This window comes from Oncorhynchus masou, unplaced genomic scaffold (assembly GCF_036934945.1).
Source record: "Oncorhynchus masou masou isolate Uvic2021 unplaced genomic scaffold, UVic_Omas_1.1 unplaced_scaffold_1533, whole genome shotgun sequence".
NCBI lineage: Eukaryota > Metazoa > Chordata > Actinopteri > Salmoniformes > Salmonidae > Oncorhynchus > Oncorhynchus masou.
The window spans coordinates 1-72,089 of NW_027005366.1; the positions used below are offsets into that span (position 1 = coordinate 1).

The 72,089-nt window shown below is 45.3% G+C and overlaps 2 protein-coding genes across 2 annotated transcripts; one reads left to right on the forward strand and one right to left on the reverse strand.

Annotated features, from left to right (window-relative positions):
• Positions 1–249: 249 nt before the first annotated feature.
• Positions 250–21,054, forward strand: LOC135531155 (basement membrane-specific heparan sulfate proteoglycan core protein-like; the record flags this gene model as incomplete). The annotated part of the gene is made up of 9 exons (XM_064959269.1): positions 250–534; positions 4,439–4,711; positions 4,900–5,172; positions 5,272–5,592; positions 5,684–5,962; positions 6,136–6,384; positions 6,470–6,577; positions 16,762–16,827; positions 20,945–21,054. Coding segments are annotated over 9 exons (1,964 nt in total), but the record flags the coding sequence as incomplete, so codon positions are not given.
• Positions 21,055–21,202: 148 nt separating this feature from the next.
• Positions 21,203–37,898, reverse strand: LOC135531152 (CD209 antigen-like protein B). The gene is made up of 7 exons (XM_064959265.1): positions 37,693–37,898; positions 37,331–37,551; positions 35,440–35,523; positions 28,394–28,536; positions 27,972–28,099; positions 26,135–26,304; positions 21,203–21,276 (listed from the first exon to the last, which is right to left on the reverse strand). The coding sequence occupies exons 1-7, from the start codon at positions 37,896–37,898 to the stop codon at positions 21,203–21,205; spliced, it is 1,026 nt and encodes a 341-aa protein (XP_064815337.1).
• Between the last annotated feature and the right edge of the window lie 34,191 nt (positions 37,899–72,089).

Sequence of the window (72,089 nt, forward strand, 5' to 3'; positions counted from 1 at the left end):
TTGAAAGGGTGTCCACATACTTTTGCATATATAGTTTATATGTCTAAAATAATTGTTACTGAACTACTTACTGAAGTCATATCATACTTTGGAAAGATTGTTGCTCTGACTGCATTTGGCTTTATATAACTTTATGTAAATTCTAACTGAATGGAGTCAACATATGTAAAATTTACTTTTATCACAATGTTACAGCATCTGCTGAATTACCAGACAGGTATCCAGATGTTTTGTGCATTATTTTCACAGCTCTTCCCAAAACTACTCTGACTGTGAAGCCAAACCCAGCATACACTGGAGAGACAGTTACTCTGAAGTGTTCAGTTGGGTCTGACAGTAGATGGAACTATCAGAGGTACAAAGACTGGAATTATAATGTCGTATGCCAGTCTGTCAGACACACTATAACAGGAGACACCCTCACCATCAGTAGAGCTGCTGAGTCTGACCAGGGTCTCTACTGGTGTGAAGGGAAAAGAGTGTCTAGACCCACATCTTCACAACCAAGTGATCCTGTCACTCTCACTGTAAAAGGTGAGTTACTTTGTGTTTTTTGTCATAAAGATGGACACTATTTATATTGTGTCAGAATTCTTAGTTAATTCTTAGTTAAAGTATTGGTGCAGTGTTGTTCTGTGAAGTCTCCAAACTCCAAAGCAATAACAAACATATTGTTAATTAGTTTATTACAGAGTAATTGTTTATACACACACTGTATTTCAATTTAGAGGAGTCTGTCCTGTACACTGACTCCTAAACTTCATGTTTGAACATAAAGGAAAACATTTATATAGAGGTTTCATCTTTGTATCTGTGCCATTATGGTGTCTGTTACAACAACACAAGCAGCACATCTACATGTTAATGTTGCATGTGCCATAGTCTACCAACTGAGTTACAGAGGACCACCATGTGGGAAGTGGACACTTCAGGAAGAAGAGTAGAGTTTTGAGATGAATAGACAACAGGGGGGTTCCAACCCTCCAAGACCCCAAACATTGACAAACATTTGACCAAAACAGTACTAATACTATATACTACTCTACTGTACTGTACCCTATTCTACTGTACTGTACTGTACCCTACTCTAGTGTACTGTACCCTACTCTGTTGTACTCTACTGTAGTGTACCCTACTCTATTGTCCTCTAGTGTACTGTACCCTACTCTATTGTACTCTACTGTACTGTACCCTACTTTGTTGTACTCTACTGTACTGTACCCTACTCTATTGCACTGTACTCTACTGAACTATATCCTACTCTATTGTACTGTGCTCTACTGAACACTACCCTATTCTAGTGTACTGTACTGTACTGTGCTCTACTGAACTATACTCTACTCTATTGCACTGTGCTCTGCTCTACTGTGCCCTACTCTTTTGTACTATGCTCTACTGAATTGTACCCTACTCTACTGTACTGTACCCTACTGTACTGTACTGTGCTCAACTGAACTGTACCCTACTGTACTGAGCTCTACTGAACTGTACCCTACTATATTGTACTGTGCTCTACTGAACTGTACCCTACTCTACTGTATTCTACTGAACTGTACTATACTTTACTGTACTGTACTGTGCTCTACTGAACTGTACTGTACTGTGCTTTACTGAACTGTACCCTACTCTATTGTACTGTACTCTACTGAACTGTACCCTACTCTATTGTACTGCACTCTACTGAACTGTACTCTACTGTACTCTACTGAACTGTACCCTACTCTATTGTACCCTACTCCAGTGTACTGTACCCTACTCTAGTGTACGGTACCTTACTCTGCTGTACCCTACTCTATTGGACTGTGCTCTACTGAACTGTACCGTACTCTATTGTACTGTACTCTACTGAACTGTACCCTACTCTAGTAAACTGTACCCTACTTTACTGTACTGTACTTTACTGAACTGTACCCTACTCTATTGTACTGCACTCTACTGAACTGTACTCTACTGTACTCTACTGAACTGTACCCTACTCTATTGTGCCCTACGCTAGTGTACTCTACCCTACTCTATTGTACTGTACTCTACTGAACTGTACCCTACTCTATTGTACCCTACTCTAGTGTACTGTACCCTACTCTAGTGTACGGTACCCTACTCTATTGTACTGTACCCTGCTGTACTGTACCCTACTCTATTGTACCCTACGCTAGTGTACTGTACCCTACTCTACTGTACTGTACCCTACTGTACTGTGCTCTACTGAACTGTACCCTACTGTACTGTGCTCTACTTAACTGTATCCTACCCTACTGTACTGTGCTCTACTGAACTGAACCCTACTGTACTGTGCTCTACTGAACTGAACCCTACTGTACTGTGCTCTACTTAACTGTATCCTACCCTACTGTACTGTGCTCTACTGAACTCTACCCTACTCTATTGTACTGTGCTCTACTGAACTGTTCCCTACTCTATTGTACTGTACTCTACTGAACTGTACCCTACTCTATTGTACTGTACTCTACTGAACTGTTCCCTACTCTACTGTACTGTACTCTACTGAATTGTACCCTACCCTACTCTACTGTACTCTACTGAACTGTACCCTACTGTACTGTGCTCTACTGAACTGTTCCCTACTCTACTGTACTGTACTCTACTGAACTGTACCCTACTGTACTGTGCTCTACTGAACTGTTCCCTACTCTACTGTACTGTACTCTACTGAACTGTACCCTACTGTACTGTGCTCTACTGAACTGTTCCCTACTCTACTGTACTGTACTCTACTGAACTGTACCCTACTGTACTGTGCTCTACTGAACTGTTCCCTACTCTATTGTACTGTACCCTATTCCTTTTTTCATTGTGCTCTACTCAACTGTACGCTACTCTCTTTTACTGTACTCTACTGAACTGTACTCTACTGTACTCTACTGGAATGTACCCTACTGTACTGTGCTCTACTGAACTGTACCCTACTCAATTGTACTGTGCTCTACTGAACTGTACCCTACTCTACTGTACTCTACTGAACTGTACCCTACCCTACTGTACTGTACTGTGCTCTACTGAACTGTACCTTACTGAACTGTACCGTACTCTATTGTACTGTGCTCTACTGAACTGTACCCTACTCTACTGTACTGTACCCTACTGTACTGTGCTCTACTGAACTGTACCCTACTGTACTGTGCTCTACTTAACTGTATCCTACCCTACTGTACTGTGCTCTACTGAACTGTACCCTACTCTATTGTACTGTACTCTACTGAACTGTACCCTACTCTATTGTTCTGTGCTCTACTGATCTGTACCCTACTGTACTGTGTTCTACTGAACTGTGCCCTACCCTACTCTACTGTGCTCCACTGAACTGTACCCTACTGTACTGTGCTCTACTGAACTGTACCCAACCCTACTGTACTGTACTCTACTGAACTGTACCCTACTCTACTGTACTGTACTCTACTGAACTCTACCCTACTCTATTGTACTGTACTCTACTGAACTGCACCCTACTCTATTGTACTGTACTCTACTGAACTGTACCCTACTGTACTGTGCTCTACTGAACTGTACCCAACCCTACTGTACTGTACTCTACTGAACTGTACCCTACTCTACTGTACTGTACTCTACTAAACTCTACCCTACTCTATTGTACTGTACTCTACTGAACTGCACCCTACTCTACTGTACTGTGCTCTACTGAACTCTACCCTACTCTATTGTACTGTACTCTAGTGTAAAGTACCCTACTCTATTGTACTGTACTCTAGCGTACTGTACCCTACTCTATTGTACTGTACTCTAGCGTACTGTACCCTACTCTATTGTACTGTACTCTAGCGTACTGTACCCTACTCTATTGTACTGTACTCTACTGAACTGTACCCTACTCTATTGTTCTGTGCTCTACTGAACTGTACCCTAATCTATTTTTATATGTTTATTTTCCCTTTATTTAACTAGAAATGTCAGTTAAGAAAAAAATATTATCTTCACTGATGGCTTAGGAACCGTGGGTTCACTGCCTTGTTCAGGGGCAGAATGACATAATTTTATCTTGTCAGCTCGGGGATTCGATCTTGAAACATTTCGGTTACTTGTCCAAAGCTCTAACTACTTGCACTATGCTCAACTGAACTGTAGATCCAAACCTTGTGTTCCCCGAAGAGACAGTTACTCTGTTTTCAGTAGGGTCTGACTGTATCTGGAGTTATAAGTGGTACAAAGACAGGAATGATAATGTAGTATCCCAGTCTGTCAGACACACTATAAGAGGAGACACCCTCACCATCAGTAGAGCTGCTGAGTCTGACCAGGGTCTCTACTGGTGTCAGGGAGAGAGAAGATCCAGACCCACATCTTCATCCATCAGTGATGATGTCTCTGTTACTGTGAATAGTGAGTCTTTTAGTTGTTGTTGCTGTTGTTGTTGTTCTCGTTGTTGTTATCTTATCACTCAAACCTTTTGACATACCAACAGACTATCAGCCAAAGACCACACTGACTTCAGACAAAGAGAGTATATTCACAGGAGACAGTGTGACACTGAGCTGTACTGTAGAGTCTCCTGGATGGACGTTATACTGGTACAGACACAGACCAGACTCTACACCAGTAACCACAACCTCTGGATACTCCTACACACTCAGCAGGGTCAGTGTCTCTGATGGAGGACAGTACTGGTGCAGAGCTGGGAGAGGAGACCCAGTCTACTACACCCTGTACAGTGACCCAGTCCAGATACACGTTACTGGTGAGTCGAAAACAGTTTTATGATAAATGGCTGTTAGTGAGGATAGAAAGTAATCTAGGGTATAATATGTTGTCTGCTCATTGTATCACAACAATTATAGCTAACTTGAAGCTATATTCATGAGTTGACCTATTGATAAATTAATACATTCAAATTGTGCAACTGTTGTCTGTGTTGTGTCTATGCAGAGAGGCCTGTTGCTGTTCTGACCCTCCAACCCAACTGGACCCAGATATTCAGTGGAGAGACTGTTACTATGAGATGTGACATGCAGGGAGGAGGAGACACTGACTGGAACTACAGATGGTATAAGAATAGTGAGTTAGTGATCCCCTTTAAAACAAAGACTGAGTACAGAATCAGTCCTGTCTACAGGTCTAACAGTGGTTCATATACCTGTGAGGGTGTAAAGGGAAACAAGTTCTCCAAGACCAGTGATGCTGTACAACTGACTGTGTCTGGTAAGTCTATCTAATCATGTAAACATCTCCATTGGTAACTAGAATCATTGCTAAAACTGAAAGTTAGAAAACAGAAACCTGTCCTCTATCAAATCACAGATCAACCCCAACCTGTCCTGAGTATCTCTCCTCAGTGGATGAATCCTGGAGACTCAGTGGCTCTGAGTTGTGAAGTTGACAAGACGTCAACAGGCTGGAGGTTCTCCTGGTACAGGACTGTTCCCTACAGAGCTGGGTCACCCTCCCTATCAGACAAGTCTTACTCTCTACAGCCCCTATCTGACAATGTGACTAGTGAAGACTCCTACACTCTGATCCCTGCTGGTCCTACTCCCACAGGAGGATATGTGTGTAGAGCTGGGAGAGGAGACCCAGTCTATGATACACTCTACAGTCAACCTCAGTTTCTCTGGTCAGGAGGTAACCAACTGCATTTAAACTGTATTAAATCATCTTTAAGTCACCCTCATGTGTCTATATAACTATAGGTTTGACTCTCTCTTTGTTTCAGATCTGCAGCCTTCAGTGTCTCTTACAGTAAATCCCAACAGAACTCAACACTTTACATCAAAGTCTCTCTCACTGATCTGTGAGTTGAAGGGGAACTCTACTGGATGGAGACTGAAGAGATACACAGAGACAGCATGGCGGTCAGAGTGTCCATCTACCTGGAGATCAATAACAGAATCCACCTGCACCATCACATCATTGGACACACGGTCCAGTGGAGTGTTCTGGTGCGAGTCTGGATCAGGAGAGAACAGTAATGCTGTCAACATCACAGTAAATGGTACGTCTATTGTACAACATTCACTAGCGTTTTTACATTTCAATGCATGTTATGTTTCATTCTATAACTGAATGATTGTGTCCCATAAAATATAATACAAGCTCATAAGATGTTGATGTATTGTGAGTGATGAATCCAGATGTACAGTATTATTGATATATTATGTTACACAGATGGTGATGTGATCCTGGAGAGTCCTGTCCATCGTGTGACTGAAGGAGACACTCTGACTCTGACCTGTACATTTAGACATCAGGGAACAAATCCTAAACTCAAGACTGATTTCTACAAAGATGGAACACTCATCAAGAATGAGACCACAGGAGAGATGACCATCCCTACAGTATCCAAGTCAGATGAAGGATTCTATAAGTGTACATCTGATGAAGGAGAATCACCAGAGAGCTGGGTGACAGTGAGAGGTGAGAAGAGCAGTGTGTGTGTGTGTGTGTGTGTGTGTGTTCAAGTATGTTGACGGTAAAACAGGTGTTTTTCTAGTCCCTCCAGGTTCTGTTGTCTCCATCTCTCTGCCCAGGCTGCTGTGTGGTCTACTGGTGATGTCTCCCTTTCTACTGGTGTCCATCGTGCTGACGGTGAAATGCTGCAGGGCTCGAGGTGAGAACTTTCTCTCAGTGTATTTACACTCAGCTCATCCAGCTTGATAATCTCCTTCTTTATGTCAAATCAAATCAAATCAGATTGTATTAGTCACTTGTGCCGAATCAGGTGCAGACCTTACAGTGAAAGACTTACTTACGACTCCCTAACCAACAATGCAGTTAAAAAAATATGGATAAGATAAAGAAATACAGTACATGTTGTAACAAGTAATTACAGAGCAGCAGTAAAATAATCGCGAGACTATATACAGGGGGGTGCCGGTACAGAGTCAATGTGTGGGAGCACAGGTTAGCTGAGGTAAAATGTCCATTTAAGTAGAGTTATGAAAGTGATTATGCATAGATGATAACAACTGAGTTGCAGCTGTGTAAAATGGGGGGGGGGTGGCAACGCAAATAGTCTGGATAGCCATTTGATTAGATGTTCAGGAGTCTCATTTCTTGGGGTTAGAGGCTGTTTAGAAGCCTCTTGGACATAGACTTGGCACTCCGGTACCGCTTGACGTGCAGTAGCAAAGAAAACAGTCTATGTATAGGGTGGCTGGAGTCCTTGACAATTTTTAGGGCCTTCCTCTGACACCACCTGGTATAGAGGTCCTGGATGGCAGGAAGCTTGGCCCAAGTGATGTAGTGGGCCTTTCGCATTCCCTTCTGTAGTGCCTTGTGGTCGGAGGCCGGGCAGTTGCCATACCAGGCGGTGATGCAACCAGTAGATCTCCAATGCTCTCGGTGGTGCAACTGTAGAACCTTTTGAGGATCTGAGGACCCATGCCATATTTTTTCACTCTCCTGAACGTGAAAAGGTTTTGTTGTGTGTTTTCACAACTGTCTTGGTGTGATTGGACCATGTTAGTTTGTTGGTGATGTGGACACCAAGGAACTTGAAGCTCTCATCCTGCTCCACTGCAGCCCAGTCGATGAGAATGGGGGCATGCTCTGTACTCTTTTTCCAGTAGTCCACAATAATCTCCTTTGTCTTGTCACCACACGGCCTGGTCTCTGACCTCATCCCTATAGGCTGTCTTGTCATGGTCTGTGATCAGGCCTCCCGCTGTTGTGTCATCGGCAAACTTAATGATGGTGTTGGAGTAGTGCCTGGCCGTGCAATAATGAGTGAACAGGGAGGATATGAGGGGACGGAGCACGCACCCCTGAGGGGCCCCTGTGTTGAGGATCAGCGTGGCAGATGTGTTGTTACCTACCCTTACCACCTGGGGGAGGCCCGTCAAGAAGCCAAGGATCCAGTTGCAAAGGGAGGTGTTTAGTCCCAGGGTCCTTAGCTTAGTCATGATCTTTGAGGGCACTAAGGTGTTGAAAGCTGAGCTGTCGTCAATGAATAGCATTCTCACATAGGTATTCCTTTTGTCCAGGTGGGAAAGGGAAATGTGTGGAGTGCAATAGAGATTGCATTGTCTGTGGATCTGTTGGGATGGTATGCAAATTGGAGTGGGTCTAGAGTTTCTGCGACTTTGGTGTTGATGTGAGACATGACCAGCCGTTCAAAGCACTTCATGGCTACAGACGTTGAGTGCTGCAGGTCGGTAGTCATTTAGGAAGGTTACCTTAGTGTTCTTGGACAGGCACTGTGGTGGTCTGCTTAAAACTGTTGGAATTACAGACTCGGACAGGGAGAGGTTGAAAATGTCAATGAAGACACTTGCCAGTTGGTCACCTCATGCTCGCAGTACACTAGTAATCGTCTGGCCGTGCAACCTTGTGAATGTTGACCTGTTTAAAGGTCTTACACATCGGCTGCGGAGAGCATGATCACACAGTCTTCCAGAACAGCTGGTGCTCTCATGCATGTTTTAGTGTTTTTTTGCCTCGAAGTGAGCATAGAAGTTGTTTATGTCATCTGGTTTGCTCGTGTCACTGGACAGCTCTCGGCTGTGCTTCCATTTGAAGTCTGTAATGGTTTGCAATTCCTACCACATCTGACGACAGTCAGAGCCAGTGTAGTATGATTCGATCTTAGTCCTGTATTGACGATTTACCTGTTTGATGGTTCATCGGAGGGCATAGCGGGATTTCTTATAAGCTTCCGGGTTAGACTCCTTCTCCTTGAAAGTAGCAGCTTTAGCTCAGTGTAGATGTCCCCTGTAATCCATGGCTTCTGGTTGGTGTATGTACGCACGGTGACTGATTCGTCACAGTCAGAGGCTGGCACTAAGATAGCATTGAGCTGTATTCCGCCATCAGCAAAACACAGTCACCGTACGTACATACACGTACATACACCAACCAGTCACCGTACGTACATACACGTACATACACCAACCACAGTCACCGTACATACATAAACCAACCAGAAGCCATGGATTACAGATGACACATCATCGATGCACTTGTTGATGAAGCCAATGACTGATGTGATTGTTGGAGGAAATTATAGTTGAAATGATTAATAGTTTTAATACTATTATGTTATGGTATGAAATGTATGGATTTTTGGTTAAACTAGGACCGAAAATGTAGGTAAAACAAATTAATTGTCTGTAGGGAGAAGGAGGGCATATATCTTTTCAGACAGATAAGAATGTTTGTTTGATGTTCCATTAGTGGAGAAGAGTATATCTTTTAGACAGATTGGAATGTTTGTTTTATGAGGGGAGTAGAAGACGATCTCCAGACCTGAAGACACTGCGCTATTGTGTGGATCGGAGAGAGTGTGAGAAACTGATGACGTCATTTTATGTTCTCTCTTTACAATGTGTAATGTCCTTTGTATTTTGGGTCAGTACTCATCAAGAATAAATGCTGAACTTGTTTTTAAGACTGGTCTCGATCTATTTCATGCAAAAATGATTAACTTACAACTTATTATTGAATAGATAGAGTGTGATTTTGGTTTTGGCTACAAAACATATAGGAATTTAGAATTCCTCTAACAGTGATGTACTCCTCAATGCCATCGAAGGAATCACGGAACGTAATCCAGTCTGTGCTAGCAAAACCGTCCTGTAGCTTAGCATCTGTTTCATCTGACCACTTTTTTTATTGATCTAGTCACGGGTGCATCCTGCTTTAATTTTTGCATGTATGCAGGAATCAGGAAGATAGAATTATGGTCAGATTTGTCAAATGGAGGGCGAGGGAGAGCTTTGTATGCGTCTCTGTGTGGAGTTTTTCCCTCTGGTTGCACATGTAACATGCTGATAGAAATTTGGTAAAACTGATTTAAGTTTCCCTGTATTAATGTCCCCATTTACTAGGAGCGCCACCTCTGGGTGAGCGTTTTCTTGTTTGCTGATGGCGGAATACAGCTCAATGCTATCTTAGTGCCAGCCTCTGACTTTGGTGGTATGTAAACAGCTACAAAATATACAGATGAAAACTCTTTAGGTAGATAGTGTGGTCTACAGCTTATCATGAGATACTCTACCTCATGTGAGCAATAGCTCGAGAGTTCCTTAGATATCATACACCAGCTTTTATTTACAAAAATACATAGTCCACCATCCCTTGTCTTACTAGACGCCGCTGTTCTATCCTGCCGGTACAGCGTATAACCAGCCAGCTGTATGTTGATAGTGTCGTCATTCAGCCACATCTCCATGAAGCATAAGATATTACAGTTTTGAATGTCCCATTGGTAGTTCAATCTTCCGCGTAGGTCATCGATTTTATTCTCCAAAGATTGCACGATAGCGAGCAGAATGGAAGGAAGTGGGGGTTTATTCAATCGCTTACGAATTCTCAGAAAGCAGCCTGCCCTTTGGCCCCATTTCCTCTGCTTCCTCTAAACGCAAATCACGGGGATCTGGGCCTGTTCCTGAGAAGGCAGTATATAATTTGCGTTGGACTCGTCAGACTCGTTAAAGGAAAAAAGTATTCTGCCAGTCCGTGGTCAGTAATCTCAGTCCTGATATCCAGAAGTTATTTTTGTTCATAAGAGACGGTAGCGTCAACATTATGTACAAAATAAGTAATGCTACTTTCCATCCATTATATTCCTGCATGTTTGTGTTCAACAGTCAAATCTTGTCAAGACCAGATACCATGTGATGATGTCAACGAACAGAACGAATCATCCATGTGATCATTACGGTATGAACTGTAAGCTGAACAACCACTTTTGTGGTTTTTGCCATTTGGTTTTCGCCGTTGATATATGATAGTGTTTACTGAGTTTAATATCAGTGAATGGAATTTCACAAATGCTGAATGTTATGGTTTTGTAAGTTTACATTTTCAGCTTTTGGTGGCTTGTAAGCTTTTTTTTGTTATTGTTGATTTATTTCAGTTCGTTAATAAAACAAGAGTGTAGTGCCTTTTTTTGTTTAAAAGTTGAATTTGCTGCAATTTTTTAATGTGTTATGTTTTACATAATGTCATGCTTTTTACATGCAGGTGGAAATAGTTGAGCCTCATGCTTTAGAGTATACAGTACGTGAATCTTTTCAGTTTTTAATTTGAATTTAGAATACTAAAGATGTGTTTATACTTGATTGGCTGAACCTGCTATAACAATTGAGTTGGAACACGTAGATATAGTTTTTTTAATAAAAAATGTATATTTACATAATGCAGCTTTAATGCTTATTTTTATATTTAAGGTAGACTCAGCGAAATGACATTGCCACAAGTAGCATCGCAGATATTGAGATGAGTGAGATGCAAGACTTCACTCTCACACAGTCACACACAGTATCTGCGCATATGCACGGGTTCACCTCACGCTGTTCAGCGTGTTAGCCACTGGACCAATTCAGCAGAGAAGTTAAACACTCTTAGTTGTTGTGGAAATTGAACCACTGTGCACTTTCTGCATCTACGTCATATCGCTGAGTCTCCCTTTAAACTCTTACTCTTACTGTCTACTAAGTATTTTGTAAAAAAATAAATAATAATTTTTTACAGCAGATATACATTTTCAACATGTATTTTGTCAAATGGTTTCAGTAATTGTTAAAGGAGCCAGATGAATGTTCCACTATGGAATTAAAAATGGAGACTGATATGAACCCATACAGAAGTGTTCCATGTCTCTACTATTATGATGAGATAGAGAGAGGAAGGAATAAGAGGGCAGACCCAGTAGACTGAGGGCTTACGCTGTTGTTATAATGACCAATGACCATATTAGTTTCTATCTCGTGATCCACTGGAATGTGGAGTAGTTACAGGCCTGTCCCTGAAGGGGGCGATAAGAAACCCCAGATGTTTACCAGGCTGTACCCACTAAAGGTGAAGTCTGACTGCTTTTCCCCTGTAACCTTTCTCTCTCTATTTGTTAGCTCCTTCACGTGTTGCACGTGTGTCACACACTCTACACTCTACAAAATACACTTTCATATATTTAGAGGTACATTTTTGGAAAAAATGGGAGAATGCTAAAATGTTTTGATTCATGCTGCCTTATAATTTACAATGGGCGTGAGGTGTCATAAAACCCCGCACCTCCATACCTCAACTCTGGACACTCTGAAGATGATGGTAGATATTTGTTCACTTCATCAAGCCTCCATCTATTAATGCTTCATCCTATTTCTTTATTTGTGATTTTTAGACATATTTTGAGTTTTTATGTGTCTCAAAATAACATATGAAAGGCAATTGTATCATGCTGGTTTTATTTTGAGTGGAGACTGTTCTGACCATACACCCCAACATTTAATTTCATATAGTGATTGAAGAGATATGGTTGTCATACAGTACTTTGTAAAGATTGGAACATGAACTGCATTTGCCTTAACGTTTGTGTTTTTCCACAGCTCTGCTGTGTAGCTACAGATAACTGGCAAAATAAGGGAAGCACCAACATCAAGTGTCTTAATAGGGTATTGGGCCTCTAGCCAGAAAAGCTTCAATGGCATGGATTCTAAGTGTCTGTGGTATTTTGTTGATGGTGGTGGAAAACGCTGTCTTAGGCGACACTCCACAATCACCCTTAAGTGGACAATTGGGTTGGGATCTGGTAACTGAGACGGCCATGGCATATGGTTTACTTCCTTTTCATGCTCATCAAACCTTTCGGGAACCACTCGTGCCCTGTGGATGGGGGCAATGTCATCCTATGGGGGCATAGCCATTGTAGCCCAAATAATAGGAAACTGCACATGCCAAGTATTTTTAGACATGACCTTAAGCATGATGGGTTGTTAATTGCTTAATTAACTCAGAAACCGCTTTTGTGTGAAAGCACCTGCTTTCAATATACTTTGTACCCCTCATTGACTCAAGCGGTTCCTTTATTTTGCCAGTTACCTGAAAATTCCTTGTATTTTTTAAATAATAATTATGTAAGTATTCTGGAAAGATTGGTGCACGGACCATATTTAATCATGACAGAACAGATTCTCTGTATGAAACAACTAACTACATTTAATCATGATAGATCGAATCCCCAACGTAAAATCTGTCGTTCCTCTGAACGAGGCAGTTAACAAAACCGACTCAGTGGGTTTTGTCCAACATGTCTCTGGACCCACTCACTGTCACAGTCATACTCTGGACCTAGTTTTGTCACATGGAATACATGTTGTGGATCTTAATGTTTTTCCTCATAATCCTGGACTATCGGACCACCATTTTATTACGTTTGCAATTGCAACAAATAAACTGCTCAGACCCCAACCAAGGAACATCAAAAGTCATGCTATAAATTCAGAGACAACACAAAGATTCCTTGATGTCCTTCCAGATTCCCCCTGTCTACCCAAGGACGCCAGAGGACAAAAATCAGTTAACCACCAAACTGAGGAACTCAATTTAACCTTGCGCAAATACCCCAGATGCAGTTGCACCCCTAAAAACTAAAAACATTTCTCATAAGAAACTAGCTCCCTGGTACACAGAAAATACCCGAGCTCTGAAGCAAGCTTCCAGAAAATTGGAACGGAAATGGCGCCACACCAAACTGGAAGTCTTCCGACTAGCTTGGAAAGACAGTACCGTGCCGTACCGAAGAGCCCTTACTGCTGCTCGATCATCCTATTTTTCTAACTTATTTGAGGAAAATAAGAACAATCCGAAATTCCTTTTTGATACTGTCGCAAAGCTAACTAAAAAGCAGCATTCCCCAAGAGAGGATGGCTTTCACTTTAGCAGTGATAAATTCATGAACTTCTTTGAGGAAAAGATCATGATTATTAGAAAGCAAATTACGGACTCCTCTTTAAATCTGCGTATTCCTTCAAAGCTCAGTTGTCCTGAGTCTGCACAACCTAGGATCAAGAGAGACGCTCAAGTGTTTTAGTACTATATCTCTTGACACAATGATGAAAATAATCATGGCCTCTAAACCTTCAAGCTGCATACTGGAACCTATTCCAACTAAACTACTGAAAGAGCTGCTTCCTGTGCTTGGCCCTCCTATGTTTAACATAATAAACGGCTCTCTATCCACCGGATGTGTACCATACTCACTAAAAATGGCAGTAATAAAGCCTCTCTTGAAATAGCCAAACCTTGACCCAGAAAATATAAAAAACTATCGGCCTATATCGAATCTTTCATTTAGAAAAGGCTGTTGCGCAGCAACTCACTGCCTTCCTGAAAACAAACAATGTATACGAAATGCTTCAGTCTCGTTTTAGACCCCATCATAGCACTGAGACTGCACTTGTGAAGGTGGTAAATGACCTTTTAATGGCATCAGACCGAGGCTCTGCATCTGTTCTCGTGCTCCTAGACCTTAGTGCTGCTTTTGATACCATCATTCACCACATTCTTTTGGAGAGATTGGAAACCCAAATTGGTCTACACGGACAAGTTCTGGCCTGGTTTAGATCTTATCTGTTGGAAAGATCTGTTTGTCTCTGTGAATGGTTTGTCCTCTGACAAATCAACTGTAAATTTCGGTGTTCCTCAAGGTTCCGTTTTAGGACCACTATTGTTGTCACTATATATTTTACCTCTTGGGGATGTCATTCAAAAACATAATGTTAACTTTCACTGCTATGTGGATGACACACAGCTGTACATTTCAATGAAACATGGTGAAGCCCCAAAATTGCCCTCGCTAGAAGCATGTGTTTCAGACATAAGGAAGTGGATGGCTGCAAACTTTCTAATTTTAAACTCGGACAAAACAGAGATGCTTGTTCTCGGTCCCAAGAAACAAAGAGACCTTCTGTTGAATCTGACAATTAATCTTAATGGTTGTACAGTCGTCTCAAATAAAACTGTGAAGGATCTCGGCGTTACTCTGGACCCTGATCTCTCTTTTGAAGAACATATCAAGACCATTTCAAGGACCGCTTTTTTCCATCTACGTAACATTGCAAAAATCAGAAAATTTCTGTCAAAAAATGATGCAGAAAAATTAATCCATGCTTTTGTCACTTCTAGGTTAGACTACTGCAATGCTCTACTTTCCGGCCACCCGGATAAAGCGCTAAATAAACTTCAGTTAGTACTAAATACGGCTGCTAGAATCCTGACTAGAACCAAAAAAATTGATCATATTACTCCAGTGCTAGCCTCCCTACACTGGCTTCCTGTCAAAGCAAGGGCTGATTTCAAGGTTTTACTGCTAAGCTACAAAGCATTACATGGGCTTGCTCCTACCTATCTCTCTGATTTGGTCCTGCCGTACATACCTACACGTACGCTACGGTCACAAGACGCAGGCCTCCTAATTGTCCCTAGAATTTCTAAGCAAACAGCTGGAGGCAGGGCTTTCTCCTCTAGAGCTCCATTTTTATGGAATGTCTGCCTACCCATGTCAGAGACGCAAACTCGGTCTCAACCTTTAAGTCTTTACTGAAGACTCATCGCTTCAGTGGGTCATATGATTGAGTGTAGTCTGGCCCAGGAGTGGGAAGGTGAACGGAAAGGCTCTGGAGCAACGAACCGCCCTTGCTGTCTCTGCCTGGCCAGTTCCCCTCTTTCCACTGGGATTCTCTGCCTCTAACCCTATTACAGGGGCTGAGTCACTGGCTTACTGGGGCTCTCTCATACCATCCCTGGAGGGGGTGCGTCACCTGAGTGGGTTGATTCACTGATGTGGTCATCCTGTCTGGGTTGGCGCCCCCACCCTTGGGTTGTCCCGTGGCGGAGATCTTTGTGGGCTATACTCAGTCTTGTCTCAGGATGGTAAGTTGGTGGTTGAAGATATCCCTCTAGTGGTGTGGGGGCTATGCTTTGGCAAAGTGGGTGGGGTTATATCCTTCCTGTTTGGCCCTGTCCGGGGGTGTCCTCAGATGGGGCCACAGTGTCCCCTGACCCCTCATGTCTCAGCCTCCAGTATTTATGCTGCAGTAGTTTGTGTCGGGGGGATACTGTCAGTTTGTTATATCTTGAGTACTTCTCCTGTCCTATTCGGTGTCCTGTGTGAATCTAAGTGTGCTCTCTCTCAAATTCTCTCTTTCTCTCTTTCTCTCTCTCGGAGGACCTGAGCCCTAGGATCATGCCTCAGGACTATCTGACATGATGACTCCTTACTGTCCCCAGTCCACCTGGCCGTGCTGCTGTTCCAGTTTCAACTGTTCTGCCTTATTATTATTCGACCATGCTGGTCATTTATGAACATTTGAACATCTTGGCCATGTTCTGTTATAATCTCCACCCGGCACAGCCAGAAGAGGACTGGCCACCCCACATAGCCTGGTTCCTCTCTAGGTTTCTTCCTAGGTTTTGGCCTTTCTAGGGAGTTTTTCCTAGCCACCGTGCTTCTACACCTGCATTGCTTGCTGTTTGGGGTTTTAGGCTGGTTTTCTGTACAGCACTTTGAGATATCAGCTGATGTACGAAGGGCTATATAAATACATTTGATTTGATTTGAGTTAACTCACTGTTCCCTGATAGGCTGTCATTGTAAAAATAATTGGTTCTTAACTGACTTGCCTAGTTAAATAAAAGCTAGATAAAATACTACAAGTACAGGACTTTAATATCACACTGAATTGTTCAAGCTGGATATTCTCTGTCTGTGATGAGGTCAGTACACACTGTACCAGGATTCTCTGTCACTCTGTGAAGTCACCGTCTCCAGTTGTAATGGATTTATCCAGTGTATTGTCAACAATCACATCAATGCAGAGACCAAATCACAACGCATGGTGTCTCATTGTCAGTCTAATTTACTAACTTCCGCTTTCTGTGAATTCCTCTATCATTATTCTTTAAAAATCAACTAAGTTTTATCATTGCAGTTATATTCTTCTCCAGCAAAAATGTGGATAATGCTGTTTTTGTGTGTATATGTGTGTTATATGTGTGGGTGTGACATCTCAGGTATTGGTGAGAAGAAGGGGATCGCTGCAGCATCACTAGTTGGCATCATTGTGGGCATTGTTACCCGTGGATTATTCTTAGTTGGTGTAGGATGCATCATATCAACCAGAAGATGCCGATCCCCTAAAGAAAAACTGTCACTGAAGGCTCCCTCTACATCATTAATCTATGTGTAAACAACGGTAGAGTCTATTGACATACCGGTGCATAAATGTAAGTAACATAATAATAATATCCACATCAAAATCTGTCAAAGCTAGAGATATGGTCTTTTTGTTGCACAGGCTGCATCTCAACTTGTGCCTACCCCCAAAAAACAAGTTAAATGTGTTCAAGATTTCTTGTATCTACTAGATGAATGACAGTCACTTCAAAACCTTACTTCTGTTTATGAATGTGGTCTTCAATGTGTTTCTATGGGATTTGGGATTACAGACCAAATTCAATAATTTATCATAACATGTATAAATATTTGTTTTCGATACCAAAACGGGTCCTAACGGGTCACATTTTCATTTCACTTCATTACAGTACAACGGTTTGATTTGTTTGATCGTAGCTAGCCAGCTACATAGCCGTCTTTGTATCTAAGACAATTGTGTAGTCTAGAGCGATTTTCTAGGTTAGCTGGCTAGCTATTGTCGTTCTTTTAACGTAGCTAGCCAGCTAGCCCCCGAATAGCAGCACTGTAGAAACTATTACAGTACAACGGTTTGATTTGTTTGATCGTAGCTAGCTAGCTACATAGCCGTCTTTGTATCTAAGACAATTGTGTAGCCTAGAGCGATTTTCTAGGTTAGCTAGCCAGCTATTGTCGTTCTTTTAAGGTAACGTAACGCAATCAACCTGCTAGCTAGCCAGCTAGCCCCGAATAGCAGCACTGTAGAAACTATTACACTCGACGGAACGACTTGATTAGTGTAGTGTCAACATCGCAGCCACTACCAGCTAGCCTACTCCAGCAGTACTGTATCATTTTAGTCAATAAGATTCTTGCTACGTAAGCCTAACTTTCTGAACATTCGAGACGTGTAGTCCACTTGTCATTCCAATCTCCTTTGCATTAGCGTAGCCTCTTCTGTAGCCTGTCAACTATGTGTCTATCTATCCCTGTTCTCTCCTCTCTGCACAGACCATACAAACGCTCCACACCGCGTGGCCGCGGCCACCCTAATCTGGTGGTCCCAGCGCGCACGACCCACGTGGAGTTCCAGGTCTCCGGTAGCCTCTGGAACTGCCGATCTGCGGCCAACAAGGCAGAGTTCATCCCAGCCTATGCCTCCCTCCAGTCCCTCGACTTCTTGGCGCTGACGGAAACATGGATCACCACAGATAACACTGCTACTCCTACTGCTCTCTCTTCGTCCGCCCACGTGTTCTCGCACACCCCGAGAGCTTCTGGTCAGCGGGGTGGTGGCACCGGGATCCTCATCTCTCCCAGGTGGTCATTCTCTACCAGCCCTTTCAAGCTTATCATCCTTATCATTTATCGCCCTCCAGGTTCCCTCGGAGAGTTCATCAATGAGCTTGATGCCTTGATAAGCTCCTTTCCTGAGGACGGCTCACCTCTCACAGTCCTGGGCGACTTTAACCTCCCCACGTCTACCTTTGACTCATTCCTCTCTGCCTCCTTCTTTCCACTCCTCTCCTCTTTTGACCTCACCCTCTCACCTTCCCCCCCTACTCACAAGGCAGGCAATACGCTCGACCTCATCTTTACTAGATGCTGTTCTTCCACTAACCTCATTGCAACTCCCCTCCAAGTCTCCGACCACTACCTTGTATCCTTTTCAATCTCGCTCTCATCCAACACTTCCCACACTGCCCCTACTCGGATGGTATCGCGCCGTCCCAACCTTCGCTCTCTCTCCCCCGCTACTCTCTCCTCTTCCATCCTATCATCTCTTCCCTCTGCTCATACCTTCTCCAACCTATCTCCTGATTCTGCCTCCTCAACCCTCCTCTCTTCCCTTTCTGCATCCTTTGACTCTCTATGTCCCCTATCCTCCAGGCCGGCTCGGTCCTCCCCTCCCGCTCTGTGGCTCGACGACTCATTGCGAGCTCACAGAACAGAGCTCCGGGCAGCCGAGCGGAAATGGAGGAGAACTCGCCTCCCTGCGGACCTGGCATCCTTTCACTCCCTCCTCTCTACATTTTCCTCCTCTGTCTCTGCTGCTAAAGCCACTTTCTACCACTCTAAATTCCAAGCATCTGCCTCTAACCCTAGGAAGCTCTTTGCCACCTTCTCCTCCCTCCTGAATCCTCCTCCCTCCCCCCTCCTCCCTCTCTGCAGATGACTTCGTCAACCATTTTGAAAAGAAGGTCGACGACATCCGATCCTCGTTTGCTAAGTCAAACGACACCGCTGGTTCTGCTCACACTGCCCTACCCTGTGCTCTGACCTCTTTCTCCCCCTCTCTCCAGATGAAATCTCGCTTCTTGTGACGGCCGGCCGCCCAACAACCTGCCCGCTTGACCCTATCCCCTCCTCTCTTCTCCAGACCATTTCCGGAGACCTTCTCCCTTACCTCACCTCGCTCATCAACTCATCCCTGACCGCTGGCTACGTCCCTTCCGTCTTCAAGAGAGCGAGAGTTGCACCCTTCTGAAAAAACCTACACTCGATCCCTCCGATGTCAACAACTACAGACCAGTATCCCTTCTTTCTTTTCTCTCCAAAACTCTTGAACGTGCCGTCCTTGGCCAGCTCTCCCGCTATCTCTCTCAGAATGACCTTCTTGATCCAAATCAGTCAGGTTTCAAGACTAGTCATTCAACTGAGACTGCTCTTCTCTGTATCACGGAGGCGCTCCGCACTGCTAAAGCTAACTCTCTCTCCTCTGCTCTCATCCTTCTAGACCTATCGGCTGCCTTCGATACTGTGAACCATCAGATCCTCCTCTCCACCCTCTCCGAGTTGGGCATCTCCGGCGCGGCCCACGCTTGGATTGCGTCCTACCTGACAGGTCGCTCCTACCAGGTGGCGTGGCGAGAATCTGTCTCCTCGCCACGCGCTCTCACCACTGGTGTCCCCCAGGGCTCTGTTCTAGGCCCTCTCCTATTCTCGCTATACACCAAATCACTTGGCTCTGTCATAACCTCACATGGTCTCTCCTATCATTGCTATGCAGACGACACACAATTAATCTTCTCCTTTCCCCCTTCTGATGACCAGGTGGCGAATCGCATCTCTGCATGTCTGGCAGACATATCAGTGTGGATGACGGATCACCACCTCAAGCTGAACCTCGGCAAGACGGAGCTGCTCTTCCTCCCGGGGAAGGACTGCCCGTTCCATGATCTCGCCATCACGGTTGACAACTCCATTGTGTCCTCCTCCCAGAGCGCTAAGAACCTTGGCGTGATCCTGGACAACACCCTGTCGTTCTCAACCAACATCATGGCGGTGGCCCGTTCCTGTAGGTTCATGCTCTACAACATCCGCAGAGTACGACCCTGCCTCACACAGGAAGCGGCGCAGGTCCTAATCCAGGCACTTGTCATCTCCCGTCTGGATTACTGCAACTCGCTGTTGGCTGGGCTCCCTGCCTGTGCTATTAAACCCTACAACTCATCCAGAACGCCGCAGCCCGTCTGGTGTTCAACCTTCCCAAGTTCTCTCACGTCACCCCGCTCCTCCGCTCTCTCCACTGGCTTCCAGTTGAAGCTCGCATCCGCTACAAGACCATGGTGCTTGCCTACGGAGCTGTGAGGGGAACGGCACCGCAGTACCTCCAGGCTCTGATCAGGCCCTACACCCAAGCAAGGGCACTGCGTTCATCCACCTCTGGCCTGCTCGCCTCCCTACCACTGAGGAAGTACAGTTCCCGCTCAGCCCAGTCAAAACTGTTCGCTGCTCTGGCCCCCCAATGGTGGAACAAACTCCCTCACGACGCCAGGACAGCGGAGTCAATCACCACCTTCCGGAGACACCTGAAACCCCACCTCTTCAAGGAATACCTAGGATAGGATAAGTAATCCTTCTCACCCCCCCCTTCCCCTTAATGATTTAGATGCACTATTGTAAAGTGGCTGTTCCACTGGATGTCAGAAGGTGAATTCACCAATTTGTAAGTCGCTCTGGATAAGAGCGTCTGCCAAATGACTTAAATGTAAATGTAAATGTCTAAAATTCCAAATCAAATAGCTCCTGTAAATGATGCATGTTATGACCATGTTAAAGCAATTCCCCCACCACCCAAACTTTTAGACTCTTACCAGGAGCAGTACCAGCATCAGCAGAAGGAGAAGAGGGCCATCCAGGGGACAAGGAGTACACAACACCAGAATTGAGGATAGAACCACAGTCCCCCCCACAGGCAGAGACATTCTACAGCACCCTACAGATACAAGCTGCAGTACAGCGCCACCCAGTGGGCAAAGGAAATAATCTAAAGAAACCAGACATGGTGTACTGGACAAAAGGAGATAAACTACCCTGCTAAACTACCCCTGCATCCCTCTCAAAGACCCCTGATGTGACATTGACTAAGACTTGACCCATAGACTCAGATACTGAACAGAAACACAGGGGAAGTTACAAAGAAGAGAGAATTATGATAATTTATTTTTTATTTTGTTTTGTTCTAATTTCATCCATATTTGAAGTGGCAATTTGCGATTGCTACATACTTTCAAATGAGTGGTATATAACTATTGATTCATGTAGAATACAACATATGCTTGTTTAACTCCATTGTTTGTAAACATTGCAATTGTAAAAACTAAATGGCGGCAGGGTGCCCGCATTGTTATTATTTGAACAGCAGATTTCCCCTTTAGCGGTAGAGCATTTTGCATACTGTCTTATTTTCTGTAAAGAGCTAGGGAAACAACTAGTTCAAGGTCTCAGAGCGAGTGACGTCACTGATTGAAGCGCGATGAGCGCGCACCCCGCTAATTGGCGAGCAATTTCACACCGGTTACACTAGTTTGACCACCAGAAGGCATCTTTGAGAAGCATTTGATAGTATTCCATATTGGCATTACCAGAGAATTTAAAACCTTATTTGTAATGACATAGTATATGGGATTGATTTTAAGAAATGTGTCTTTATTTGATTAATATTATGGTGTTTCTATTCAGAGAAAAATAACATTTAAACCCTCGGGGTTTCCGTTCGGAAGGTGTGGAACAACGTGACGGTCGGGAGTAGGCTACAGGATTGGAGGATTCTAAATTGTTTGGCTTCATCAGACAACTTTGTTCCAATATTTTTGTAAATCAGTGATATTTATTCCCGTAGTAAAGTAGAGGGATTTGTCAGAAGAACTGTAGTTCAGAGATCATCGTCAGGACATAATGGAGCCCACCTTGCTCTGTGTGTTACTCTGTAAGTACTGAGTTAGTGTGTTTGTGTATGAACACTATTTACCTGATTTACTAAACCTTTGATGGAAAAAAGGAATAAGACAATAATATAAATTATGAAAGTTTCAATGCTTTAGATTGTTTGTTTGTTTTATCCTTAATTGATTAAACAGGGCATATGCTTATTAGTAAATGGTACTAAAGTGGGATTGCAGGACATGTTAAATCAGGGACCATTTAAAGCTGCAGTCTGTAATTGACACTATCACAAAATGGCCACCCTGCCACTTGTTGTGGTACACAGCTGAGGAATGTTGCTAGGGGAATTCATTCATGTACATTGTTTGTTTACACTGACATTGTTAACATAATAACAGTATAACAGTATATTTTGTGTTATATTTTGTATTTATATAGCACTTTTTAACCAAGTGAGGTACTCGAAGCGCTTTACATAGTAGGGGGAAACTCACCTCATCCACCAGCAATGTGTTGCACCCACCTGGATGATGAAAAACAACCATGTCTGTGTCAGAACGATCACCACACATCAGCTATTAGGTGGAGAGGTGACGAGAGAGTGCCTTCAGAAAGTATTCATACCCCTTGACTAATTCCACATTTTTTGTTGTGTTACAGCCTAAATTCAAGATGTATTAAAATACGTATTTTTCTCACCCATCTACACGCAATACCCATAATGAGAAAGTGAAAACGTTTTTAGAAATGTTTGCAAATGTATTGAAAATGAAAAGCATTCACACCCCTGAGTCATTACTTTATAGAATCAACTTTGATAGCGATAACAGCTGTGAGTTTTTCTTGGTAAGTCTCAAAGAGCTTTCCACACCTGGACTGTGCAATATTTGCCCATTATTTATTTTTTTACGATTCAAGCTCTGTCAAATTGGTTGTTGATCATTGCTAGATAACCATTTTCAGGTCTTGCCATTTATTTTCAAGTAGAATTAAGTCAAAACTGTATCTCTGCCAATCAAGAACATTGACTATCTTCGTGGTAAGCAACTCCATTGTAGATTTGGCCATGTGTTTTAGGTTATCATCCTGCTGGAAGGTGAATTTCTCTCCCAGTGTCTGGTGGAAAGCAGACAACCAGGTTTTCTCTAGGATTTTGTCTGTGCTTAGCTCTGTTTTTTTTTTATCCCGAAAAAATCCCCAGTCCTCGATTGCAAGCAAACCCATAACATGATGCTGTCACCACCTGAAAATATGAAGAGTGGTACTCATTATTAACGTATTGTATTTGCTTCAACCATAACACTCTGTATTCAGTACAAAAAGTGTATTGCTTTGCGATACTTCAGTGCGTTGTTGCAAACAGGATGCATGTTGTGGAATATTTGTATTCTGTACAAGCTTCCTTCTTTTCACTCTGTCAATTAGGTTAGTATTGTGGAGTAACTACAATGTTGTTGATCGATCCTCAGTTTTCTCCTATCACAGCCATTTAACTCCAACGGTTTTAAAAAGTCTCCATTGGCCTCATGGTGAGATCCCTGAGAGGTTTCCTTCCTCTCCGGCAGGTAGTGAGGAAGGACACTGTGACACACATAAGCACAGTGGGTGCGGAGTCAGATGCAGGATGCAGAAAGTACTGAGTAGTGCTTTATTTAGGCATGGGGAGAATCGTGCGCGCCAAAACTCCCGGGCGCAACAAACATGATACCCAAAACAAGTCCAGAGTGAAAACCCCAAAACGAAACACGCTACCAATACACTACCACACACAAACACAGTGGGAAAAATAAGCCCGCACAAAGAGCAGGCGGGCCGACCAGCTTAAATAGCCCAACTAAACGTAAACAAGAAACAGGTGTAACTAATTAGACAAAACCAACAGAAAAGGGATCGGTGGCAGCGAGTAGAGCGGTGACGACGACCGCCGAGCACCACCCGAACAGGAAGAGGAGACACCTTCGGTAGGAGTCGTGACAGACACCTGTATCATTCTAGTGACGGAGTATTGATACACCATCCAAGGTGTAGTTACCAACTTCACCAAGCTCAAACAGATACTCAAGTCTGCTTCTTTTTATTTTGCCTACCAATGGGTGCCCATCTTTGAGAGGCATTGGAAACCTGGTGTTTCGGGTGGAATCTGTGTTTGAAATTCACTTCTCAATTGAGGGACCTTGGAGATAATTGTTTATCGGGGTACAGAGGGGAGGTAGTCATTCACAAATCATGTTAAAAACTATCATTGCACACAGAGTGAGTCCATGCAATTTATTAAGTGACTTGTTAAACACAATTCACTCCTGAACTTATTAAACTTGCCATAACAAAGGGGTTGACTCAAGAAATGTCTGCTTTCCATTTTATATTAATTTGTAAACATAATTCCATTTTACATTATGGGGTATTGTGTTTAGGCCAGTGACAAAGTATCTCAATTGAATCAATTTGAAATTCAGACTGTAACACAACAACATGTGGAAAAATCAAGGGGTGTGAATACTTTCTGAAGACACTCTATTATGCCAATTAGTAATGAGTGGGATGATTAGGTGGCTATGATGGAAGGGGGGCAGGTTGGGAATGTTGCCATGACACCAGGGTTAACATCCCTAGTCTTACAATAAGTGACATGGGATTTTTAATAACCACAGAGAGTCAGGACACCTGTTTAACTTCCTATCAAAAAGACAGCAACCAAAGCAGGGTAATGTCACCTAGGCTGCCCTGGTATCTCCTTAGACCAGAGGGAAGAATGGCCCCTACTGACCCTCCAACACCACTTCCAGCAGTCTCCCATCCAGAGACAGACCAGGCCCGACCCTGCTCAGCTTCAGAGGAAAGCCAGCAGTGGGATGAAGGGTGGTATGCTGCTGGCATGTGACGACATGTAAAGCGACATGTGACAACATTAAACTACACATGTGAAAATATTTTAGCATGTGAAAACAGGATCTCATGAAATAAATGTGACAACATGGGGATACAACATTTCATTGTGATACCATGAAACTACATGTGAAAACGTTTTCACAACTAAAACAGCATATCTTGATTTTCAAATGATTTTTTTTCAAGTGTGAAAATCCAATTCTATTTTTACGTGAGGTGGAACCGTGATTTTTTGTGAAACGGTAGTGTTAACGTGCATTTAATACATGTGAACATATGGGTTCAAGATGTGAAAATGTCAGCTTAACATGTGAAAACAGCTATTTCACATGTGAAAATGTGATTTTCATGTGAATTCGCACATTTCACATTAGTCTTTTTTGCAAGGGATGTAATTAAATGGTGTAGGAGGTAAGGTAAATTATATGCTGTACATTTGACATGATCACTTCAATATGACCCCACCTGGGATTTGAAACTCAGAACCTCTACATTTGGGGTACGCTGATCTTTCTGCTGCACTAACAAGTCTGTACAGTCGCATTCTCAGAAGTCCCCCACAGATGAATTGTTCGTATACATCTACGCACTTTGCAAAATAATGCCATCTGCACTGCTATTTTAGTTATCAGTTAATCTGACTATTCGGTCATCATTGATTTCATTTACTGGATTCAGCAATTTGAGTGTTTTCTGTATAATTGTCTAATGTTGTTGGGGCATATTACTCTGTTTTAATGTTACTCCTGAATATCTGAATATAACTGAATAACTTAGCACTTAATGGTAGGCGAGTTGAGGACTTGTGAAGCGTCTGTTTCTCAAACTAGACACTAATGTACTTGTCCTCTTTCTCAGTTGTGCACTGGGGTCTCTCACTCCGCTTTCTATTCTGGTTAGGGCCAGTTTGCACTGTTCTGTGTTGGTATATTCATTGTATGGCTAGTACTCTCCATGAATCCAAATTAGACATTACAGATCGGTTTCCTGGACACATATTAATCCCTAGTCCTGGACTAAGAAACACTTTGAATGGAGAATCTCTATTGAATATGCTTCTTAGTCCAGGACTAGGTTTAATCTGTGTCTGGGAAACTGGTCCTTTATACTGCCCTACAATGCAGTACCTTGTGCTGGTTACTAATTCAATACATTCCATTTGGCAGCACTATGAAGTGGCTGCAGGTCTCTCACAGACTGCACGACTCTCACAGATTCTCCGACATGGTAGGTCACATGAATAGTCAAACCAACATTGGAGCCGACTGGAACATCTTTGACCCATTCGGGCACAGTCTTCACCTGGCGCCCAGTTATTTGGTTCTGGAAGTGTTGAAAATGTTTCAGTGTTTGGGTCCCAGAACCTAGAATTGAGAGGAGGGACACCATTACTCCATACTGTACAGTGCCTTGCAAAAGTATTCACCCGCCTTGGCGTTTTTCCTATTTTGTTGTCATTTAAATAGATTTCTATTTGGATAACATGTAATGGACATACACAAAATAGTCCAAATTGGTGAATCGAAAACAATTATTTGTTAAAAAAAATCAAAAACATATGTAAAAAAAAAAAACGGAAAAGCGGTGCGTGCATATGTATTCACCCCCTTTGCTATGAAGCCCCTAAATAAGATCTGGTGCAATCAATTACGTTCAGAAGTCACATAACTAGTTAAATAAAGTCCACCCGCGTGCAATCTAAGTGTCACATGGTCTCAGTATATATATATATATATATATATAAACCTGTTCTGAAAGAGTCCCAGAGTCTGCAACACCACTAAGCAAGGGGCACCACCAAGCAAGCAGCACCTTGAAGACAATGGAGCTCTTCAAACAGGTCAGGGACAAAGTTGTGGAGAACTACAGATCAGGGTTGAGTTATAAAAAAAACATCTGAAACTTTGAACATCTCACAGAGCACCATTAAATCCATTATTTAAAAAATGGAAAGAATATGGCACAATAACAAACCTGCCAAGAAAGGGCTGCCCACCAAAACTCATGGACCAGGCATTAATCAGAGAGGCAACAAAGAGACCAAAGATAACCCTGAAGGAGCTGCAATGCTCCACAGCAGAGATTGGAGTATCTCTCCATGGTCAGAAAATAGCCATTGCTTAAAGAAATTAATTGCTTTTTGGCAATTAAGGAAAACGCTATGTCTGAGACAACCACAACACCTCGCATCACCCAGAGAACACCATCCCCAAAGTGAAGCATGGTGGTGGCAACATCATGCTGTGGGGATGTTTTTCATCTGCAGGGACAGGGAAACTGTCCAGAATTGAAGGAATGATGGAGTGCGCTAAATACAGGGAAATTGAGGGAAACCTGTTTCAGTCTTCCAGAGATTTGAGACTGGAAGTTCACCTTCCAGCAGGACAATGACCCTAAGCATACTGCTAAAGCAACTCGAGTGGTTTAAGGGGAAACATTTTAATGTCTTGGAATGGCCTAGTCAAAGCCCAGACCTCAATCCAATTGCGAATCTGTGGTATAACTTAAAGATTGCTGTACACCAGCGGAACCCATCCAATTTGAAGGAGCTGAAGCAGTTTTGCCTTGAAGAATGGGCAAAAATCCTAGTGGCTAGATGTGCCAAGTTTATAGAGACATACCTCACAAGACTTGAAGCCTTAATTGCTGCAAAAGGTGGCTCTACAAAGTATTGACTTTGGGGGGGGGGGTGAATAGTTATGCACGCTCAAGTTTAGTGTTCTGTGTTACTTCTTGTTTGTTTCACAATAAAATATAATTTGCATCTTCAAAGTGGGCATGTTGTGTAAATCGAATGATACAAACTCCCCAAAAATATATGATATTTTAATTCCAGGTTGTAATGCAACAAAATAGGAAAAATGACAAGGGGAGTGATAGTTTTGCAAGCTACTGTATGTGTCCACAGAATGCAAACACATATAGACTATTATTCTATGGTTACGTGGGAATGTGTTATTGTGTACTTGAGTGTACAAATGTGTGTAGATGTGTGTATGCGTGTTGTACGTGTTATGTTGTATGGCCTTACTTGATGCTGTCATCAAGAGTTGTATTGTCCATCCAGACCCACACTCCCTCTTGCTTCTTGTCTGTCAGTCCAATCCAGGGGCTGTTATCAAAATCAGTGTTTCTCACAAATATTTTGATTATAAACTCCTATGAAGGAGACAACTTATGTTAGTCAAACAATAGACAGAGGTTGCAGAGAAAGAAACCAGTAGAATATATTTCAAATATTAGATCTAGATAATTAAAACTACAGCTGGATCTTTAACTCAAATTTTAAAGGGGAATGGAAACACTTTAGAACACCAGCTAACTGTAAATCTCCATATTTGCAAGTCTGCTTAATCTGTAGGCTTATTTATCACACAAAGCCATGTCCTAACCTGAAGTCTGCACTTTATTTGCAAGTCATGTAGCAATTCATTACTGCACCTCCAATCTTACCTGCTCCTGCTGACTCTCTACAATGACCAGGTGTCCTCCGTCACGGATGCAGGCATGCTGACTCTGTTCCCAGGTCCGTTTGCCTATAGAGAAGTAGTAGCATGATCCATTGTAGAACTCCCAGCCAGGACAACATGATTTTGTATCAGCATTACATTCCTTCTGATTCCCTAGAAGAGAAAAGAGATAATAAAAAAGTTATCACATTTCAATTATGTTTATTTATTTATTTCACCTTTATTTAACCAGGTAGGCAAGTTGAGAACAAGTTCTCATTTACAATTGTGACCTGGCCAGGATAAAGCAAAGCAGTTCGACACATACAATGACACAGAGTTACACATGGAGTAAAACAAACATACAGTCAACAATACAGTGTAAACAAGTCTATATACGATGTGAGCAAATGAGGTGAGATAAGGGAGGTAAAGGCAAAAAAGGCCATGGTGACAAAGTAAATACAATATAGCAAGTAGAACACTGGAATGGTAGATTTGCAATGGAAGAATGTGCAAAGTAGAAATAAAAATAATGGGGTGCAAACGAGCAAAATAAATAAATAAATTAAATACAGTAGTGAAAGAGGTAGTTGTTTGGGCTAAAATATAGGTGGGCTATGTACAGGTGCAGTAATCTGTGAGCTGCTCTGACAGTTGGTGCTTAAAGCTAGTGAGGGAGATAAGTGTTTCCAGTTTCAGTGCTTTTTGTAGTTCGTTCCAGTCATTGGCAGCAGAGAACTGGAAGGAGAGGCGGCCAAAGAAAGAACTGGTTTTGGGGGTGACTAGAGAGATATACCTGCTGGAGCATGTGCTACAGGTGGGAGATGCTATGGTGACCAGCGAGCTGAGATAAGGGGGGACTTTACCTAGCAGGGTCTTGTAGATGACATGGAGCCAGTGGGTTTGGCGACGAGTATGAAGCGAGGGCCAGCCAGCGAGAGCGTACAGGTCGCAATAGTATATAGTAGTAGTATATGGGGCTTTGGTGACAAAACGGATTGCACTGTGATAGACTGCATCCAATTTGTTGAGTAGGGTATTGGAGGCTATTTTGTAAATGACATCGCCAAAGTCAAGGATTGGTAGGATGGTCAGTTTTACAAGGGTAAGGATGCTTTGTTGCGAAATAGGAAGCCAATTCTAGATTTAACTTTGGATTGGAGATATTTGATATGGTTCTGGAAGGAGAGTTTACAGTCTAACCAGACACCTAAGTATTTGTAGTTGTCCACGTATTCTAAGTCAGAGCCGTCCAGAGTAGTGATGTTGGACAGGCGGGCAGGTGAGGGTAGCGATCGGTTGAAGAGCATGCATTTAGTTTTAGTTGTATTTAAGAGCAATTGGAGGCCACGGAAGGAGAGTTGTATGGCATTGAAGCTTGCCTGGAGGGTTGTTAACACAGTGTCCAAAGAAGGGCCAGAAGTATACAGAATGGTGTCGTCTGCATAGAGGTGGATCAGAGACTCACCAGCAGCAAGAACGACCTCATTGATGTATACAGAGAAGAGAGTCTGTCCAAGAATTGAACCCTATGGCACCCCCATAGAGACTGCCAGAGGTCCGGACAGCAGACCCTCCGATTTGACACACTGAACTCTATCAGAGAAGTAGTTGGTGAACCAGGCGAGGCAATCATTTGAGAAACCAAGGCTGTCGAGTCTGCCGATGAGGATGGTGGTGATTGACAGAGTCGAAAGCCTTGGCCAGATCAATGAATACGACTGCACAATAATGTTTCTTATCGATGCCGGTTAAGATATCGTTTAGGACCTTGAGCGTGGCTGAGGTGCACCCATGACCAGCTCTGAAACCAGATTGCATAGCAGAGGCGGTAAGGTGAGATTCGAAATGGTCGGTAATCTGTTTCTTGACTTGGCTTTCGAAGACCTTAGAAAGGCATGGTAGGATAGATATAGGTCTGTAGCAGTTTGGGTCAAGAGTGTCCCCCCCTTTGAAGAGGGGGATGACCGCAGCTGCTTTCCAATCTTTGGGAATCTCAGACGACACGAAAGAGAGGTTGAACAGGATAGTAATAGGGGTGGCAACAATTTCGGTAGATCATTTTAGAAAGAAAGGGTCCAGATTGTCTTGCCCGGCTGATTTGTAGTGGTCCAGATTTTGCAGCTCTTTCAGAAGATCAGCTGAACGGATTTGGGAGAAGGAGAAATGGGGAAGGCTTGGGCGAGTTGCTGTGGGGGGTGCAGTGCTGTTGACCGGGGTAGGAGTAGCCAGGTGGAAAGCATGGCCAGCCGTAGAAAAATGCTTATTGAAATTCTCAATTATGGTGGATTTATCAGTGGTGACAGTGTTTCCTATATTCAGTGCAGTGGGCAGCTGGGAGGAGGTGTTCTTATTCTCCATGGACTTTACAGTGTCCCAGAACGTTTTTTGAGTTAGTGTTGCAGGAAGCAAATTTCTGCTTGAAAAAGCTAGCCTTGCCTTTTCTAACTGCCTGTGTATAATGGTTTCTAGCTTCCCTGAACAGCTGCATATTACGGGGGCTGTTCGATGCTAATGCAGAACGCCATATGATGTTTTTGTGTTGGTTAAGGGCAGTCAGGTCTGGGGAGAACCAAGGGCTATATCTGTTCCTGGTTCTAAATTTCTTGAATGGGGCATGTTTATTTAAGATGGTTAGGAATGCATTTTTTTTTAAATATCCAGGCATCCTCTACTGACGGGATGAGATCAATATCCTTCCAGGATACCCCGGCCAGGTCGATTAGAAAGGCCTGCTCGCTGAAGTGTTTCAGGGAGCGTTTTACAGTGATGAGTGGAGGTCGTTTGACCGCTGCCCCATTACGGATGCAGGCAATGAGGCAGTGATCGCTGAGATCTTGGTTGAAGACAGCAGAGGTGTCTTTAGAGGGCAAGTTGGTTAGGATGATATCTATGAGGGTGCCCGTGTTTAAGGCTTTGGGGAGGTACCTGGTAGGTTCATTGATAATTTGTGTGAGATTGAGGGCATCAAGTTTAGATTGTAGGATGGCTGGGGTGTTAAGGATGTTCCAGTTTAGGTCGCCTCGCAGCACAAGCTCTGAAGATAGATTGGGGGCAATCAGTTCACATATGGTGTCCAGAGCACAGCTGGGGGCAGAGGGTGGTCTATAGCAGACTGCAACGGTGAGAGACTTGTTTTTAGAGAGGTGGATTTTTAAAAGTAGAAGTTCAAATTGTTTGGGTACAGACCTGGATAGTAGGACAGAACTCTGCAGGCTACCTTTGCAGTAGATTGCAACACCGCCCCCTTTGGCAGTTCTATCTTGTCTGAAAATGTTGTAGTTTGGAATTCAAATTTCAGAATTTTTGGTAGTCTTCCGAAGCCAGGATTCAGACACAGCTAGAACATCCGGGTTGGCAGAGTGTGCTAAAACAGTGAATAGAACAAACTTAGGGAGGAGGCTTCTAATGTTAACATGCATGAAACCAAGGCTATTACGGTTACAGAAGTCGTCAAAAGAGAGCGCCTGGGGAATAGGAGTGGAGCTAGGCACTGTAGGGCCTGGATTCACCTCTACATCGCCAGAGGAACAGAGGAGGAGTAGGATAAGGGTGTGGCTAAAAGCAAAATAATTGGTCGTCTAGAACATCTGGAACAGAGAGTAAAGGGAGGTTTCTGGGGGCGATAAAATAGCATCAAGGTATAATGTACAGACAAAGGTATGGTAGGATGTGAATACAGTGGAGGTAAACCTAGGTATTGAGTGATGAAGAGAGAGATATTGTCTCTAGAAACATCATTGAAACCAGGAGTATGTCATTGCATGTGTGGGTGGTGGAACTAATAGGTTGGATAAGGTATGGTGAGCAGGACTAGAGGCTCTACAGTGAAATAAGCCAATAAACACTAACCAGAACAGCAATGGACAAGGCATATTGACATTAAGGAGAGGCATGCTTAGTCGAGTGATCAAAAGGGTCCGGAGAGTGGAGAGGTTGGTTGGGGGTCACGGCGATTTAGACAGCTAGCCAGGCCATCGGTAGCAAGCTAGCATAGGATGGACGTCTGTTATTAGCCACCTCTTGCGTTCCGTCAGTAGATTAGTGGGGTTCCGTGTGGTAGAGGGGATTAATTTGAATCACACAACAACAACAAAAATAAAAACAATAGATATAGCTAGAGGCCCTAAAAGAAAAAAAAACAATAACAATAAAAATAAATAAATAAATTGTCAGATTGTCTATTCAGATAGCAGCCGATAAGACAGCTAATGGCTAGCAGGCCGCAGATGGGCGCCCAGGCAATGTCGCGACGGAGGAGCCAGCCGGATAACTCCTTCGTTGTAGATAACGTCGGCAGTCCAGCCGTGAAGGCCCGGTGGGGCTCCGCGTAGGCAGCAAAACGGGTCCGGATAGGTGACCGCAGCCCAGGAGTGATTGATGGAACTCCTCAGCTGGCTAGCTCCGGAACAACTGATGTTTGCTCCGGAATCGACGAAAGCTTTAACTAGCTTCGTTATTAGCTTCTGGATAGCTCCTGGCTAGCTTCTGGCTAGCTTCTGAACTAGCTTCTGATTAGCTTCTGAACTAGCTTCTGGATTAGCTTCTGGATTAGCTCCTGGCTAGCTTCTGGCTAGCTTCTTGGAGTGTCTGGCTAGCTTCTTGGAGGATTACAGATATGAGGTAAATAATACTTTTTTATAAATATAAATTGGTGAGGCGGGTTGCAGGAGAGTGGTTTGAAGATGAGTTTATGGAAAATTAAAAAAATAATAATAAAATGTATCAAAAAAGTTGTAAATATATATATATACGGGACATGACAAGACGAGGACAAAAGACGTCTGAACTGCTATGCCACTTCACTTCAACTTCAGTTATATATCTTGTGATGTTCTTATTAAATGTGTGTGTGCCCCTTTAAGAGAGCACAAGAGTTGTGAGCTAAGGGAGAGTTAACCAAATGAGAAAGGAGATAACTGGAATGAGAATCAATGACATTCTGCGTTTACACAGACAGCCCAATTCTTCTCTTTTGCCCAATTATTGGTATTTTGAGCAATCAGGTCATTTGACAGTAATTTAGCTAAATATCCGAATTGGGCTGCCTGTATAAATATGGCCTTAGAGACAGACCGTGAATAAATGAACCCAGAGTTCACATATTCCACTGGAATCCCCTCTTTCACACAGGCTGTATTTACACAGACAGCACATTTCTGATCGTCTGCCTAATTATCAGCAAAAGAGCTGATCTGTTTGGTCAAAAGCAGTGGTAGCTGCTGAGGGGAGGATGGCTCATAATAATGGCTTGCAAGGAGTAAATAGAATGGCATCCAACAATGGCATCCATGTGTTTGATGCCATTCCATTCCATTAATTATTTATCTTTCTAATGAAATATCAGTATACTGTTGCTTGTATGCATATACACTGCTTCACAATGCTAGCTAAATCAATATCTAGGTACACAAACAGTAGTGTATAATCTATGTAATAACATACATTATATCATATCCTATCATGTAATCGTCCTTCCCACATTCTGGTGGAGATACTGTAGGAAATAAACTGCATTATACAACGGGTGGGTCTAATCCTGAATGCTGATTGGTTAAAACCACATTCCAGCCGGTGTCTTTTCAACAAGTTAAAACGGGCTAAATCCATGATGTTAAAATTGTTATTTACTCTGTTCCATCTAACTGCTCAATCCACTGTCTCATCAGCCCAGCCAACCAATTGATAAACTTGATCTACACTATCTTAATCATCTAGACATTATCTCACATTTCCATTAGACTGAAATGTTGTTTTCAACAGCTGAGATTTCTTATAAACCTTGCTGTGTCTCTCCAACATTTGCAACATTGTTTCAATAAAAAAATGGTATCTCCAGCTGTCCCATAGTAATGAAAGTATCGGGAGTCGGGACAAGACAGACAGGCAGGCAGGCAACGTTTCTCAGCCTGTCGAAATCATGAATCCGCTGGCATAATTTGTATGGATATATACAAAGAAATGTCAACTGAAAAAAGGTTAAACAAAACAGTGCAGTCTTTCCAGCTTCAGTTGGAAATTGTGTTAGCTGTGATTGTGTTAGCTGTGTTGTTGGCTAGCTCCTCTGAACAACACACTAGTGAGCACATTTTCTATGCCAGGTGAAATCACGCTTCATTATTTAATTGTTATGGATTTATCCGAATGCATGTCTCTAGAAAACAGCTTACACATACGTATACAAATGACTTTACTTTGCTGTTATTCTGGCTGCACTTTTTGACGTGACTGTAAGTTAGCCATAATTGGCTTGCTAGCAAGCAAGGGATAAGATCATTGCCAGCCAGTATGGCAATAGATCATTTAGAACCAACGACTGACTTGGTAGTGTTTCCATAGATACAGAAAAAAAGATTGAACGACCGAATGACTGGGTAGTGTCTCTATCAACCAAACCAATATAACGAACAGCCAGCCGACTTGGGTAGCAACCCTAGGTTTGTGTCGAGACTATTTCCTGTGGAAGGATGAAATAGTATGAATAATAGTTAAAATAATGTTTTTTTATGAAAATATGTCTGTCATTATTTGAATATGTTAGTAACCCGTTAAAAGTGATAATGCCCTCAAAGTCAGTGTTTGGAGGATATATTGGCAAAGTTTGCTAGCCCTCGAATTCGTCTCAGGCCTAACAACACCAGTGCCAATATATCCTCCAAACACCAGCTTCCCGGACATTAGCACATAAATGTATAAAATTAATTGCCATAGCACAGATACAACAAAACCAAGCCAATTTGTCACGCTAAATGCCAATGCATCCAAAATGTGGTCTTTTCCAATTAAAACTGTACCTATTGACCACCCGCAGTCGGCACATTGCTTTCATACCTCAAGCTAGCCTCTAGCTAGCCATCACATAGCAACAAAAAATGAGTCACATCTGGCTTCAAAACCTAAGACGAAACTCTTGCAGTAGTTCAATGCTATTCCATGAATCCATGATTCATTCTATTCTACGATTACATTCTTATTTTTATGTGTAAATCTCATCGGTAGCTGTAATCCATCTCGTCAACCACAGTACACAGGAATGATTGAACTGACCTTGGATGGTTGCCAGGAGATCTTTGACCCTAGTCAGGTTGGCCTCACAGTCTCGAAGACCTGAGGAGAATAGCTCTTCCTGGACTAAGAACAGAAGAGATTTACATTAAATTAGAAGACAGTGTATTACTGTTGAATTAAGGCCATATTACAAAGGAATGTAAAATGGCAAACACAACATTTGAAGTACAAAATTTCTTTCCAAGGCACTTCACCAAACTCACATGACTAACTCATTAGGGTCAGGACTTTTTCCTGGTCAAGAAAATAAACCGGTCCTTCCCCATATACAGTACAATGATAACATATACAATATTCAAACAACATGTTTTGGGGAACAATACTACTGCAGTGTAAATCCTAATCTTGATAACATGGAAATGTATATTGAAATGAGACGTTTGAGTTAAAACAGACAAGACAGAAAGGCAGCCGGGCAACATTTCTCAGCCTGTCGAAATCATGAATCCGCTGGCATAATTTTTATGGATATATACAAAGAAATGTCAACTGAAAAAGGTTAAACAAAACGGTGCAGTCTTTCCAGCTTCATTTGGAAATTGTGTTAACTGTGATTGTGTTAGCTGTGTTGTTGGCTAGCTCCTCTGAACAACACACTAGTAAGCACATTTTCTATGCCAGGTGAAATCACGCCTCATTATTTAATTGCTATGGATTTATCCGAATGCATGTCTCTAGAAAACAGCTTAAACATACGTATACAAATGACTCTACTTTGCTGTTATTCTGGCTGCACTTTTTGACGTGACTGTAAATTAGCCATAATTGGCTTGCTAGCAAGCAAGGGATAAGAACATTGCCAGCCAGTATTATTTGAATATGTTAGTAACCCGTTGTATAAAAGTGATAATGCCCTCAAAGTCAATGTTTGGAGGATATATTGGCAAAGTTTGCTAGCCCTCGAATTCGTCTCAGGCCTAACAACACCAGTGCCAATATATAAGTTTGAGTTAAAACTTCCCATTTAACACTTCACATTAGAGGTGTTCAGACCTTCACATTAGTTTGTCAAATGAAATCAAATGTTATTTGTCACATGCGCCGAAGACAACTGGTGAAAACTTTACCATAAAATGCTTGTAGGAGCCCTTCCCTGAGTTTAAATAGTAGCACAAGAGGAATAAAATAAAAATACACAAGAATGGAGATATATACAAGGAGTACCAGTACCAGATCAATGTGAGGCTATATACAGGGAGTACCAGTACCAGATCAATGTGAGGCTATATACAGGGAGTACCAGTGCCAGATCAATGTGAGGCTATATACAGGGAGTACCAGTACCAGATCAATGTGAGGCTATATACAGTGAGTACCAGATCAATGTGAGGCTATATACAAGGAGTACCAGTACCAGATCAATGTGAGGCTATATACAAGGAGTACCTGTACCAGATCAATGTGAGGCTATATACAAGGAGTACCAGTACCAGATCAATGTGAGGCTATATACAAGGAGTACCAGTACCAGATCAATGTGAGGCTATATACTGTACAGGGAGTACCAGTAACAGATCAATGTGAGGCTGTATACAGGGAGTACTAGTACCAGATCACTGTGGAGCTATATACAGGGAGTACCAGTACCATATCAATGTGCAGAGGCATTTGAGGTAGATAGGAAGACAGGGTAAAGTGACTAGGCATCGGGATAGATCATAATAAGAGTTAGGAGTGTCAATGTAGTATGTGTGAGTGAGTGTGTGTATATGGTTGTATATATAGTCTGGTGAGTGTGCGTAGGGCCAGTGCAAGATATCATCAGTGCAAATAGTTTTGGGTACCATTAAGTGATTATTTAGCAGTCAGACTATTAACAGTCTTATGGTCGATGCAACGGTCCCGTTTGCTAGATTGTAGGAGAAAGAACATGGCTTGGGTGGCTGGAGTCTTTGGCATTTTTCGGGGACATTCTCTGACCGCATGATATAAAGGTCCTGGATGGCAGGGAGCTCCACCCCAATGATGTACTGGTCTGTCCGCAACACCCTCTGTAACACTTTGCGGTCAAGGGTGGTGCATTTGCCATGCCAAGTGGTGATCCAGTAAGTCAAGATGCTCTCTGGTGCCGCTGTAGAACTTTTCGAGGATCTGAGGGACCATGAAAAATCTTTTCAGACTCACGAGGGGAAGAGGCGCTGCCTTGCCATCCTCACAACTGTGCTGAGGTGTGTGGACCATGTTGAATCCTTAGTGATGTGGACGCCAAGGAACTTGGAGCTCTCGACCTACTCCACAACAGCCCTGTCTCCCCTCTTTCTCCTATAGTCCACGATCAGCTCACTGGTCTTACGGATGTTGGGAGGAGGTCTCTGACCTCCTCCCTGCTGACTTGTCACTTTTGTGATCAGGCCTAGCACCGTCATTTCATCAGCAAACTTGATGATGGTGTTGGAGTCGTGCATGGCCACACAGTCGTGGGTGAACAGGGAGTACATGAGGGGACTAAGCACACACCCCTGAGGGGCCTACGTGTTGAATGTCAGTGTTGTGAATGTGTTGTTGCCTACCCTCACAACCTGGGGCCGGCCTGTAAAGGATCCAGTTGCAGAGAGAGGTGTTCAGACCCAGGGTCCTTAGCTTGGTGATGATCTTGGAGGGGACTATGGTGTTGAACGCTGAGCTGTAGTCTATGTATAGCAATTTCACCTAGTTATTTAACCTCTTGTCAAGGTAGGAGAGGGCAGTGTGAAATGCATTAGAGATTGTGTCATCTGTGGATCTGCAGTTTTTGTGATTTGGAGAGGGTCTAGTCTGTATGGGATGATGGTGTTGATGTGTGTCATGACCAGCCTTTCAAAATACCTCAATAATTACAGACATGTTATGACAATATTCTGATATGAATAGGAGTACAGCATCAAATCAGTCCCATGTCGGTTGAGTCCTGCTCTATACTACCTACCTGTTATGATGAGGATCTCATTCTGTAGTCTCTTATAGCTGTCTTGCAGTTCACGCAGTTTTCCTGTTATTAAAAGCAAATCATATGGAGGAATAACATGAATTTATTTACAAATCTAACCATAAAGTAAGTAAGTAAGTAAACCAAGCTAGAATGACCTATTATCTAACCATAGTCCTATTAAAATGAAACAATATTTTATTTATCTATTACAGTGAAACTGCAGTATTTTAATCTGAGCCAGTCCCCCGTAGGCAAACTGCATCTTAATGATTTATATGACGGATTCTCTGCAATATTTTTATAAGGGTTTGATCATGGTAAAGACCTCTGGATTATTGATATTCTCACCTGATAGATTCCCTTTCATCTGGGCAAAGCGAGCCCCCTCAGATTGAAGACTAGTCATGTTGGAAGCATCTGGAACAGAGACAAGGAGACAAGATGGAGGGTTGTTGTTTTTCTCTTGTGTTTGTCACTATCTTGGATGTTTTCTTTGCACATTGTAATTTTCAGCAGAGTTCCAGGCCAGCAACTATGGTGGATGCATAACTAGTCCAGCTCGGTTCAGTAGTGTAAAAGGGTTCAGTAATGTTAAAGGGTTCAGTAATGTAAAAGGGTCCAGTAGTGTAAAAGCGTTCAGTAGTGTAAAAGGGTCAGGGTTCAGTAAAATGATGTCGAAGCACGGCATCATGGCTGGAACACAGAAGTCCGACCAGTGGAGGTGGGCTGCAGAGGTTTTGTGGCAACATCTACAACCAGACTGCTTAGAGACCTGGGAATTAAGGGCCAGAGCCAGCGTTCGGCAATCAAAGCTGTATCGGAGGCGGCAGAAGGCAGCAGTCAGTGGCTCTGGATGAAGAGGAAAGGCCCCAGCTGGGCCCCGAAGTGAGAGGGTCAGGAGGTATGCGGTCAACAATGCTTGACTCAGGGAGGAGGACGCCCCTGCCATGCATAGTCCCATGGGATGTTGGCTATCAACAACAAGGCAACTCCTATGACTAATTGGGAATGGGACGCAAGCGTAGATTTGATCACCCTGTCGCTGGCCGCCTTTGGGGAGGGTGTATACTGTGAAAGGCCGAAACACCCTAGGAACCAAAGGTACACTACTGACGATGCGCTCCCCAAATTTCACCAGGCTCACTGTCCATGAACTCTTGGAAGTGCTTGCACAAAGGATAGTAACATCTCATCCTGTGTTCTTGGAATCAGCAGAGTTCCAGTGGATGCATAACTAGTCCAGCTCAGTTCAGTAGTGTAAAAGGGTTCAGTAATGTAAAAGGGTTCAGTAATGTAAAAGGGTACAGTAGTATAAAAGCGTTCAGTAGTGTAAAAGGGTCAGGGTTCAGTGAAATGTTTTTAAACTCACAGAGGACTCCCAGAGTGATAGCCAATCCGAGCAGTAGAACACAGAGACACACCAGGGTCGCCACGGGAACTCTCCCAGACCCTCCATCAGGGAGTGTAGCCTTTGACCCCACTGGGGGAGTGGGGTCACTATTGCCAGGGTCCCTTCCTGTAAAAGGAGTGGGTGTCAGAGATTAAAAGGTCATAAGGTTTTTTATATTCAGGGTAAACTTTGAACATTGAGATATTAAAGACATGATAGATCAGACACATAGTGAATAAGAAATGGAAGAGACTGGGTTTTATGTCAGGAGGTGGTGAGTCTCTGTAGAAAGACAGATGGCTTTGGAATGTGTTGGGTGGACGGGAGGAGATCACAGGATTGCAATAGGGGAAGCGGATGGACATCTGTGGATTAGGCAAAGTAAGGGTTGAGGTCAGGTCCCCTGAAGGGAGAAATAAGGGTTTATTATCCTAGTACCCTCTTCCTGTGGAACCAGGGGTTTAATATTGTGGAAAGATTGTTGTGTCTATCAATGTAATTGTCTGCATCATTTCCAATCCCAAATATATATTTTTTTGGTAAATATATATACCCATATACATACACATATGCATAAATATACACATACTGTGTATACATACACATACTTATATAGACATACATACTTTTTTTAGAATATACCTTTATTAATCCCCGCAAACCCTACCACCTGTCCCCCAATTGGAGTAAACTAAATAATAACACTTAGGCTTCCACCTTCAGTTTTTACATCTTATACACATTTTTTACAGACACAATCTATTTTACAATAGGTACATTTGGTTTGTTTTTAGTCCTTCCTCTATTTCTGATGTCCATCCAGTTGGATTTCTATATGTAACTGTGCTATTTCACAACATTTCTGAATCCTCACAGCAGAATCTGCAGAGCTTTGAAGATTGTATCCCCCATTTAAACAGTATATATATACTTTAAAAATCCAGTTTCTTAATTTCCATAATTAGGTATTAATATTTGTAGAAATGTAGGCAATTTATTTTACAATTTATTTTACCAGTCTCACCATTTACCAAAAAGACATTATTGCAAGCAATTATTATATTAGCAAACAATTATGAATCATCCTGTATTGTCCCTAACTTCTTTAACTCCTTCGCAGCAGTTGTGGGATATGCACATATACACTCAATCCTTTCCCCCCACACAACTTTAGGCTCACAATCTCAAAAGAAGCACCATCCCAAAGCCCAACTCAAAAAAGGTCTTGATTTAAGAATGCATATACATTTGCAGCTGCATGAGAAGGCCTGCAAGAAATGTAGAGATTTTATTAACCATTGTCACATCCTGGATAATGGAAATGTACACCTTTTCCCTGAAACACCCAAAATACGGTCACCCGTATTGACCATATTCCCAAGCATCTCCATGCAGTCAGACTTTTGATTTTGTGCCACCAGGGCCACAATAATATACCCCCTCTCTGAATGTCCGAGTGTGACCCTCTCCCCATGGGTTACTGCAGCTAGTGTTTCCAGCACTGCTACTGCCTGGGTGGGGGCACCCCACCGGAATCCACACCGGTTAGGTTCAAGGTCTTCACAAGGTTGTCATTAGCAGCTTTGAGAATTTCCTGGTATAGTATGCTCTCCCTTTTGGAGGCTTTGGCTTTGCAGGACCAACCCTGCCAGGCAGGCTCAGAATCTTTGAGGGGAAATGCTGCTCTATGTCTCTGACCGCATTTTGGCTGCATACAGACCGCTTACAGCTGGCCCATAAAACAGTTAGGGACTTCTCCCTAGTATCTGGGTCATTCAGGTGGGTGTCTACGGTATAGGGTTGTGGACCGTTCCATCAATATAGGACAATAAATACATTAAATGTATAATTTATTTTAAAACACTGTTCCATCATGATAGGCCAAGAAATAAACAAATAAGACATATCATTCATTATAAAAAGTATATCCATCATCTGAACAACATTGAAAGCTCTCTCACTGTCACGCCCTGGCCTTAGTTATCTTTGTATTCTTTATTATTTTGGTTAGGCCAGGGTGTGACATGGGTGATTTATTGTGTTTCGTCTTGTCTTGGGGTTTATTAGATTAATGGGGTTGTGTTCAATTTAGTTGTCTATGTAAGTCTATGGTTGCCGAGAGTGGTTCTCAATCAGAGGCAGGTGTTTATCATTGTCTCTGATTGGGAACCATATTTAGGCAGCCATATTCTTTGGGTATTTTGTGGGTGATTGTTCCTGTCTCTGTGTTAGTTTTCACCGGACAGTTTCGGTCACTTTTGGATTTTCTTTTTTTCTTGTATTGGAAGAGAAGAGTACGAGCGCCATTCTCCTTGCGGAGATGGTGCTAAATACATCTTCACGGTCGATCCCTGGGATTGGGCTGGCTAACACGATTCGTTTTGCTTGGAAGGAAAAGGAGTTGGAGCCGTTAGGACGAGAATCTTTTGGAAGAATTATATTGATGGGGATTCTAAAGCTGACGGTGAAGGACGTGTTTTGTTTCCAAGGCAACTCGTTGGAGGGAGCATACGACGTTGCGCTATATATGGAAGAAAAACATGATGATATCCTTAGAAGGGCAAGAGCAGTGGGAGGTGAGAGGCCGATGTGCCACTATGAAATATCAAGTCTGGCGAAGGATAACTTTAGGGTTGTAACTGTTAACATTTACAACCCTTACGTTAAGGATGAAGAGGTGAGGGCTTTTCTGGGGAGATACATGGATAACGTTTCCTCAGCTAGGCACCTCAAAGACTCCCTTGAGTTTTGGAATGGGAAGAGAGGTTTCCACGCCCTCCTCAGGGAGGACCCAAAGGGACATGGTGGATACCTTCATCCTCCTGCTATGTTCTCCCTTGGGGCTGACAGGGGGACATTGTTTTATGCACGTCAGCCCCCATTTTGCAGGCGCTGTATGGCCTATGGACACATTTTTGCCTCGTGCAGCATGAGAAAATGCAGATTTTGTGGATCTGAGGATCACGAGGCGAGGATTGTGACAAGCCTAAGACATGCCATGGGTGTGGCTCGTCAGCACACCTGTGGGGGGTGCCCGGCCCGTCAGGAGGTCATATGCGTCTGCAGCTGGGGGAGCAGGAGCGGGGGATGGGGGAAGAAGAGGAGGGGAAGGAAACACGCCTCATGACAAGAATACAAGTCCAGAGGGGAAGGCCTCAAGGAAGGAAGAGGAGCAAGAAGTGGCGGATGGAAGAGAGAAGGAAACGGAAGGCACGGGAGTAGGAGAACCAGGAAAAGCGGTGGAAGAAGGCAACCGAGTGGAGGAGAATGAGAGAGAAGAAAGTGAGGGAGGAATGGTAGAGAAGAAGACGGTAGAAGAGCAAGTGGACTGGGGGGAAAGTGACATGGTGGAAGAGATGAGGGGTATGGTGGAGGAGCTGGCGGGGGGAGGGGTGGTATCTCTCCACTGCCGCCATCACCAAAGAAGAGAATGAAGAGGAGGGTGCGATTGGCCGACAGTGAGGGGGAGGGGATGGCCAAGAGAGTGATGGGGGTGGGAGAAACCTCTGGGTTGCTGCTGGTTTCCCAAGACTCTCAACTTCATTTGGGTGGGGACACACCTAACAAGACTCAGGACTGGATACAGGAGGAGGTGGGGAGTTTTTGTTTGGGGACTCAGCTTCCCCAATTTTTTTTCCAAACCAGCTGCAACACTGGGGAGGGGGAGGATTGTGGGGGTAGACCCAGGGTGCAGGGCACCCCGAAGCCAAACACTATTCCTGCATCCTGGGATGGTGTGATGGAGGAAGAGGGGGGATGTCGGGATTACAGATGGTGTTCTCACCGGTAGATATGGAGCAGGGGAGCATCGGGTGAGTCTCCTGTTTTTTTTTTCTGTCTGAGTTTAGAATTTGAGTGTATTACATGTTTTTTTTTTCATGGAGTCTAATTTTACTTTTGTTAGTTTAAATGTAAGGGGTTTAAGAGATATTGTTAAGAGGAGGGTGGTTTTTAGTTATTTGGAGGGTGTGGGTTTTGATTTTTGTTTTTACAGGAGGTTCACCTGAGGGATGGAGGGGATGTTAGTAGATTTAAAAGGGAGAGTCGGTTTGGGGTGTAGGGGGGGTGCACTCATCGGGGGTAGGGATTTTGTGTGGGCACAGGGAGGTAAAAGTGGAGGATTCCTTTGTGGTAATGCAGGGGAGGGTTATAGGGGTGGATGTCATGATAAGGGATTGTAAATTTAGATTAGTGGTGGTGTATGGGCCACAGGTGGTGGCAGACAGGAAGGAGATGGTGGACTGTCTGACGCCCCTGTGTGTTACAAATAGGAAATGAGTGATAGGGGGGGATTTTAATACAGATTTAGGAAGAGGGGGGGATAACAGTGCAGGCGCCATTGCTAGGCTAATGGCTTGCCATGGTCTGGTAGATGGTGGTATGCACACTACTCCGAAAATGGAAGGTCCTACATGGCGTAACTCCAGGGGGGTTGAGCGGAGGCTCGATTATATTTTTGTACCCAGGTCTTTGGGAAAGTTGTCTGGGCGGCTGTTGCCTGTTTTCTTTTCAGATCACGACGGGTGCTCCTGCAGGTGGGGTCGTCGGTCTGCCTCTTTGGTAAGGGGTACTGGAAGCTAGATCGGGATGTGCTGGAGGAGCAGGCTTTTGTTGACGGGTTTTATGTTTTCTTTAGGAGGCTTGAGGGTCTCCGGTCCATGTGCGAGGGGTGTTAGAGTGGTGGGAATTAGTTAAGGTGAGGATTAGGGCTTTTATAATAGGGTATTGCAAGAGGAAAAAAAAGGGAGGAGAGGAGGGAGGTGGATCGTATCCAAAGGTTAATTGAACTCGAATACGAGGCAGGCAACCTCGGCGGGTCGTTTGACTGGGAGAGATCCTCAACCCTAAAGGCGCAGCTCAGGGAGTTGCAGGAGCGGAAGGCTCGAGCTTTCCTGGAGCGTGCGCATAGCGGCTTTCTAGAACATAATGAGACTTGTTCTGCTATGTTCTTTAAGTTGGTTAGGGCAAGACAGAGTAGGAAGGTAATGCATGGTGTTAGGGAAGAAAATGGTAGTATAGTTAGAGAACCAGAGGATATGGTCAGGGTGACAACTGATCATTTCCAAGGTTTATTTAAGGAAAGGGAAGTAGATGTAGAGCAGGGAAATGTGTTTTTAGAACACTTGTCCAGGCGGTTGCCGGAGGACATTAGAGAAGTGATGGAGGCCCAGATCTCACTAGAAGAGGTTGAGAGCGCTCTTAGGAGGATGGGAAAAGGGAAGGTGCCTGGGATGGATGGGCTGCCGGCTGAGTTTTATCTCAAGTTTTGGGGTATACTTGGACCAGTGGTCCTCGAAGTCTTGAAGGCCATCCTTGAGACGGGGGTCCCAGGGGGGATCAATGGCTGTTGGTGTGCTGTCACTTTTATATAAGAAGGGGGAAGTAACTGACCTTGGCAACTGGCGGCCATTGACCATGCTGTGTGTAGATTACAAGCTACTTGCAAAGGTTTTAGCAGACCGGTTGCGCACAGCCCTTCCCTACGTCGTTCATGAGGATCAGACGTGCGGGGTAGAGGGCCGCTCTATTAGATGGAACCTACAGTTAATCAGGGACTCCATCGCTTGGGTTGAAGATAGAGGACTGCCTTTTATGGTAGCAGCGATAGATCAGGCGAAAGCCTTTGATCGCGTGAATAGATCCTTTTTATTCAGAGTGTTAGGTCGATTAGGATTTGGGGAGAAGTTTATAGGATGGATTCGTACATTATATGTCGGAGCGGGGTGCCGAGTTAGTGTAAATAGTCACTTGGGTGACGTTTTTGACCTCTCGTCTGGGGTCAGGCAGGGGTGCCCACTCTCGGCTCTCCTCTTCGTTCTGTACATGGAGCCTCTGGGGGCTGCCATTAGGGCAGACACAGGGGTGGAAGGTCTGCTGATCCCTGGAAGTGGTGGACTGCGTGTTAAGATGACGCAGTACGCCGACGACACTTCCTTGTTGTTGTGCAAGGACTCGTGCCTGACAAGGTCCCTTGCCATCTTTGGGGATTTCACTCGAGCGTCGGGAGCAGTTCTGAACCATGCAAAGTCTTCCGTCAAGTTTTTCGGAAGATGGAGAACGGATGTGCCTGGGGGGTTATCTCTCTGTGAGGGGGCCCTGAGGATTCTCGGGGTCCATTTTGAGACCTCCGGCTCTGCGACGCTAAACTGGAACATGCGTATTGCAGTGGTACAGAGGAAGCTAGCAATGTGGAAAGCTAGGTATTTGTCTTTTATGGGCAAAGTCCTGGTCCTAAAGGTGGATGTGTTGCCGTCGCTTTTGTATTTGGCATACATCTACCCATTGCCGGCTTGTCTGCGAAGGCCTCTAGTGAAGCTTGTGTTTCAGTTTATGTGGAGTGGCAGGTATGAGTGGGTCGCCAGGGCACGCATGATCTGTCCCATCGGGGAGGGAGGTAGGGGGGTACCACATTTCCCTCCTCAAGCTGGACACAATTTTTGTTTCTTTCTTGTTAACAGAGCTTGCTCAGCCAGTGATACACCCGTCCGGTTACCTCCTGCGGGTGTTTTTCTCGTATCAGGCGAGAAGCATAATGGTGTGGTCTAACACGGGTCCTCGGGCGGAACAGCTGCCGTGGCACTTTGGTAATGTGGCTGCGTGCGCACCCTGAGGTTGAAGTTGCCCGAGTAGGTTTAGATCATAGGCACCTGTACGAGGAGGTCAGAAAGGCAGAGAGTCGGGTGCCTGTAGTAGGCATCTCGGAAGCGGTCTGGGAGGGAGTGCAGGTGCGGGGTCTGGACAACAGGCTCAAGGACCTGAATTGGTTGAGCCTTCATAAGTGTTTGCCGGTACGTTCCATCTTGTACCGGTTTAGTTTAGTGCAATCCCCCACCTGTCCAAGATCCTCTTGTGGCAGGGAGGAGACTGTGCGTCATGTCTTTTGGGACTGTGCCTTTGCCGGAGTAGTATGGGCTAGGGCACGGGTGTTGTTAGGTTTGGTAAAGGGGGATTTTGTATTGACGTGGGCCAGGTTAGAGAGGGGTGTAGGGAGAGTGAGAGGGACGGATAGGGACAGGTTTCTGCTCTGGCTTCTCATGAGTCTCTTTAAACGGGGGCTGTGGGAAGCAAGGCTGAACATGGAGAAGACAGGGAGAGATTGGGGGTGGAAGGGATAGTGAGGAGAGTGGAAGGAGATTTGAGGGGGAGGATGAAGAGGGAGGAGAGGAAGTGGGGGCAGCATGCTGCTCGGGAGAGGTGGAAGGGGGGTTTAGGGCTGGGTGTCATTTAGATTTGTAAGAGGATAGATTAGGGACGGGAGATAGGGAAAGGTGTTTTGTAGGGTGACGGGGAGGGAAGATGCTCCCCTGAGGTTTTGTTTGGGGTTTATGTTTAGTTTAATTTAATTAGTTTAATTAAAAATATCATTATTTGTGTATGTATGTAAATTATGATTTGTAAAGAACGAATGGTATTAAAGATAATAAATTATTTTTTATTTATAAAAAATAAAAAAAAGTTAGGACTGTTACGGTTTTCACGTTTATTGTTTTGTAGTTTGTTCATGGTTGAGTTTTCTTATTAAAGAACCATGGACTATAACCTCGCTGCGTTTGGTCCGCCTCTCCTTCCCAGGAAGAAAGCCGTGACACTCACACCCCCGCTCACAGCAATACATTGGTTCTGGGATATGCAACCATTTCCTTTCTCACTCAACGTCACTTTCCCAAACATAAAAAAACACACCACACCACTCACACATACTGTGCCTTCTGGTTACTGAGCTTTTATCTTCACCATGTTGAGATATTGGAACACAAAAGCACTTAGTTATATTTGAAGATATGTAGAAAAGCTACATGTTTTATTGTATTATTACAATCCATAACCAGGCTAGAATTATGTTTCATTATTTTCCTCGTCTATAAGAACTTTGTAATTTTTAAAATAGCCATGGAGTAGTCTTTGACTCTGAACAACTGGTTATCAACATATATATTATTGGCGACAAGAGCGACTCGTTTCCCTTTTTAATCTATTTTCCTTAAATTGGATACAGCACTTTACGCTGTTCTGCAATTTCCTTCAGGAACTGGTAATTCATGACAATTTTAGTCCCAGCAAGTCTTTTACCCAGGCTTTTAACCATTATTTTATCTTTAAATGAAGCTAATTTGGCAACGATTAGGCGGTCATACCTCTGCCCGAAGCGGTGTACACGTTCCAGTTGGATTTTGTCGATGGCTTCGCGTGGAATCTGAAGCGCTGTAAGGAGGAACTCCAAAGTGGTGTATATATACACTTGTAATGGTGAGAACATGTTTTTTTTGTCTGAATTACAGCTGTAATGACCCTTTGGGAAGAATTAAACTTGGTTAAAGCTTCTCTAGTGTCTGTGAGTTATTTACTCTGGACAATTAGAACCTAACAGGTTAAATAAGGGGTACTTAATGTAACCCTTAGATAACTGTAACACACACACACCTCACCTTTCCCAGGATTCTCCTGCTCACTAGCTCTACCTCCCGGTCTTTTAACCTCAGAGTATGTGACATCCTCTTCACGTTCGGCTACTCCTATGGTTACAGAGAGAGAGATGAAGAAAGATGGTTCCTTTTTTAAACTTATTTTATATTGCACCCCATGCGTGGTTATATTGTTTCCCTAAAACCAACCTCCTGGTGATTACCACCTATTAGAATTGTACCATTCTAGTTCCTCTCTAAGAATCCACTATCTCAACATTCTATTAGAAAAGCCCACTCTAAAATGTGAAGTTTTGTCACCCAACACAATGCCACAGATTTGTTTTGTGGGAGCATGCAATTGAGATTCTGAATGCAGGAATGACACCAGAGCTGTTGCCAGAGAATTCAATGTTTTAGAATTTTGCAACTGGAATCACAACCGCAGACCATGTGTATGGCGTTGTGTGGGCAAGCAGTTTGCTGATGTCAACATTAAGAACTGTCACACCCTGACCATAGTTTGCTTTGTATGTTTCTATGTTTTGGTTGGTCAGGGTGTGATCTGAGCGGGCATTCTATGTTGGATGTCTAGTTTGTCTGTTTCTGTGTTTGGCCTGATATGGTTCTCAATCAGAGGCAGGTGTTAGTCATCTCTGATTGGGAACCATATTTAGGTAGCCTGTTTTGTCATTGTGGGTGATTGTCTATGTTAGTTGCTTGTGTCAGCACAGTTCTCATTATAGCTTCACGGTCGTTATTCGTTTATTGTTTTGTAGAGTTTGTTCAAGTGTTCTGTTTATTAAATTCACAATGAACACATACCACGCTGCGCTTTGGTCTCCTCACTACGACGATCATGACAAGAACAGAGTGCCCTGTGTTGGTGGAGGAGTTATGGTATGAGCAGGATTAAGCTACGGGCAATGAACACAATTACATTTTATCGATTAGTCATTTGAATCTACAAAAATACCGTAACAAGATCCTGAGGCCCATTTGTATTTAGGTATCTGTGACAAAAAGATGCGTATCTGCATTCCCAGTCATGTGAAATCCATAGAGTCGAGCCTAATGAATTTATTTCAATTGACTGATTTCCTCATTAACTGTAACTCAGTACTCTTAAATTGTTGCATGTTGTGTTTATATGTTCAGTATAGTTCCTCACAATTTACTATTTCAACATTCTATTAGAAAGATACCATTCTCATTCCTCTCTCAATCAACTCTCATTCTATTTGAAAGATACCGTTCTCATTCCTCTCTCTCAATCAACTCAACATTCTATTAGAAAGATACCATTCTCGTTCCTCTCTCACAATCCGCCATCTCAGTATTTGTCACGATCGATCGTTATAATGATTGGACCAAGGCGCAGCGTGCATAGAATTCCACATGTTTAATAAAGAATAAACTCACCAAACAAAACAGAAAAACTAAATGTGACATTCTGGGTTGCTCACAGACAGCTACACAAAAACATAGTCAAGATCCCACAAAGGGGAAATGGCTGCCTAAATATGATCCCCAATCAGAGACAACGATAAACAGCTGCCTCTGATTGGGAATCCTACCAGGCCAACATAGATATATAATTACCTAGATGACCCACCCTAGTCACACCCCGACCTTACCAACATAGAGAAAAACAGGCTTTCTATGGTCAGGGCGTGACAATATTATTTTAGAAATATACCATTCTAGTACCTCTCTTACACTCCACTATCTCCGCATTATTTCCTTTGAGCTCTACTACAGTCCCTTGACTGGAAGGTCCAACATGCAAATCACTTTAACTGTTAGGGTCACTAACCAAAATCTACAATATCTGATATTCTAATTCAAAATATCTGAAGAAAAGCTGACATATTGTTATGAGAAATTAGGAAGCACTTTTGGACATAAACAGAATGTAACAGGTTGATGCTGTCTGTATATCTGGCTGTCTGTCTGCCTGTCTGTCTGTCTATAAGATGGTTGACAGCGTGAAATCCAACAGATACGTCAAGAGTGTGACGAGTAACAACTCATTTAGATGGAACTGTCATATTCTCATGCTCTGTATAATGCATCTATTCCTGTACATATAATTCAAAATAGGATTCTCTGTGGAGAACCATTGTTGAGGCCGTGTGGAATGTATTCAAAAGGACATGAACGTGTCTGAGAGTCATAAATAAAGCACAAACATTGCACTATATATAACTATGCTATAGTACATTCTAAAAGAGTGCCCAGTGACTCATACACTACCACATGTTAAACATAAAGTACTAATTCATATTAATAAGTACAATTACAAATACACTTCAGAAAAGTTCATGTTGATCCCAACCAAAATACTGTCTTCTTTTCCCTATAGCCCCTGGGTTTACACAGTTAATGTTCATGACACAACCATACAGTAAATCATCATCACTATAATTATAACCAGTTAACAACAGTCTATACAGCCTTCTTCTGTTACTAACTCCTTGTTGAATTATGACATCTCCACCCTCGCCCCCCAATGTGATGAAATGTTGAAAACTAATAAAGCGATGTAAATGAGAGAGAACTCACCATTAGAAACTTCACTTTCTCTTCCAGTATCTTGGTTCTGATGCCGAGTGAATGTAACATCGGAGTAGATGATTTCACCAGACATCATCACAGCTCTAAGTTCCCTTTCAGAGTGGGGACCAGAAGAGGAAGAAAGCCCTCATCACACACACTCACTCATTTAAATCCCACAAACACTCACACACTCAACCACACACACACTGGCAGTACACAAACACAACTGTTATGGAATACATAGGATGTTATGCAAATAACATTCAGACACACACAAACATGTACGCACGAATGCCCGCACACACACTCACACGTCCCAGGAGAATGATGAGGAACTGCAGTGGGGTAGGGAGGTGCAGTAAAAACTCATATTCAGTTCCTATTTACAGCTGGGCTTCATTTGAAGTTGTGGTAAACTAGAAAGTCATTTGAATATGTTGTAAACTAGCAACCCTGTCATTGATCTGTATTACTGATATCATTTCTAAAAGCAGTACGAAGACAGTTGGCTTGTCATCGTCATTCAAACATGGCCTGTAGAATTTACTGTAGGTAGGATTCAAGCTATCTGTAATTATATAGCGATATAACATTTTCTTTGTCAGTTAAGTATCATTCATGATAGATGGTTAAAGAGAGCCAGCAGATAATACATTATTTATATAATCTTAATATAACATAGAACATCAGATATCATCAAATGATGTGTTATAATAATAATTTCATAAAGACATCTCCTGTCAATTTGACTATTTTTGAGGGCTCTCTAGGAGCTCGATACTGACAGCTGTGAAAGCAACTGATGTTTTCTGTAAATCTATTTGTATAACTGGTGACAGTGACACTATTGTCATATTAACATAATGTCTCTGCAGCCTGTTGTCCAAGGCAGGTAAATGACCGCCGTCACCACTACTACTACTACCACCGCCGCCACCACTACTACTACTACTGCTACCACCACCACCACTACGACTACTGCTACCACCACCACCACCACCACCACCACTGCCGCCGCCACTACAGCTACTACTACTACTGCTACCACCAACACCGCCGTTGCCACCACCACCACCACTGCCGCCGCCACTACTACTACTACCACCGCCGCCGCCACTAGTACTACTACTGCTACCACCACCACCGCCGTTGCCACCACCACCACCACTACTACTGCTACCACCACCACCACTACTACTGCTAACACCACCACCACCACCGCCATCGCCACCACTACTACTACCACCACCACCAACACCACCACTGCCGTCGCCACCACTACTACTACTACTGCTACCACCACCACTACCACTGCCGTCACCACCACCACTACTACTACCACCACCAACACCACCACTACTACTACTACCAACACCACCACTGCCGTCGCCACCACTAATACTACTATTTCTACCAACACCACCACCACTGCCGTCGCCACCACTAGTGCTACTACTAACACCACCACCACTGCCGTCGCCACCACTACTACTACTATTACTGCTACCACTACCACCACCACCACCGCCGTCGCCACCACTACTACTACTACTACCACCCCCACCACCACCACCGCCGTCGCCACCACTACTACCACTACTACTACTACCACCACCACCACTACCGCCACCACTAATACTACCACTACTACTGCTACCACCACCACACCACTGCCGTCGCCACCACTACTACTACTACTATTGCCACCACCACCACCACCGCCGTCGCCACCACTACTACTACTACCACCACTCCACCGCCGTCGCCACCACTACTACTACCACCACCACCACCACCGTCGCCACCATTACTACTACTACTACTACTGCTACTACCACCACCACCACCACTGCCGCCGCCACTACTACTACTACCACCACCACTGCTGCCACCACTACTACTACTACTACTGCTGCTACCACCACCACCACCACCACTACTGTTATCACCACCACCACCACCACTGCCGCCACCACCACTACTACTACTACTACCACCACCACCACCACCACCGCCGTCGCCACCACTACTACTACTACCACCACCGCCGCCACCACTACGACTACTACTACTACCACCACCACCACTGCCGCCGCCGTCGCCACCACCACTACTCCGACTATTACTACTACTACTACTGCTACCACCACCACCACCACTACTCCGACTATTACTACTACTACTACTGCTACCACCACCACCACCACCACCACTACTACTACTACAACCACCACCGTCGCCACCACTGCTACTACTACTGCTACCACCACCACCACCACCACTACTACTGCTGCCACCACCACCGTCACCACCACTACTACTACTACTACTAATACTGCTACCACCACCACCACCATCGTCGCCACCACTACTACTACTACTACTGCTACCACCACCACCACCACCATCGCCACCACTACTACTACTACTACTACTGCTACCACCACCACCACCACCACGACTACTGCTACCACCACCACCACCGTCGCCACCACTACTACTAATACTGCTACCACCACCACCACCACCGTCGCCACCACTACTACTACTACTACTACTGCTACCACCACCACCAACCACCACCACCACCGTCGCCACCACTACTACTACTACTACTACTGCTACCAACACCACTACTACTGCTTCCACCACCACCACCACCACCGTCGCCACCACTACTACTACTACTACTACTACTGCTACCACCACCAACACCACTACTACTACTACTACTACTACTGCTACCACCACCACCACCACTGCCGCCGCCGTCGCCACCACCACTACTCCGACTATTACTATCACTACTACTACTACTACTACTACTACTACTACTACTACTACTACTACCACCACCGTCGCCACCACTACTACTACTACTACTACTACCACCACCGCCGTCGCCACCATTTACATTTACATTTACATTTAAGTCATTTGGCAGACGCTCTTATCCAGAGCGACTTACAAATTGGTGAATTCACCTTATGACATCCAGTGGAACAGCCACTTTACAATAGTGCATCTAAATCATTTAAGGGGGGTGAGAAGGATTACTTTATCCTATCCTAGGTATTCTTTAAAGAGGTGGGGTTTCAGGTGTCTCCGGAAGGTGGTGATTGACTCCGCTGTCCTGGCGTCGTGAGAGAGTTTGTTCCACCATTGAGGGGCCAGAGCAGCGAACAGTTTTGACTGGACTGAGCGGGAACTGTACTTCCTCAGTGGTAGGGAGGCGAGCAGGCCAGAGGTGGATGAACGCAGTGCCCTTGTTTGGGTGTAGGGCCTGATCAGAGCCTGGAGGTACTGCGGTGCCGTTCCCCTCACAGCTCCGTAGGCAAGCACCATGGTCTTGTAGCGCATGCGAGCTTCAACTGGAAGCCAGTGGAGAGAGCGGAGGAGCGGGGTGACGTGAGAGAACTTGGGAAGGTTGAACACCAGACGGGCTGCGGCGTTCTGGATGAGTTGTAGGGGTTTAATGGCACAGGCAGGGAGCCCAGCCAACAGCGAGTTGCAGTAATCCAGACGGGAGATGACAAGTGCCTGGATTAGGACCTGCGCCGCTTCCTGTGTGAGGCAGGGTCGTACTCTGCGGATGTTGTAGAGCATGAACCTACAGGAACGGGCCACCGCCATGATGTTGGTTGAGAACGACAGGGTGTTGTCCAGGATCACGCCAAGGTTCTTAGCGCTCTGGGAGGAGGACACAATGGAGTTGTCAACCGTGATGGCGAGATCATGGAACGGGCAGTCCTTCCCCCGGGAGGAAGAGCAGCTCCGTCTTGCCGAGGTTCAGCTTGAGGTGGTGATCCGTCATCCACACTGATATGTCTGCCAGACATGCAGAGATGCGATTCGCCACCTGGTCATCAGAAGGGGGAAAGGAGAAGATTAATTGTGTGTCGTCTGCATAGCAATGATAGGAGAGACCATGTGAGGTTATGACAGAGCCAAGTGACTTGGTGTATAGCGAGAATAGGGGAGGGCCTAGAACAGAGCCCTGGGGGACACCAGTGGTGAGAGCGCGTGGTGAGGAGACAGATTCTCGCCACGCCACCTGGTAGGAGCGACCTGTCAGGTAGGACGCAATCCAAGCGTGGGCCGCGCCGGAGATGCCCAACTCGGAGAGGGTGGAGAGGAGGATCTGATGGTTCACAGTATCGAAGGCAGCCGATAGGTCTAGAAGGATGAGAGCAGAGGAGAGAGAGTTAGCTTTAGCAGTGCGGAGCGCCTCCGTGATACAGAGAAGAGCAGTCCAGTTGAATGACTAGTCTTGAAACCTGACTGATTTGGATCAAGAAGGTCATTCTGAGAGAGATAGCGGGAGAGCTGGCCAAGGACGGCACGTTCAAGAGTTTTGGAGAGAAAAGAAAGAAGGGATACTGGTCTGTAGTTGTTGACATCGGAGGGATCGAGTGTAGGTTTTTTCAGAAGGGGTGCAACTCTCGCTTCTCTTGAAGACGGAAGGGACGTAGCCAGCGGTCAGGGATGAGTTGATGAGCGAGGTGAGGTAAGGGAGAAGGTCTCCGGAAATGGTCTGGAGAAGAGAGGAGGGGATAGGGTCAAGCGGGCAGGTTGTTGGGCGGCCGGCCGTCACAAGAAGCGAGATTTCATCTGGAGAGAGAGGGGAGAAAGAGGTCAGAGCACAGGGTAGGGCAGTGTGAGCAGAACTAGCGGTGTCGTTTGACTTAGCAAACGAGGATCGGATGTCGTCGACCTTCTTTTCAAAATGGTTGACGAAGTCATCTGCAGAGAGGGAGGAGGGGGGGGAGGGGGAGGAGGATTCAGGAGGGAGGAGAAGGTGGCAAAGAGCTTCCTAGGGTTAGAGGCAGATGCTTGGAATTTAGAGTGGTAGAAAGTGGCTTTAGCAGCAGAGACAGAGGAGGAAAATGTAGAGAGGAAGGAGTGAAAGGATGCCAGGTCCGCAGGGAGGCGAGTTTTCCTCCATTTCCGCTCGGCTGCCCGGAGCCCTGTTCTGTGAGCTCGCAATGAGTCGTCGAGCCACGGAGCGGGAGGGGAGGACCGAGCCGGCCTGGAGGATAGGGGACATAGAGAGTCAAAGGATGCAGAAAGGGAAGAGAGGAGGGTTGAGGAGGCAGAATCAGGAGATAGGTTGGAGAAGGTTTGAGCAGAGGGAAGAGATGATAGGATGGAAGAGGAGAGAGTAGCGGGGGAGAGAGAGCGAAGGTTGGGACGGCGCGGTACCATCCGAGTAGGGGCAGTGTGGGAAGTGTTGGATGAGAGCGAGAGGGAAAAGGATACAAGGTAGTGGTCGGAGACTTGGAGGGGAGTTGCAATGAGGTTAGTGGAAGAACAGCATCTAGTAAAGATGAGGTCGAGCGTATTGCCTGCCTTGTGAGTACGGGGGGAAGGTGAGAGGGTGAGGTCAAAAGAGGAGAGGAGTGGAAAGAAGGAGGCAGAGAGGAATGAGTCAAAGGTAGACGTGGGGAGGTTAAAGTCGCCCAGGACTGTGAGAGGTGAGCCGTCCTCAGGAAAGGAGCTTATCAAGGCATCAAGCTCATTGATGAACCTCCGAGGGAACCTGGAGGGCGATAAATGATAAGGATGTTAAGCTTGAAAGGGCTGGTAACTGTGACAGCATGGAATTCAAAGGAGGCGATAGACAGATGGGTAAGGGGAGAAAGAGAGAATGACCACTTGGGAGAGATGAGGATCCCGGTGCCACCACCCCGCTGACCAGAAGCTCTCGGGGTGTGCGAGAACACGTGGGCGGACGAAGAGAGAGCAGTAGGAGTAGCAGTGTTATCTGTGGTGATCCATGTTTCCGTCAGCGCCAAGAAGTCGAGGGACTGGAGGGAGGCATAGGCTGAGATGAACTCTGCCTTGTTGGCCGCAGATCGGCAGTTCCAGAGGCTACCGGAGACCTGGAACTCCACGTGGGTCGTGCGCGCTGGGACCACCAGATTAGGGTGGCCGCGGCCACGCGGTGTGGAGCGTTTGTATGGTCTGTGCAGAGAGGAGAGAACAGGGATAGATAGACACATAGTTGACAGGCTACAGAAGAGGCTACGCTAATGCAAAGGAGATTGGAATGACAAGTGGACTACACGTCTCGAATGTTCAGAAAGTTAAGCTTACGTAGCAAGAATCTTATTGACTAAAATGATTGAAATGATACAGTACTGCTGGAGTACGCTAGCTGGCAGTGGCTGCGTTGTTGACTTTGTAGGCTAGCTGGCAGTGGCTGCGTTGTTGACACTACACTAGTCAAGTCGTTCCGTTGAGTGTAATAGTTTCTACAGTGCTGCTATTCGGGGGCTAGCTGGCTAGCTAGCAGTGTTGATTACGCCACCACTACTACTACTACTACTACCACCACCACCACCGCCGTCGCCACCACTACTACTACTACTACTACTACCACCACCACCACCACCGCCGTCGCCACCACTACTACTACTACCACCACCACCGTCGCCACCACTACTACTACTACTACTACTACTACTACTACTACTACCAACACCACCACCGTCGCCGTCTCCACCACTACTACTACTACCACCACAACCGCCGCCACCACTACTACTACTACTACTACTGCTACCACCACCACCACCACCACCACTACTACTGCTACCACCACCACCACCACCACTGCCGCCGCCACCACTACTACTACTACTACCACCACCACCACGACCAACGCCGTCGCCACCACTACTACTACTACTTCCACCACCACCGTCGCCACCACTACTACTACTACTACTAATACCACCACCACCGTCGCCACCACTACTACTACTACCACCACTGCCGCCACCACTACTACTACTGCTACTACTACTACTACTACTACTACTACCACCACCACCACCGTCGCCACCACTACTACTACTACCACCACCACCGTCGCCACCACTACTACTACTACCACCACCACCGCCGCCACCACTACTACTACTACTACCACCACCACCACGACCAACGCCGTCGCCACCACTACTACTACTACTTCCACCACCACCGTCGCCACCACTACTACTACTACTACTAATACCACCACCACCGTCGCCACCACTACTACTACTACCACCACTGCCGCCACCACTACTACTACTGCTACTACTACTACTACTACTACTACTACCACCACCACCACCGTCGCCACCACTACTACTACTACCACCACCACCGTCGCCACCACTACTACTACTACCACCACCACCGCCGCCACCACTACTACTACCACTGCTACCACCACCACCACCACTACTACTGCTACCACCACCACCACCACTGCCGCCGCCACCACTACTACTACTACTACCACCACCACCACAGCCGTCGCCACCACTACTACTACTACTACTACCACTACCACCACCACCACCACCGCCGTCGCTACCACTACTACTACTACCACCACCACCACCACCACTACTACTACTACTACTGCTACCACCACCACCACCACCACCGCCGTCGCCACCACTACTACTACTACTACTACTACCACCACCACCACCACCGCCGTCGCCACCACTACTACTACTACCACCACCACCGTCGCCACCACTACTACTACTACTACTACTACTACCGTCGCCGTCGCCACCACTACTACTACTACCACCACAACCGCCGCCACCACTACTACTACTACTACTACTGCTACCACCACCACCACCACTACTACTGCTACCACCACCACCACCACCACTGCCGCCGCCACCACTACTACTACTACTACCACCACCACCACCACCACCAACGCCGTCGCCACCACTGCTACTACTACTACCACCACCACAGTCGCCACCACTACTACTACTACTACTACTACCACCACCACTGCCGCCGCCGTCGCCACCACCACTACTCCGACTATTACTATTACTACTACTACTACTACTACTACTACTACTACTACCATCACCACCACCACTACTCCGACTATTACTATTACTACTACTACTACTGCTACTACTACCACTACTACCATCATGACCTACAATACATTTGACAAACATTCTTATCTCCCACTGTGTTATTCTAGCATGACTCAACAAACAGAGAGATGTGAGTCAGTGCATCAATGTGCTGTTGTCAGATACTGTAACAGATCTCTGTAATGTGTTGCATGGAGTGTCAGGATTTGGCCAGGGTTGTTCCGGTTTTTGGTCACTAGATGCCCCCATTGTGCTTTTTGACCTTTTGCTTTCCCTTGATCCCCATTATTATTTGCACCTGTGCCTCGTTTTCCCCTGATTGTATTTAAACCCTTAGTTTCCCTCAGTTCTTTGCTCTGTGTTTGTATGTTAGCACCCAGCCCTAGTATTCTGTGTACTCTTGTTGATCCCGGTGGACGCTCTTGTGGAATTCTGTTTTTTGTTCTTGTTTATTTATTTTTGAGTATCTTTTGAGGCTTTTTATGCTTTACCTACCACCTTGTGGATTTACCTTTTTGTCTTGGAGGATTACCTTGTGGATTACCTTGTTCTTGTGGAATTCCTTTTGAGGTTGTGGAGTTACATGTTTTCCTGAAGGACTTCACTTTTTACTTTATTAAATACACCGTCTCAAGTACTGCTGTGTCTGCCTCATCTTCTGGGTTCTGCTGACTATTCGTGGCTCAGTTGGTTGAGTGACTGTTTCTCACTCCGGAGACCCGGGTTCGTAACCGGGTCCTGACAGAAACACAGAGCCAAAAATGAACCCAGAGGCAGCCAGTTCCCAGGACCTTGTTGCCATGCTGTCCCACCACCAGGAGACAGTCCAACGCCACGAAACCGCCCTGGTTCAGCAAGAGGCCTTAATTGCTAGACATTCTCATCTTCTGTCGGAGATGCTGACTTCCATAAAGCAGATATCTGATCGACTTACCCCGGCAACAGTTCCCGTCCCAGTACCTCAGATTCACGTACCCATGGCAGTTAATCCCCTGGCTGAACCTCGTCTTCCACCTCCCCAACGGTTCTCAGGTGATCCAAGTGCTTGTAAAGGGTTTCTCACCCAATGTTCTCTCTCCTTCGAGCTGCAACCCTCGTCTTTTCCCACCGACCGGTCTAAGATCGCATATATCATCACCCTGCTGTCGGAAAAAGCCCTGGCCTGGGCTACTGCTGTGTGGGATGCCCATAGTTCCTGCTGTGCCAGCTACTCTGCCTTTGCTGAGGAATTCAAACGAGTGTTTCAAGGCCCAAGCAGTGGTCCTGACTCAGCCAAACAGCTCCTGACTCTCCACCAAGGTCGGCGCAGCGTGACGGACTATGCCATCCAGTTCCGCACGGTGGCAGCAGCGAGTGGCTGGAACAACGAGGCGCTCACGGTGTGCTTTCTGAAAGGCCTTTCTGACACTATCCAAGATGAACTGGCCACTCGGGAACCACCGGACAATCTCGAGTCCCTGATCAAGTTGGCCTCACGCATTGACCAGCGTCTGAGAGAGAGAGAACTCAACCGTAGACCTCTAGCCCCTATCAGTCCCAGCTCCGAGTCCCCACCTTTATCCTCGCTTGCTCCACCGGAACCCATGCAGATTGGACGCATCTCCCAGGCTGAGAGAGACCGCCGGATGAGGGAGCGACGCTGTCTATATTGCGGCAAACCGGGCCATTTCCGTTCCACGTGTCCCGGGCTCCAGGGAAACGCTCTGTCCCGTACAGACCGGGGGGAACTGTAACGGAAACAACCTCCTCCCATCCGTCCAACTCCCGTCTGCTCATTCCAGTCACCCTTTGCTGGGACAACCACAAGCTTCACCTTCAAGCCTTGGTAGACTCTGGAGCCGCAGGTAACTTCATGGATGGTGTCTGGGCGAAGGAGAATGGCGTTCCCTCTGAACCTCTAAGTGACCCCATGAGGGTTACTACATTGGATGGAAGCCCTTTGGGATCTGGACTTGTCACTCATGTCACTACCTCCTTGCGACTTTCAGTTTCACAACACCAGGAATTGATGAACTTCCATTTGATCTCCTGTTCCGAGTTCCCTCTCGTCCTTGGATACCCCTGGCTTCACAGCCATAACCCTCACATCGACTGGTCTGTGGGCACTATCAAGCAGTGGGGTCCTACGTGCCAAGCTACTTGTATTTTCCCGAATTCCCGAGTTCTACTCCCGAGTCTTTAGAATCCATCGACCTGACCCGAGTTCCCGAGTGTTACCATGACCTCAAACTGGTGTTTAGCAAACAGAGGGCCACCATGCTACCACCCCATAGACCTTATGATTGCCCCATCGACCTGTTTCCGGGCACTTGCCCCCCCAGGGGTCGGATCTTTTCCCTATCTCCACCCGAACGAGCTGCTATGGATACCTACATCAAGGACGCTCTGAAAGCAGGCCTCATGCGTCCATCCACCTCCCCGGCGGGAGCAGGGTTTTTCTCTGTGGCCAAGAAAGACGGTGGATTACGTCCCTGCATCGACTACCGGGGACTCAATGCCATAACCGTCCGTAACCGTTACCCGCTACCCCTTATGGCCACAGCCTTCGAGCTGCTCCAGGAAGCAGTTGTTTTCACTAAGCTTGACCTGCGGAACGCATACCATCTTGTGCGGATCAGACCTGGTGACGAGTGGAAGACCGCTTTCAACACGCCTACTGGTCACTATGAATACTTGGTGATGCCCTTCGGCCTGACCAACGCCCCAGCGGTGATCCAAGCGCTCATAAACGATGTGCTTAGGGATATGCTTAACATATTTGTTTTCGTTTACTTGGATGACATCCTCATCTTTTCGAGCTCACTTCAAGAACACACAAAGCATGTCAGACAAGTACTCAAACGCCTCCTAGACAGCCATCTGTACGTTAAGCCGGAAAAATGTGAATTCCATTCATCCCGAGTACAATTCCTGGGATTTGTAGTGGAACCCGGTCGAGTCCAAATGGACCCCAGGAAGGTACGGGCGGTAGCGGATTGGCCCACTCCCAAATCCATTAAGGAAGTTCAGCGTTTCCTGGGCTTCACAAACTTTTACCGCAAGTTCATCAAGAACTTCAGCTTGGTGGCAGCCCCTCTCTCAGCTTTAACCAAGGGTGGCAATGCAAGGTTTTTGTGGGGAAGAGAAGCTGAGACGGCCTTCCAAGGACTCAAGCAGCGCGTCCTCTCTGCTCCCATCCTGATACTACGACTACGGATGAACCGTTTGTGGTGGAGGTAGACGCATCAGAGGTTGGTGTTGGAGCTGTCCTGTCTCAGAGGGGTGAAGACAAGAAGCTTCATCTGTGCGCTTTCTTCTCACACCGGCTTACCCCGGCTGAGAGGAACTACGATGTGGGGGATTGTGAACTCCTAGCGGTTAAGATGGCATTGAAGGAATGGAGACACTGGCTCGAGGGGGCTTCTCACCCGTTTCAAGTGCTTACGGACCACAAAAATCTGGAGTATATCCAGCAGGCGAAGCAGTTGAACTCTAGACAAGCTAGATGGTCTCTCTTCTTCAGTCGATTCCAGTTTATCCTCACCTATCGGCCCGGGTCGAAGAATCTCAAACCGGATGCCCTGTCCCGAGTCTACGCTCCTGCCATTCGAGATGACACGGACATGCCTGTCCTTCCTGCTGCTAAGATCGTCGCTCCGATCTCGTGGCAAGTTGAGGATACCGTGAGACGAGCTCAAGCTATCGAACCGGACCCGAAAGGAGGTCCTGCCAATCGGTTGTTTGTCCCCAAGGCAGTGAGGACTCAGGTCCTTCTGTGGGGGCACTCCTCTCGCCTCACCTGTCACCCGGGCGTAGGTCGCACCTTGGAGTTCATCCAGCGTAAGTTCTGGTGGCCTACCATAAGAGATGACGTTGCCACTTTCGTCAATGCCTGCCCCGTGTGCTGCCAGGGCAAATCTTCTCACCTCCTCCCTCAAGGACTCCTTCACCCTTTACCTGTTCCCCACAGACCCTGGTCCCATATCTCATTGGACTTTATTACTGGCCTTCCTCCATCCCATGGCAATACTACTATCCTAGTCATAATCGACAGGTTTTCAAAGGCGGCCAGGTTCGTCCCTCTGACTAAGTTACCTTCTGCCAAGGAAACGGCTGAGTTGGTAATTAATCATGTGTTTCGAGTCTTCGGCATTCCTCAAGATATGGTTTCTGACAGAGGTCCCCAGTTCGCCTCAAGGTTTTGGAAGGCCTTCTGCCAACTCATGGGAGCTTCTGCCAGTCTATCTTCAGGGTACCATCCGGAGTCCAACGGCCAAACAGAGAGGATGAATCAAGAGCTGGAAACCACCCTCCGATGTATGACTCGTAACAACCCGTCCACATGGTCGTCCTTTATTGTTTGGGCCGAATACGCGCACAACACCTTGCGCTCCTCCTCCACTGGTATGTCCCCGCACGAGTGTCAGTTTGGCTATGCCCCTCCATTGTTCCCGGACCAGGAGGCAGAAGTCAGAGTGCCTTCAGCCTTGAAGTTCGTCAGACGCTGTCGGCTTATGTGGAGGAAGACCCGTCTTAATCTTATGCGTTCCTCACAGAGGTACCAACAACAAGCCAACAGACGTCGCCGTCCCGGGCCTACCCTGTGCCACGGCCAGAGAGTCTGGCTCTCCACAAGAGACTTACCACTACGGGTGGAGTCTCGCAAGCTGTCCCAAAGATACATCGGTCCCTTTAAGGTTGCCAGGAGAGTTAACCCAGTTTCTTATCGCCTACACTTACCCAGATCCCTTAAGATTTATCCCACGTTTCACATTTCCTTATTAAAACCTGTTGTTTTTTCTCCCCTTGTCCCGGCAGACAGACCTCCCCCTCCGCCTTGTGTCATTGGAGGCCAGCCGGCTTATACCGTCCATCGGATACTGGATTCCCACCGGGTGCAGCGGTCCTGGCAGTATCTGGTGGACTGGGAAGGCTACGGTCCCGAGGAGCGCTCCTGGGTTCCTGCCAAAGACATACTGGACCCTGACCTCATTCGTCAGTTCAGGGCCCTCCACCCCGAGAGAGCTGGTAGGAACGTCAGGAGCCGTTCCTAGGGGGGGGATTCTGTCAGGATTTGGCCAGGGTTGTTCCGGTTTTTGGTCACTAGATGCCCCCATTGTGCTTTTTGACCTTTTGCTTTCCCTTGATCCCCATTATTATTTGCACCTGTGCCTCGTTTTTCCCCTGATTGTATTTAAACCCTTAGTTTCCCTCAGTTCTTTGCTCTGTGTTTGTATGTTAGCACCCAGCCCTAGTATTCTGTGTACTCTTGTTGATCCCGGTGGACGCTCTTGTGGAATTCTGTTTTTTGTTCTTGTTTATTTATTTTTGAGTATCTTTTGAGGCTTTTTATGCTTTACCTACCACCTTGTGGATTTACCTTTTTGTCTTGGAGGATTACCTTGTGGATTACCTTGTTCTTGTGGAATTCCTTTTGAGGTTGTGGAGTTACATGTTTTCCTGAAGGACTTCACTTTTTACTTTATTAAATACACCGTCTCAAGTACTGCTGTGTCTGCCTCATCTTCTGGGTTCTGCTGACTATTCGTGGCTCAGTTGGTTAAGTGACTGTTTCTCACTCCGGAGACCCTGGTTCGTAACCGGGTCCTGACATGGATAAGACATGTTGAGCTCTAGAACCTTCTTACTGAATAGTGTTTATTCTCAAAAGTTCAGGGATGTCATGTGTCCTACTTACCTTAGTACACTCGTAACAACCTAATCATTACAAAATTTCTATTTGATCAAACAAGCCACAAGTAGCAAATAAGCCATTAAATTATTTATTTGACCAAATTCGCCACTCTCTTATTGACCCCCATACAAAAACTCTTCTCTTGGTAAGCGAAAAACACTGAAAACACCACATGATGGAGAAGACCAATTTTTGGGCCAGTTATCTGTCTCGTTTCAACTCTTCCTCTCTGGTTTGTCTCAGTCTTGCCCTCTTCATGTAGAGAGGACAGGTTAATCCTGATACAGAGGCTTTTCCTTTTGGGCTGTTGCCTGTGTACATTTAGTAAATCTAGGCTACTAACTTGATATTTTGTACTACTGTATATGGCGTCTTTACCTATTCTACATACGTTTGTCAACTTTTTGACCGTTCAAAGCAAAAGTTAAGTCAGTTGTTTGTGTGTGGGGCTTTTTGTGTTTATCAGAGAGATGCCAATGTTCTTTTAGCATACTGTATACTCAGTGGCGTGCCGTGGGCCTGGGGGCTGGGCCTTCAGTGAAGTCCTACACAGTCCCACCCGAAATAATCCACCTCTTATTACCATCATTATGATGCCATGGCTCTAGACACTATACATTTAGACAGAAACGCACTATGAAACCAGGCGTTGCGTCACTTTGAAATTGACATTTTTATTCATAGAATTGCAGGGGAAGAGTACAATACCTTTTCATTGTGCAGCTCCCATTGCCCTGCGCGCTTGTTTGTTGAGCTGTAGATCCACTCGGGTGTCCCCAAAAGTTTTCAAAAGCACCATTGATTGTAAGTGCCTAGCCGTGTCTCGTTGCTGCCTTGGTTAGACAACTCAAGTTTGCAAAGCCAGTGTGGCTCCAAATCTATCACTTGCAAATAATAGTTCCCAGCAGTACAGTTTGCAGTGCTTCTCGGAGCCTATGAGCCATTGATAGCGCTCGTAGTTGGAACTTTGAAAGTTGCGAACAAACCCCTTTCCCGCCTGTGACAGGCTTTGTAGCGTCGGCGTCGGGCGAACTCTCCTGACAATGTCTAACTTTTCTTGAAAAGTTTGTCTTGAGAATGGCGTTATAATTATATCCTTGACCAAATCGATATCTTCTCCTCCTTCCGCCATTGTGGGTTAAAAAAACAGCTTAGTAGTACGCAAATGAATTAGTTTATCAAATTCAGTTTCCTAGTTCTGAGGTTTGCACATACCTGCCCATATAGGACCTGCCTCTCAATATTGGTAATCCAATCAAAAGACGTGCAGGCACTACACCTGCTAGCTGGCTCCTGTGTAACACTGGAGCCAGCCAGCAGGCATACAATAGCCAACTCTAAAGCTGATTGGTTGACACTAAATTTTCATTTCCATTCACTTTAAGCTACAAGCGCCCGCACTGTTGATTCTGAAGGCCTGCGGGCAGATTTTAGACCCCTGGCAACACATGATGGCTGAATATGATTGGATAAAAGATCTAACATAAAGACCAGCCCTCCAAATCTCAACCTGGGGCTGGAAGCAGTGCAACCAAGAGGAAAGCTATGAAATGAAGAGTATAACTCTTACTCTGGAGAATAATTTAATACATATTTGTGGGAAAATATAATTTAAAAAAAACTATATTCTGATGATGTTTAGGCCAGCAGAGAAGGCCTTGCTGGCCCTGACGGCCAACCACTATGTATACTGTAGTTCACATGTCATGTTCATTTCTCCTTTACATTTAATCTATCGCTCTGATCACTACTTTCCTGGGTTATTTCTTTGAACAGTTGACAGACCTACCTTGTTTGTGCTGTAATGCAAGAACATTCACACACAAACCTTCAAATAGCTCCTTAACCAAATGATAAATGTCACGTGCCATGAAGTCAAACCTTTGACACCTTTCCACCTTTCCTAGTGAAGCTACAGATTCTACTGAAAATGTAAACATGACTGGGTATCATAAATTCAATATGATTTTATCCAGAAAACACTTCCCTCAGATTTTTCCTTTAGTTTCATTAGTTCTCTCTTCCACCCACAGAGATATGACAGTGTTGCTGTGTCCACTCCTTTTTCAGAAAGAGGAAGTTGACTCGAGATAAACAGGACATGCTCATTTATTCTGTTTCTCTTTTAAAGCATCTGTAGCTTTCTAATTCTGACAAAAAGCTCCATTTGCGTCACAGCCACAGGAACTGTAGGGGACATTGGACATTAACTTTGGAACGCTATGTTCCAATTGCAACTCTCAACTTGACAGAATGTTATGTAGTAGGTAGTTTTGTGTTAGGCAACACACTCAGGCACAGGCCAAGGGCATGAGACTTGAAACAAACTACCCCAGCTCGCAGTCGGCTCAGTAGGCAAATAGACTAGAGATGCTGCTGACACTGTTTGCGAGATGCCGGACTAAAGACATTTTTTAAACCATCCCTCGACTCCGACCATGTCTACAGACATCCACCAAACAAACAAAAACAGTCTCTCAGAGAATGATCGAGAGCACAACTGGTAAATAGCTTATAGATATGTCAGTCATGTGGCTAGCTGCTGGCTGAGACATATATTGCAGTAACGTTGAAGGGGCTCTGGCTAGTATTACATAGCCCACTATAGAAGGATGAAGTAAGAAGCTAACAATAAATAAAGTCTACCTCAGCAGGAGCAAAAAAATAAACTAAGTTCTCATGGTAACTTTTTTTCACAGGGACTGGCTACTGAGAAAGACAGTGCTGTGGCGCTCAGTGGAGAGGATGAGGCAGGCTGCAATACATGCAGGAGGAAGTAGAGGAGAGAGAGAGAGGCAGCAAGCAGAGAGATAGGTTAGAATAATAGTTCGGAAACTTGTGGCCGAGGCCCAATGTGGGGTCCCTGAGAAAACTTTTAATAAAATAACTTGCTGTATGTTTCCACATGAACACCTCCACATGCCCCCCTTCCCTATAGGCTACTTTACACTTCCCTATAGGCTACTTTACACTTCCCTATAGGCTACTTTACACTTCCCTATAGGCTACTTTACACTTCCCTATAGGCTACTTTACACTTCCCTATAGGCTACTTTACAATTCCCTATAGGCTACTTTACACTTCCCTATAGGCTACTTTACACTTCCCTATAGGCTACTTTAAAATGCAGTCGAAATGCAAACAATACAGTTTTTCCTTTTGTTGCTGATGCTACGTGTCAGTGTGAAACAATTCTTGTATTTTCCCCCTTTCAGGGGTATAACATTACAATTGTATAGCTAATAGGCTATTTTTTGTATATAGACTGAGGTGAATGAACTTACAGCAGCCACGGTTCCTGTGCCTGGCTGTTAGTGTGCCTCAGCACATTGCCTGCATCACATGTCTGGGGTAATTTTTGCTTGTTTAAAGTTTTTAGTTGCATAAAAATTCAGCAAATGAGCTTCAAGACCCCCCCCACACACACACACACACACACACACACACACCATCCCCCATATCACAGCCAACCACAACACTGGCGGGTAAGTTGCAGCTTTGAAACTCCTCCCATCTTTGGTCTGTGGTAATAACCTCCCAATAGCTCTGCTTCTGACACATGCACACACACACACACACAAACAACAATACATTAACAATTACAATGATACACATCACATAAACAGACACTTTGAAAATACAACCATAAACAACCCAATAACAAAGACGTATCTATGTAGACAGTATCTAATTGGCAGCATACCACTCTGCATCCCACTGCTGGCTTGACACTGACGCTGAGCAGGGTTGGTCCTGGTCAGTCCCTGGATGGGAGACCAGATGCTGCAGGAAGTGGTGTTGGATGGCCAATAGGTCTAAAAAAAGATCCTACTGCCACAGGACATTGATTGGGGACATTGCCCTGTGTAGGGTTATGTCTTTTGGATGGGATGTTAAACAGATGTCCTGACTCTTTGTGGTCACTAAAGATCCCATGGCACTTATCGTACAAGTTGGGGTGTTAATCCCGGTGTCCTGGATAAATTCCTCATCTGGCCTAATCATACCATCATGACCACCTAATCAACTCCAGCTTCTAAATGGCTCATTCATACCTATCTCCTCTTCCCTGTAACTATGAGAGGAGTTAGCTTGCTACCATTTCCATTTGTGGGCAGTGGAACAAATTAGGTTAGCTAGGCTTGCACATCTCTCTATCTCTCTGAGTGTACAAAACATTAGGAAAACCTTCCTGATATTGTGTTGCCTTTTGCCCTCAGAAAAGCCTCAAATATTTGGTGCATGGGCTCTCCAACATGTCAAAAGCTTTCCACAGGAATGCTGGCCCAGGTTGACTCCAATACTTCTCACAGTTGTGAAGTTGGCTGGATGTCCTTTGGGTGGTGGACCATTCTTAATACACAAGGGAAACTGTTCAGTGTGAAAAAGCCAGCAGCGTTAGAGGTTAGAGGTTAGAGGTTAGAGGTCGGTCAGTCTGTCTGTCTGCGTCTATCTGTGCATAGTGCAACATGAAACAAAGTTCTGCACATCCTGATGTCAAACCACAACATCTGATCTCAGATCTCTCTTCTAGTTCCATCCTCTTTCTGTCAACAAAGAGGTTGGGGCCATGTAACTAATGTAGCCAACCATAAAAATACATTTCTCAGAAAATAACAGTCACTGTTCTTTTGTTCAGTCTTTATACATTTCGGCAGAAATCTCCCTTTTTGTCTCCCTTTTTCTCTGTGTGATGTAATCAGACTCACCCTACAGGAAGTAGAGGGGTTTGTCAGAAGAACTGTACCGGGACAGAATGGAGAACACCGAACAGTGCTCCGGGCAGCCGAGCGGAAATGGAGGAAAACTCGCCTCCCTGCGGACCTGGCATCCTTTCACTCCCTCCTCTCTACATTTTCCTCCTCTGTCTCTGCTGCTAAAGCCACTTTCTTCCACTCTAAATTCCAAGCATCTGCCTCTAACCCTAGGAAGCTCTTTGCCACCTTCTCCTCCCTCCTGAATCCTCCTCCCCCTCCCCCCCCCTCCTCCCTCTCTGCAGATGACTTCGTCAACCATTTTGAAAAGAAGGTCGACGACATCCGATCCTCGTTTGCTAAGTCAAACGACACCGCTCAGTTCTGCTCACACTGCCCTACCCTGTGCTCTGACCTCTTTCTCCCCTCTCTCTCCAGATGAAATCTCGCTTCTTGTGACGGCCGGCCGCCCAACAACCTGCCCGCTTGACCCTATCCCTCCTCTCTTCTCCAGACCATTTCCGGAGACCTTCTCCCTTACCTCACCTCGCTCATCAACTCATCCCTGACCTCTGGCTACGTCCCTTCCGTCTTCAAGAGCGAGAGTTGCACCCCTTCTGAAAAAACCTACACTCGATCCCTCCGATGTCAACAACTACAGACCAGTATCCCTTCTTTCTTTTCTCTCCAAAACTCTTGAACGTGCCGTCCTTGGCCAGCTCTCCCGCTATCTCTCTCAGAATGACCTTCTTGATCCAAATCAGTCAGGTTTCAAGACTAGTCATTCAACTGAGACTGCTCTTCTCTGTATCACGGAGGCGCTCCGCACTGCTAAAGCTAACTCTCTCTCCTCTGCTCTCATCCTTCTAGACCTATCGGCTGCCTTCGACACTGTGAACCATCAGATCCTCCTCTCCACCCTCTCCGAGTTGGGCATCTCCGGTGCGGCCCGCGCTTGGATTGCGTCCTACCTGACAGGTCGCTCCTACCAGGTGGCGTGGCGAGAATCTGTCTCCTCGCCACGCGCTCTCACCACTGGTGTCCCCAGGGCTCTGTTCTAGGCCCTCTCCTATTCTCGCTATACACCAAGTCACTTGGCTCTGTCATAACCTCACATGGTCTCTCCTATCACTGCTATGCAGACGACACACAATTAATCTTCTCCTTTCCCCTTCTGATGACCAGGTGGCGAATCGCATCTCTGCATGTCTGGCAGACATATCAGTGTGGATGACGGATCACCACCTCAAGCTGAACCTCGGCAAGACGGAGCTGCTCTTCCTCCCGGGAAGGACTGCCCGTTCCATGATCTCGCCATCACGGTTGACAACTCCATTGTTTCCTCCTCCCAGAGCGCTAAGAACCTTGGCGTGATCCTGGACAACACCCTGTCGTTCTCAACTAACATCAAGGCGGTGGCCCGTTCCTGTAGGTTCATGCTCTACAACATCCGCAGAGTACGCCCCTGCCTCACACAGGAAGCGGCGCAGGTCCTAATCCAGGCACTTGTCATCTCCCGTCTGGATTACTGCAACTCGCTGTTGGCTGGGCTCCCTGCCTGTGCCATTAAACCCCTACAACTCATCCAGAACGCCGCAGCCCGTCTGGTGTTCAACCTTCCCAAGTTCTCTCACGTCACCCCGCTCCTCCGCTCTCTCCACTGGCTTCCAGTTGAAGCTCGCATCCGCTACAAGACCATGGTGCTTGCCTACGGAGCTGTGAGGGGAACGGCACCGCAGTACCTCCAGGCTCTGATCAGGCCCTACACCCAAACAAGGGCACTGCGTTCATCCACCTCTGGCCTGCTCGCCTCCCTACCACTGAGGAAGTAAAGTTCCCGCTCAGCCCAGTCAAAACTGTTCGCTGCTCTGGCCCCCCAATGGTGGAACAAACTCCCTCACGACGCCAGGACAGCGGAGTCAATCACCACCTTCCGGAGACACCTGAAACCCCACCTCTTCAAGGAATACCTAGGATAGGATAAAGCAATCCTTCTCACCCCCCTTAAATGATTTAGATGCACTATTGTAAAGTGGCTGTTCCACTGATGTCAGAAGGTGAATTCACCAATTTGTAAGTCGCTCTGGATAAGAGCGTCTGCTAAATGACTTAAATGTAAATGTAAACACCATGCTGTCACGCCCTGGTCTAAGTATTTTGTGTATTTCTTCATTTATTTGTTCAGGCCAGGGTGTGGCATGGGTTTTTGTATGTGGTGTGTTTTGTATTGGGATTGTAGCTTAGTGGGGTGTTCTAGATAAGTCTATGGCTGTCGGAAGTGATTCTCAATCAGAGGCAGGTGTTTATCGTTGTCTCTGATTGGGAACCATATTTAGGCAGCCATATTCTTTGAGTGTTTCGTGGGTGATTGTCCTTATTGTCCGTCGTGTGTTAGTTTGCACGAGTATTAGGCTGTTTCAGTTTTCGTTACGTTCTTTGTTTTTGTAGTGTTTGTATTTTGATTAGTGTTTCTTCATTTAATTAAACATGGATCGCAATCTACAGGCCGCATTTTGGTCAGACTCTCCTTCACACCTAGAAAGCCGTAACAGAATCACCCACCACAACAGGACCAAGCGGCGTGTCAACAGGCAGGAGCAGCAGGAGAAGCAACAGAGGCAGCAGCAGCAGCAGCAGTGGGAGAGGCTGCATTATTTGGATAAATGGACTTGGGAGGAGATCCTTGATGGAGAAGAACCCTGGGAACAGCCTGGAGAATATCGCCGCCCCACGGAAGAACTGGAGGCGGTGAAAGCGGAGAGGTGCTGGTATGAAGAGGCAGCACGGCGACGCGGATGGAAGCCCGAGAGTCAGCCCCAAAAATGTATTGGGGGGGGCTCACAGGGAGTATGGTGACGCTAGGTAGGAGACCTACGCCAACTTCCTGTGCTTACCGGGGGGCTAGAGAGACCGGGCAGGCACCGTGTTATGCTGAGGTGCGCACGGTGTCCCCAGTGCGGGTGCATAGCCCGGTGCGGTACATTTCAGCTCAGCGTATCGGCCGGGCTAGAGTGAGCGTCGAGCCAAATGCCATGAAGCCGGCTCTACGCATCTGGTCACCAGAGTGTCTCCTTGGGCTGGCTTACAT

What these genes read in the sequence shown, in the direction of transcription:
- LOC135531152 (XM_064959265.1), bottom strand. Translation starts at nt 37,898, where the DNA reads ATGTACTCCCTGTTCACCCACGACTGTGTGGCCATGCACGACTCCAAC. An exon ending in ACTCTTGATGACAGCATCAA is followed by an intron (nt 26,305 to 27,971) that starts GTAAGGCCATAC and finishes TCTCAATTCTAG; the next exon opens with GTTCTGGGACCCAAACACTG. An exon ending in CTGTGAGAGTCGTGCAGTCT is followed by an intron (nt 21,277 to 26,134) that starts GTGAGAGACCTG and finishes GTTTCTGTTCAG; the next exon opens with TATCTGAGTCTATGGGTCAA.